Here is a 72,089-nt window from a genome sequence, read left to right as displayed (position 1 = left end):
GATGGTGCTGAGTCAGAGTCAGTGCTGAGGCCAGAGTCTGAAAAGCTCGCTGAAGTGCTGCCTGACCAGAATGAATGCCCTCCAGGAATGCATTGGTTTGTTGCAACTGCCTCTCTACACCATGGATGGCATTCAAAATGGTAGACTGCCCAACAGTGAGGGACCTGAGGAGGTCAATGGCCTCCTCACTGAGGGCAGCAGGGGTGACAGGGGCTGAGGTGCCTGGGGCGAAGGTGATGCCCACCCTCCTGGGTGAGGGGCACGGGGCAAAGGCTGAGGGGCTACTGGGAGGGCGGTGCTGGAGGGGGGGGTGGCGTCAGTACCTGTAGATGCAGTGGGCACAGTTGGGCCCGCCACCGCAAGGGAGCTCCCATCAGAGGAGGAGTCCGTATCGCTGGTGTCAGCTCCTGTCCCTGCCGTGGAGCTCCCCTCGCCCTCCGTCCCACTGGTGAATTCGGAGTCCGTAGTCTCACCCTCCAGGGCCATGTGGGATGCAGCTCCCTCCTGCTCCGGTGCCACTGCTCCTCCGCCTGATGATGTTAATGCACCCAAGTACAGGGAGACCACCAAAAGAGGGGGGGGAGACAGAAGAAAGACATCATGAGTGTATGCAATACCGCTACAGTTGGCGGACACGATAGACACAGAAGCCCCCTGCACTACGCCGCGCACTTGGGGTCCACTATTCAATCCCTGGGACATGGCTTACAAGTCTATGGCCGATTTCTGCACACATGGATATCACAGGAGCCTGACTAGGTGTAGTTGGCACTGTACAGAGGTGGGGTGGGGTGCCACAGGGTCTGCCTGAAAAAGGGGACATACCTAGCAAACTTGCCCTGGCCTGGGGGAACCCACAGCCCACCTCCCCCACCCAGACACCTACAATGCGCTCTGAATCAGCTGAATGAGAGTGTACTCACCCCCTTGTTGCTGCTGTGATGCCCACAAGTGCCCATCCAACTCCGGGTATGCCACCGCCAGGATCCTGAACATCAGGGGGGTCATGGTGCGACGGGCACCCCTCCCACATTGGGAGGCCATCCCCAGCTGGGCCTCCACTGTCTTCTTGCTCCATCGGTGAATGTCCTCCCATCTTTTCCGGCAGTGGGTGCTCTGTCTGTGGTAGACCCCCAGGGTCCGGACTTCCTTGGCTATGGAACGCAAAATATCCTTCTTCTGGTGGGCGCTGACCTACAGGAATTGTACAGGGGAAAAAGAGAAGTTATTACCAATTGCACCGTCACAGTCATTGGCCTGCATCCCTACCCTTGCCATGTGCCACATGCACTCACCGTCGTTTCATGCATGCCTCATTCTCCCTCCACCCCTATCTTTCATCCACACCACTCCACACAGGCATTGCCCATACAGCATGCTCCCAGTGTACTTACCTGTTTGTCTGGAGGACCGTAGAGTAGTGTGTACTGGGGGAGGACCCCATCCACGAGTGTCTCCAACTCCTCCGTGCTGAAGGCAGGGGCCCTTTCCCCAGACGTACGAGCCATTGTCTCTTCCAGACTGAGGTCACAGCAGCACTTGCAGTGTAGGTCCTCTCCTATCGAAGATCAGGTATCGAGTGATTGAACAGTGAGAAAATGGCGGTCACGTCCGCGGCGGTGCGTACCGTCACCGGCGGCGTACATCGTCATTGGCTCCTGGGACCCATAGGGTCCAATGTTAACCAATTCAGAATTGTGCCGCGGTCTTCGACGGCCTACTGTGACGGTGTACAGCGCCAGCGCAGTTACCTCATATCCCCTTGTCCCATTTTACAGGTCAGGCAGCCGCCATTTCATGGGCCCACATGGCATTATTTTGGACTGCGTTCCACATATCTAGGCCTTGCCTTAACACTCATACAGGCATATGTCGATTTGCTAATATTTTCAGAGTAAGCTGTGTTTACGTACCTCAGAGTTGGTTGACTCTGCTCGCTGTTCTCCTCCATAGGCACCGTCCGCTGGGGCATGTGAGGAGATGGCGGCATCCTCCGGTGTACAGACGGCTGGTGGATCTGTCGACAATGGAGGAAAGACATGTGATCATCACCTACAGGCTCGATCGTGCCACAATCCTGGAACTGTGTGCCCAGTTGGAGCCAGACCTGATGTCAGCTATCCGCCATCCCACAGGAATCTCCCCTCAAGTGCAGTTGCTGTCAGTACTCCTTTCCTTGCAAGTGGGTCATTTCAAACAACAGTGGCCATAGCATCAGGGATGTCCCAGCCCATGTTTTCCAACGGGTTGTCCAGAGTGTTGTCTGCCCTGCTGAAACACATGCGAAGCTATATCGTTTTCCCTCAGGTGGAGGATTTGCCTACAGTGAAAGGTGACTTCTCTGCCCTGGGACATATCCCCAACATCATAGATGCCATTGATGGGACACATGTGGCCTTGGTCCCCCCAGCAGGAGTGAACAGGTGTACAGAAACCGGAAGAGTTACCATTCGATGAATGTGCAGATGGTGTGTTTGGCAGACCAGTACATCTCCCATGTTAATTCAAAATTCCCTGGCTCAGTGCATGATGCTTACATCCTGCGGAATAGCAGCATCCCTTATGTGATGGGGCAACTCCAGAGGCACCGTGTGTGGCTATTAGGTGAGCACCTGGGATTAAATCAGTGGGAATAGTTGTCTGGGTCTGGGGATATCCCTAAGAGTTAGTGTGTGTCTAACAGTTGTCCCTCCCCATTTGCAGGTGACTCTGGTTACCCCAACCTGTCGTGGCTACTGACCCCAGTGAGGAATCCCAGGACAAGGGAAGAGGAACGATACATTGAGGCCCATGGGTGAACTAGGAGGATTATAGAATGGACCTTCGGCCTCCTGAAGGCCAGGTTCCGGTGCCTCCATATGACAGGTAGTTACCTATTCTACTCACCAAAGAAGGTGTGCCAGATCATCGTGGCCTGCTGTATGCTTCACAACTTGGCTTTGCGATGACAGGTGCCTTTTCTGCAGGAGGATGGTCCAGATGAAGGTGTTGTGGCAGCTGTGGAGCCTGTGGACAGTGAAGACGAGGAAGCAGAAGAAGAGGTCATAGACAACAGGAACACAGTGATACTGCAATACTTCCAGTGAGACACAGGTAAGAAGACAACGCAGCCTGCTACATGTACTTTAACACTACTACCTCTCTACTGTCTGTCCTTTTCACCCAGGGTGTGGTCACTGAGTTTTCACTTTCCCTTGCGATTTCACAGATGTGGGTCCCACTGTGTGACATCTGCTTTGTTTCCTCATGGACTAAAGCTGTGTGACATAGGTATGTTGACATTACATTTGAAAGAGCATTTTGTCACTGTAATTGCTAATACACTAATTCGAAATCACAGACAGACTCCAGATTGTTTTGTGCTTTAACGATGTTTATTTAAGTGCTCAATATTGGAGGGGGTTGTAAAATGGTGAGGGGTGATGGTGGGGGAATGTCCATGGCAGAGTCCAAGCTATTAGTCTCACAGGGGCATTGTCCAAAGGGGCATAGGAAGTGGAGCTGGGGCAGTTTGAGGATGGACAGGGTGACAAGGTGGGACAAAAGGATGACAATCAGGGTGGTCTCATTTCTTGGCGGGGGTCTTGGCATCGTTCTCTGTCTTTGTCCTGGATCTCAGGGACCGTTTGTGGGGTGCTTCTCCATCTGCAGGGGGTGGGGTGCTGGTATGGTGGTCCTGTGGCGGTGCCTCCTGTCCATTAGTGCCGGCGGAGGTAGTGGCCAGTTCATCATCCAGGCTAGTGTCAGGGGCCCCTTGTTGTGCCACAGTGTCCCTCCTGGTGTTGAGGACTTCCTTCAGCACCCCTATGATGGTGCCCAGGGTGGAATTGATGGATTTGAGTTCCTCCTTGAAGCCCAAATACTGTTCCTCCTGCTGCTGCTGGGTCTCCTGAAACTTGGCAAGTACCGTTGCCATTGTCTTGTCGTAGTTTGGACTCTTGCTCTGAGCAAGACTGCTGGTTTAAGGATGACAGTACTTTTGTTTGTAGGCGACTGCATCTTTCCTACAACAAGTCGCAACTGTTATCCCAACCTTACCGGCTCACTAGCAGCACCTCATCAGAAACGCAATAGTAAAAGGTGATTTATGACAGCCGTTTACGCATGGACTCAAAAATGAGATATCTCAGGGAGTGTCGTGGTTAAACGGAGATTACCCTTTTCTCACAGATATATTATGTCTCATACAAACACAGGCAATGACACAGATGCAATGAAGTTATAATAGTTTTTTATTTAACATAACTGCAATTTGCGATAAGTTGCATGGACTGCAATGATTAGGATAATGAATAAAGCAAGTAACAGTATTGTGAAGACGAGAGTCATTGTTACGAAGACCCTCACCATTTTGCAATCCATAGAAAAGATACATGAGTTGTAAGATGCCCTAATACCCTAATGTAAAAAGCCTAACCTCCTACCTAAAGGAGAGCTGGGTTTGTTAAACCTAATCTGCCAATGCCATGTCCAAGAGAGGAGCCCCCAACCCTCGTTACCTTGGAATGAGGTCTCTATCTCAGACTCCGCAGGGACACGAAGACTGGGTCAGCGTCAAGACGACTGCAGCATCGGTATCAGCGATGGTGGCGATGCCCTCTGGTCGGAATCCCTCTGATCATCTGTCTAAAGTGTGATGTATTTATACAGATCTACAAGGTCCCCTGACGTAGGTGTATTCCTAAACAATAGATAACAGGCATGCTTGGGACGGCAATTAATATCAACAATCCCTCGAAAGTATAGAGAGGGAAAATCCCTCAGTGTGAACACCTACTGTTTGTTTGCCTTTGGTGCTTGATCTTGACGCCTTGGAACGGTGACACTGATAATGTAACTCATAACAAGTGGCCTAACTATAAACAAGGCAGCCATCTTAGAAGAAATAAATAATTAAATGGGCTAAGACAGAGCAAGCTAAGTAGGTTAAAAGTCACTAGGTGACGGGGGCACGAGTCTACAAGCCAGAGGCTAAGCTAACTCCTGTTATCCCAGTAAAACGAACTAGGATTCAATACACCCTCCCCATTGCCGTAACAGGTATGATGAAGGTACAGGAACCCCAATGCTAAAAAGTTGCTTCTGAACTAAAAGCTAAAAGCAAAAACAAGCTAAAAAAGCATTTGCATGTGTTAAAAATATGTTAAAACAAATCTGTTAAAATACATACAGAGATGTTAATGTCAACTATGACAAGCACAGCGTGCAACAGCACACTTCATTTTAATTGCATATTTTGGAATCGGGAATGGCAAGTCAATTCATCAAATTATTTTTTATACGCATGATCTTGAAGAATGTCATCGAAGTCACCAGTCAACGATCTAAAAAATGAGTCAACATCGTCCGAAGTTAAGTTGAGTTCTGGGCGGACAAACGGATCAACAGAGCAGAAGTGAGCCGTATTTCCTGGTGTGTCGTTATTCGTTGCAGTGTCCTCATCCATGGTAGATCTAACAACGGAAGGCTCAGAGGTGGCCTCGCGGAGCAACCTCAGTCTCAAGGGGCATGACCATGTATGAACTCTCATCGGGGACATCAGCAGTTCGTGGTCCACAGGAGATGTCGGTGCAACAGCAAGACAGACCATAGGCAGATGTACAAAGAGACACCATGTGCAGCGAAGACTGGTTTTACACACCAGAGAAGTGGCCGAAATGACAACGACCAGTCAAGCTCCAGTTCCACCAGCAAAGGTGCACCGAAGATCCGAACCATGCGCTCACGGCACAGTGGAGTTGGGAGTGGCTCCATTGCTCTGCGTTGCTGGAAAGAAACAACCACTGCGAATCAGAAAAAATGGCAGCAGTAGTCCGCCAATCAAAGGCAAAATAATTGGAAAGCCACCAAACACATTTGAAAAGAGAGAATGGATGGCTGATGGGATGACTCTGAAGACTGTCTGGAAGATGGACACGAAACCAGACCCGACAGCCTTAAAGAAATGAACAATCCCGGTGGTGCTCAAAGCATTGAATATTCTGGATACCAGCTCTCCAAAGTGTTTGGGGAAATTGGTATTTAAAAGGGATTGTATCTCGGCTGATGATCTCGCAATCTGGAGAGCATACGTCTCTTTTGCGGATGTCAAGGCGACCTGTTTCTAAAACAATAGCGCCTTTAGCCTACTCAGCTTGTCATAGTTCACATTAATAGTATCTATGTGGGGCCACAAGTCAGATACTTTTATCTCTCGTGTGGGGGAAACAAAACATGTCCACAACACGTAACGACCTTCGTGACCAAGATTGCGTAGGCAATTCCAGGTCGCATGCCTCAACAGCTTTGATCGTTCAGTACCACATAACTTCCATTGGAAAGTACATGAAACACTGGACGAATCAAGGGGACGGGAGTACCCTTCAGAAAACAGGCCAAATTTGCGACCCCCGCATTGCAAAGACCGTGAAGAGACACCTGTTTGCACATCATAGAATGACGAACAGCAGTCTCACATTCGCTTCCGTTAAGAAAGACCTCCCTTTCACCGTTCAGACATCTATAGTCAAAGGGCAACTCCCACTCTTCCTTAATAAAGCTATCTCCTAGTTGCTCATATCGTCCCACTGCAAGATGTTTCAGGCAGCTCGAGAAACGAAAGGTCGAAATCGGTAAATTAATAATGCTGTGTAAGAGCCAGATAATTGAAGGACTCTCTGATACCGTGAAGGGCAACCTATCTAATTTCTCTACTTGAAGCAGGGTGAAACTAGCCTCCCTTTTAGCCATTGTCTCTTGTTCCCTGGAAAAATTAAAAGCAGTGAAGAATTCACTCCCATTAATATATTTCCATGGAATGTGGCCATTTTACAGTGTCTGCAACGTTCAACCTAGCTGCACGATGGAACGTAGCTATGTTTGCCCATGATATAACTGGGACAAGTCTCTCTGAGTGATATCAATAGCAGACAACACTACATTTGATAGTGAATAAACCCTGTTGGACTGTGTATTCATGCCATTGTCAACAACAGCTAATGTTTTTTCAAAATTTTCCTTATCCAGTTGCCTTAAACGCGCAGCAGCCTCAATCTGGGAAAGTTTCCAAATTTCATTGTACATAGCATATAAAAACCTTTTTGAGTGCTGTTTTCTAGGACCCAGCAGAAAATCCTGCAAGTCTATACTGTCAGAAAGAGTGTTCAGGTGTTTCTTAACTGCTGTTAACATGTTCGTTTGCACCTATTGCTGGCACAGCTTACCCACACTGTATGTTGTAACTATACCTGTATGTTGACCCGATATAAAGCGAGGGTCTGGCTTGTTAATTGAAAAACCCCCTGAAGAATTCAAGAAACGCCTTTGACACTCATTAGTGTTGGTGGGCCATACCCACCACCCGCCGGGACTGGAAAGTGAAGAATTATAGGTACCAGCCTTAACCATTGCATCTAGCCTGTCCTCTGTGACATTAAGAAAGTGTTGCCAATCTTTACATTTTTCTGGAGTAGGGATACTGGGCGTGTTCAGATCTTTAATTTTGCTAACCCCAGACAGGATGTCTGCTCAATAGTGTAATTTAAGAAAATCATTTGCACAGGAATCAGGCATGCTCGAAACAAAGCCTCTCTACCCTGTATCTGCCAATCTTGTGTTCCCCATACACTTTTCAAGTCAATAGTGCTCTTCCAATATTCATAACCCTCAATCGAGAGCCGGGAAACAAAGGGATCTGAATAAATCAGTTTTGTATCTGTTAGCAAAAGTTTCCTAATTTGTGCCGGAGGTATTTTAAAATAATACGACTCTGCTTTTTTTGTATCATGCCCAGAAAAGTATGTCAATTTATAGCTATAATACTTTGGACTCCCCACCTGTGGTGTAGAACAGTGTTCCCACTGTGTGTAGTTCAAGAGAGGCCTATATCTAGTGGCACGGTGTAGGTAGTGATGTCCCCAATTGTTATAGCAGAACATTTCCCCATAATTCATTGTATAATCATATACATCATCACTTTCAAAAGCGGAATAGTCCTTCATTTCAGTTAGCATGGAATCAACTGTTTGGACATCCCAATCATCAGAGACAACATCAGGTATAATAACATCAGACATTGAAATTTTGAACATGTATGGTATTGGAATAATCTCTGTAGGCCCGTATATATCGAATGGAACTTTGTCCCACACAATCCCATCAGTAATTGGTATTTACAGGGGACAAATCTCTTCGGACCTTATGTGAAGAATGATGTGGTGTTAAAATTTCATCAACAGGCTCCACTGAGGAGCGATCAGGAATATAGTGACCATTTATGAGCAAAAAGAAAACAGTCACAAAACCAGTCCATAAAAATAATGCAATAAATGTCAAACAGAACCACAGGTAGTTCCATGGGTAGATCAAATAGTTCTTTTTAAGCCATTGATACAGCTTACTACATTTAGAAATATTGTCAATCACTATAGAGGATGAATCCGAAAGAAAATCATCAATGTCAATGAAATAGCCAGAGGTAGTCTCTGCAAACACAGGAGCCGGTGTATTCTGATCCATCGCACGTGGAGGCTCTTGATAGACAACGTCATTAGTCGTGGAAGTGTTCGTGTAAAATACAGCCAAATGTTGAAGCGGGTGGTCACTGAAGATGTGACTGGAACCGATAAAAGTTAATTTTCCGCCCTCCCCATGGTCGAGGAAGTGTCTGGAACAGCAGTTGACATAGTTGCATAGTCAGCAGTAGTGATGTTCATCCTACTATGTAGATGGATGTCCTGTTGGGTAGTGAGAGGGGATCGGGAACCACCCAAGGGACCTCCTGGTCTACTGAGAAGGAACGGCCACATGGTGTAATTTGATGTCATCAATGGAGATTAATCTGTTCGTCTTAGAACCAGACAGTGGTGGTAAGATAACAGTCCTGGTGCCTATTATTCCCAAGACTGGCACTGGTGCTCTGTATGATGGACCAAACTCCTTCTTCACAGCGATCTTCTCACAAACCAGATCCCCAACTTTAGGAATCCAGCCAGTCGAAGTTTTCGCCAATTCCCTTATTCCTAAGGTGGCAGCACTTGTAGATGATTTATCATCACGAAATTGTTGAAGCTCCTGTAAAACAGTGAGACGTTCTTTTATGTCAAATGGTGTTTCTGCTGCCACCATACCAGGGGCATCAAAATCTGGGACATACAGAGTATCCCAAAGAGAACCTCATATGGAGAGCGTCCCCCCAAGTACCGTCTTGGCAGATTTTTCAGTGCTCTCTGGACCCCATATAGGTGGTGTAACCATCTGCGGCCTGAACCTAATACTCGAGCTGTTAAGGACTGCTTTAGATCACGATTCCGCCTCTCCACGACCGAATTTCCCTCAGGATGGTATGGTGAGGAGTAATGGAGTTCAACACCCATCGTCCCCATGGTGTCCCTGAATGCCTTAGAGGCAAATGCAGGGCCCTGGTCCGAATGGAATGCTGCAACCGCATATGTACCGATTAAGATCAGCAAATCTTTTATAACAGTCCGGGCGTCAGCCGACCGCTGTGGCCATACCCACAGGAATCTAGAACAGGAATCCACAGCCACTAAAATGTATTTGTATGCACCATCAGGCTGTAAGGGACCACAATGGTCTAGGTACACACACTGAAGCGGCTTGTCAGACACTAAGAGGGATGTCTGCGGAAGGCGTTTGATATTAGAGCCCTTAATCTGCTGGCATATGTCACAGCAAAGGACATACTGTTTAGTTCATCTGCATAGACCAGGCCACCAGTATCGTTGCTGTAGAATTGTTATTGTGGCCTGTATACCAGCATTTGCAGAAGCGACACCCTCATGTGCTGCTATAATCAGCTCTAATCTCTGGTCTTCATTGGGGATCACTCAATCTCCAACCCCAAGAATCGTTGTATAAGCAACATTCTGTGCATTGATATGGTAAGTATAGTTTGTAGGGTATCCTTTCGGAAGGGGCTTGCCGGCAGCCGAAGCTTTAACAGCAATCAGTATTTCATTATCCAATCTCCTCCGAGAACGAGTCACTGCAGCCACAGAAGCCGTAGCTACTGATGCTTTGGCCGCTTCATCAGCCAATGTATTACCGGCACCGTGTACTCCTACACGTTGGTGTCCTAATGTATGAACTACATGGACACACGGTAGCTTATCCTTAAGATCAGCCACCCTCCCCAACAACGTTTTGTGTTTAATGGTGTTCCCCTTTGAATCTCTAAACCCGTTCAGTATCCAATGATTGAGATATTCATTGTATGACTGGACGCAGTAATATGAGTCACAGACTATCAAAGTCTGGCTTCCTGTCTCAGTATGTTTGAGCGCTAGAATAAGAGCTTTAAGCTCAGCCAACTGTGCCGTGCACTCCCCTAAGGTCTGCGTGTAGGTATTGTGAGGGTGGAAAACTCCATCTTCCATCACTCCGCACATGGCTGCACAAGCTGCCGATTATTGATGTTTAGTACCTACAGCCGGTTGTGCTGATCCATCATTATATATGATAGTATTGTAACTGTCTAGCGGCAAAATATTTAGAGGAGCGGGGTACTCTTGTTCATACTGGAGACATTCATGTGTTTGATGTCTTGGATCGAATATATAATCGACATCAGTGGCGGTCAGAGACGGTGCCCATTGAATCCAACGTGAATGTAATGCCTTAGCGTTCAGAAAGCTCGCTTTAGTGACAGCCTCTAAGGCCGGCACCGGGGAGACAACAATAATGCGTTTCCCCTGGGCAAGTGGCCTCTCTTTTATGACGGCCATCTGAACCGCTGTCAGAATCTTTTCTGTAGGTGCAAAACGTTGTTCAGCATTTGAATATAAATGTGATTTATATGCTATTGGTACCATGTCATCCTCATTAAAGGTGACATAAGTAAATCCAAGGGCACCAGCAATTATTCTGATGACCAAGTTTGTTTTATTGTCATGTGTGTAAGTGTTTAGCTTCTAGCATGTCCTGTTGCATGTCCCTAAGGATGTGTGTGTGTTCAATCGTCCAGCATCTGCTAGAAAAATTGGGCTGAACTAAGTCATAAAGTGGCTTGATGCGTTCTGCATAATCTGGTATGTATGTTCTGCCAAAATTGAAGAAACCCAGTAATGACTGCAATTTCTTAAGAGTATTTGGAGGCTGCAGTTGAGCACACTTCTCTAGAAAGTGCTGGGCCAGGCTCTTCCCCTCGTTTCATAGCTCATATCCCAGGAATAATACACTAAGAAAGGCTACCTTGCTTTTCTTAAAATTGAATTTATAACCGAGGCCTGCAAACCCCAAAATGATCCTATCGATCCTCGCAAGATGAATGTCGAGGACGTCGTCTGTAAGATATATGTCATCCACATAGGACAATGCCTCGGAATCAATATCATGTAATATTGATGTCAAACGGCTGAAAACAGGCCTGGGCTATTTTTATAGCCTTGAGGTAAACGACAAAAGCGTTTCTGAGAGCCAAATGAAAATGCACTTAGGTCCCTACTTTAATGTGCTAAATTCTGACAGAAAAATCCATTAGATATATCTAATGTAGTTTTATCATTTTTACGCACTATATTGTTTATCAGTGCTGTGCTGTGTGAATTTTGTATAGCATATGTGCGTGTATGACTATTTAACCGCTTCTATGCCTTGGACGAGATCATCTCGTCCAAGGCTACAGTTCCCCTGTGCCTTGGACGAGATCATCTCGTCCTAGGCACAGGGGAACTTGGGGGAGCGCTAGCCCCCCCGTGCACCACCCTCCCCCCCCAGGTGGGGATGGAAGGGGAAGACCTTCCCCTTCCACCCCCGAACCCCCCCCCCACGGCAATCCGATGACGTCAGCCATTTGCTTCCAGCGCGTCTTCGGAGAAGGACACAAAAGGTGAGTCCTTTCCGTTTTTGGGGGGCGGGGTGGTGAAAACAGACACAGGGGGAAAGGAAAGGGTTTTTCCTTTCCCCCTGTGCCTGTTTTCACAAGATTCCTGCTCCACGATCGCGTCCACTAGGACACCAGGGATTTTCTTTTTTGTTTATTTTGGGGGCGACCCCTTGGGCAAGGGTCGCCCCCCCCGGGGCAATTCTTTTTAGTATTTCGCCCCCCCCTGGGGGCAGATCCGCCGATTATTCGGCGGATCAGCCCCAAGGGGGGGGGCGAAAACCCCTAGACACCAGGGATGTTGTTTTTTATGTGTAATTTGGGGGCGACCCCTTGGGTAAGGGTCGCCCCCCTGGGGGCAATTTTTTTTTGTATTTCGACCCCCCCTGGGGGCAGATCCGCTGATTTTTCGGCGGATCTGCCCCCAGGGGGGGCGAAAACCACTAGACACCAGGGATGTTATTTTTTGTGTGTATTTTGGGGGCGACCCCTTGGGCAAGGGGCGCCCCACTGGGGGGCTATTTTTTTTGTATTTGGCCCCCCCCCCCCGGGGGCAGATTGCCAATTTTTGGGCTGATCTGCCGCCGGGGGGGGGGGGGGGGTGCGAAATCCACTAGACACCAGGGATTTTGTTTTTATTGTTTATTTTGGGGGCAACCCCTTGGGCAAGGGTCGCTCCCCTGGGGAGCTATTGTTTTTTTGTTTCGGCCCCCCCAATGGCAGCACAGCCATTTTTTGGACGATCTGGCCCCCGGGGGGGGTGGAAGCACACTAGGCGCCAGGGATTGTGTGGTGTGTGTGTGTGGTGTGTGTTTGGGGGCACCCCTTTGGCAACCGTCGCCCCCCTAAGGTGGGGAAAATTCATATTGGCCATCTCTGCCCCTAATTTTGTAGGCCCATCTGTCCCCAAGGAGGGCAGAACCACCAATACGGCAGGGATTTTTTTGTTTTGTTTTGTGTTGCGCTGGGGGTACCCCCTTTGGGAAGGGTCACCCCCTAAAAGGGGGCACAGATGTGTTGCCCATTTCTGCCCCCCTTGGGGGCAGATTGGTCAATTTTTTTACGCCCATCTACCCCCGAGGGGGGCAGGATCCACTTAGGTACCAGGGACAACTTCTAAGTTCTTGGTGGTGTCTTGGTGGTGGGGTGTTTGTCAACTGGCAAAGTATTTGTATTTGTGATTATAACAATTTATTTCTTCTTTTTCTTCTAGTTCAACGCTTTTGCTTCCTTTGCTATGGATCTTTGCGGTTTTGGCAGTAGTTGTCCTGCGGTTTGCATAGTTGCATGTTTTAGGTAAGTGGAAGCAATTTACTCCAAAGGAGTATTGTTGACATTCATGAATGACATGTTTGTAGGTGGTGTACTAAATGCAGTATTGTGTGTTTGACATTGTCCTTACATTTGAGCACAGTGATGTTTGTATTGTCATATGTCTAATTTGCTTTTTTCTTTTTTCTTTTTAGTGGGATATCATTGGTGATTGCTGTGTCTGTGCAGAGTAGTTGCTTGGTGAGTAGCTATTTCAGTCAACTGAGTGGTATAGTTTTTTGTAGTACATAACTCTTTGTGATAAAGCTACACTTTGTTTATTACTTATTTTAGTGCTAGTTGTTGTTGGCAATCCATTTGTTGTTAGGATCATGGCTAGCTGCATAGTGACCGCTCAGCAGGTTGTTCGCAAGCTCTTTGAGTCGTCTTCAGACCATGATTACGACACTGACTCTACATCTGAGGCAGAGGAGGAAGCAGGAGATTCTAGAAGTGAGTTTTCTGTCCGAGAGTATTCTTCTGATGAGGAAGCTACTCTCAGTGCAGATGACGGGCCTGTGTTAGAGGAGGACATTGATGTGTCAAGAGTGCAGCAGCCTGGGGCTGAAGGGTTTCCCATTGGAAGACCTGACACCTGGATTGCCCCAAACATGGCGCAGCCACAGTTACCTGCATTTACTGGTCTCCCAGGGTGTAGAGTTAATACGGAAAACTTTTTGCCTGTCCATTTCTTTCACTTGTTTATGGACGATGTATTTTTGGAAGAGATTGTGGAGCAGACAAATGTGTATGTAGAGCAATATTTGCGGGACAACACTGCCAGACTTAAGCCTCAGTCTAGAGCTACTCAGTGGGTTCCCACATATCTGGAAGAGATGAAAAGGTTTTTAGGTTTGTCTTTTTTGATGGGGTTGATCAGGAAGCCTTCACTGGTGTCTTATTGGTTTACTAGTCCCTTGATGGCAACTGCTATATTTCCTGCAACTATGACACGGAATCGGTATTTGCTTCTTCTTCGTATGCTGCATTTTGTAGACAATGCTTTAGCCTTGCCACAAGATCACCCTGATTGTGACCGTCTTTTTAAGATTAGGCCTGTCCTTGATCATTTTGTGGATCATTTTTCAGAGGTCTATGTTCCAGGCAAAGAGATAAGTGTGGACGAGTCTTTGGTCCTTTTCAAGGGGCGTTTAGTTTTTAAGCAGTACATTCGTAGTAAGAGGGCACGGTATGGGATTAAATTGTATCTGCTGTCTGAAAGCAGTACAGGATATGTGTATAATTTCTGGGTCTACACTGGTAGGGATTCCAGTATTGACCCTCCTGGTTGTCCGGACACTTTTGGAGTTAGCGAAAAAATTGTGTGGGAACTTGCTAGACGGCTGTTTAACAAAGGTCACCATTTGTACGGAGATAATTTCTGCACTGGAGTGCAGTTGTTCAAGGAGTTGTTTAGGGTGGACACTGTTGCTTGTGGCACAATCCGTTCTAACCGGAAAGGCTATCCAAGGGAGCTTGTCTGTAAAAAACTTGAGAGGGGACAGTGCAGTGCCTTGCGGAATAATGAGCTGCTAGCTCTGACATTTTCAGACAGGAGGGATGTGTACATGCTATCGACCATCCATGATGAGAGTACTTCCCCTGTGGCTGTTTGGGGTCAGGTTGCGGAAGTGCGCAAACCTGCGTGCATTTTGGACTACAATAGGCACATGGGTGGTGTTGATAGAGTAGATCAGAGGTTGGAACCTTACACTGCTCTTCGTAAGTCTTATGTGTGGTATAAAAAGTTGGCCCTACATTTATTTCATTTGGCAACTTTTAATGCCTTTATTGTATACAAGGATTGTTCACCTGAGTCAAGGATGACATTTGTTAAATTTCAGGAGCCGGTGATAGAAAGCCTTATTGTGGTGGAACCGGCAAGAGTTCCTAGAGTAGAAGTGGTGGAGGATGTGGCTAGATTGAAAGTTCGGCACTTTCCAGATCACATTCCTCCCACTCCCAAAAAAGACATGCCCACAAATAAATGTAGAGTATGTGCCCGCAGATTAATCCGGAGGGAGAGCCGGATGTACTGCCCCGAATGTGTGTGCCCGGCTGTTACAGAAGTTACCATACCAAAAAAAAAATCTGGGAAATACCTTGAGCATAAGATGTCTGTTTTATATTTTCATATGTTTCACGGTTGGCATCTCTGTCATGTATTTAGTTAGAGCTTTTGTGTTTGTAGTTTTGTGCTTATTTTATAATTAGTGGTTTCTTTGTTGTTTATAAACAAAAAAAGTGATGGTGGTGTGCTTGGGGTGGCGCTTGGCTGGCGGTGTGCGTGGGGTGGCGCTTGGCTGACAGTGTGCGTGGGTTGGCGCTTGGCTGGCGGTGTGCGTGGCGTGGCGCTTGGCTGGCGATGTGCGTGGGGTGGCGCTTGGCTGGCGGTGTGCTTGGGATGGTGCTTGGCATGCGGTGTGTGTGTGGGGTGGCGCTTGGCTGGTGGTGCCAGCCAAACGGCAGTCCACACTCCCCTCAGCTGGTGTGATTCTTGTATCAGGCATGTGGGCGTATGTAAGTGATGGGCCCTTGAGTGGCGCGGTCTGTCGATGTGAGTGTTGTAATGTGCTGGGCCCATGGCTGGCGGTGTGAATGGTCTTGTGCGTGTCATGTATGAAAGGTGTGTGAATGGACTGTAAAGCGGTTGGTGCCTTGTCGCGGCTTTACAGCTCAAGATGTGAGCCATTGGTTCAGTTTTTTGCCTTTCAGTTATTAGCAGTGCATTTCATTTTTGTGAAATCTCTTGTTAATAAAATTTGATCCACTGAACCATCACTCACCCTCGTGCCAAATCCACCCAGTATGTGTGGTAAAAATGACAAAACCTGCTCCGCTGTAATCAGGCGTTGCAGCACACCTGTGACACGCTAGGTGCCTTGTGTGGGACCCCGATGATGAAGCATGCTACCAACTTGGTTGGTGGGTGAGGGGTCTTCTTCACATAACCTAAGTGTGTTTCTTTTCACAATTTTAGTGTTTGGCACATCAGGGACGTATGTGCACACATCAATATGATATATTACAAAAATACCTGTTTTTAGGGGGGAGGGCCCACCTATGTTTTTGGTCCTGGGTGCGGCCTTCATCTAGGGAAACCTACAAAACCCAGACATTTTTTAAAACTAGACACCCCAAGGAGTCCAGGGAGGTGTGGCTTGCGTGGCTCCCCGAACATTTTCTTACACAGACTCCACTGTAAACCTCAAAATTTGCATAAAAAAGTATATTTTCCTGACTTTTCTTAGTAGGATCACCGCTCCAGCACAAAATTCCTACTCCCCAGTTTTCCCCTCAGTCTCCCAAGTAAAATGACACCTCACTTATGTGGGTCCCCAAAGCAGAGTCCGTCTAAAGATGTATAAAAGAATATGCCCTTATAAACTCGCTGTGCTATCCCTTCTATCTCTTCAAGTTTTGGGCCTTATTCTGTTGCAGGCACCTGGCCCACCCACACAAGTGAGGTATCATTTTTATCGGGAGACTTGGGGGAACGCAGGGTGGAAGGAGATTTGTGGCTCCTCTCAGATTCCAGAACTTTCTGTCACCGAAATGAGAGGAAAGGGTGTTTTTTTAGCCAAACTTTGAGGTTTGCAAAGGATTCTGGGTAACAGAACCTGGTCCGAGCCCCACAAGTCACCCCATCTTGGATTCCCCTAGGTCTCTAGTTTTCAAACATGCACAGGTTTGGTAGGTTTCCCTAGGTGCCGGCTGAGCTACAGGCCAAAATCCACAGGTAGGCACTGTTTTCTTTCAAAAAATGGGGTGTCCACGTTGCGCTTAGGGGCGTTTCCTGTCGCGGGCGCTAGGCCTACCCACACAAGTGAGGTATCATTTTTATCGGGAGACTTGGGGGAACGCTGGGTGGCAGGAAATTTGTGGCTCCTCTCAGATTCCAGAACTTTCTGCCACAGAAATGTGAGGAACATGTGTTTTTTTAGCCACATTTTGAGGTTTGCAAAGGATTCTGGGTAACAGAACCTGGTCCGAGCCCCGCAAGTCACCCCTCCTTGGATTCCCCTAGGTCTCTAGTTTTCAGAAATGCACAGGTTTGGTAGGTTTCCCTAGGTGCCGGTTGAGCTAGAGGCCAAAATCTACAGTTAGGCACTTCGCAAAAAACACCTCTGTTTTCTTCCAAAAATGTGGATGTGTCCACGTTGCGCTTTGGGGCGTTTCCTGTCACGGGCGCTAGGCCTACCCACAAAAGTGAGGTATCATTGTTATCGGGAGACTTGGGGGAACGCTGGGTGGAAGGAAATTTGTGGCTCCTCTCAGATTCCAGAACTTTCTGCCACAGAAATGTGAGGAACATTTTTAGCCAAATTTTGAGGTTTGCAAAGGATTCTGGGTAACAGAACCTGGTCCGAACCCCGCAAGTCACCCCTCCTTGGATTCCCCTACGTCTCTAGTTTTCAGAAATGCACAGGTTTGGTAGGTTTCCCTAGGTGCCGGCTGAGCTAGAGGCCAAAATCTACAGGTAGGCACTTCGTAAAAAACACCTCTGTTTTCTTCCAAAAATTTGAATGTGTCCACGTTGCGCTTTGGGGCGTTTCCTGTCGCGGGCGCTAGGCCTACCCACACAAGTGAGATATCATTTTTATCGGGATACTTGGGGGAACGCTGGGTGGCAGGAAATTTGTGGCTCCTCTCAGATTCCAGAACTTTCTGCCACAGAAATGTGAGGAACATGTGTTTTTTTAGCCACATTTTGAGGTTTGCAAAGGATTCTGGGTAACAGAACCTGGTCCGAGCCCCGCAAGTCACCCCTCCTTGGATTCCCCTAGGTCTCTAGTTTTCAGAAATGCACAGGTTTGGTAGGTTTCCCTAGGTGCCGGCTGAGCTACAGGCCAAAATCTACAGGTAGGCACTTCGCAAAAAACACCTCAGTTTTCTTCCAAAAATGTGGATGTGTCCACGTTGCGCTTTGGGGTGTTTCCTGTCGCGGGCGCTAGGCCTACCCACACAAGTGAGGTATCATTTTTATCGGGAGACTTGGGGGAACGCTGGGTGGCAGGAAATTTGTGGCTCCTCTCAGATTCCAGAACTTTCTGCCACAGAAATGTGAGGAACATGTGTTTTTTTAGCCACATTTTGAGGTTTGCAAAGGATTCTGGGTAACAGAACATGGTCCGAGCCCCGCAAGTCACCCCTCCTTGGATTCCCCTAGGTCTCTAGTTTTCAGAAATGCACAGGTTTGGTAGGTTTCCCTAGGTGCCGGCTGAGCTAGAGGCCAAAATCTACAGGTAGGCACTTTGCAAAAAACACCTCTGTTTTCTTTAAAAAAAATGGGATGTGTCCACATTGCGTTTTGGGGCGTTTCCTGTTGGAGGCGCTAGGCCTACCCACACAAGTGAGATATCATTTTTATCGGGAGACTTGGGGGAACATAGATTAGCAAAACAAGTGCTATTGCCCCTTGTCTTTCTCTACATTTTTTCCTTGCAAATATAGGAGAGTGTGTAAAAAAGACATCTATTTGAGAAATGCCCTGTAATTCACATGCTAGTATGGTCACCCCGGAATTCAGAGATGTGCAAATAACCACTGCTCCTCAACACCTTATCTTGTGCCCTTTTTGGAAATACAAAGGTTTTCTTGATAGCAATTTTTTACTCTTTATATTTCAGCAAATGAATTGCTGTATACCCGGTATAGAATGAAAACGCACTGCAGGGTGCAGCTCATTTATTGGCTCTGGGTTCCTCGGGTTCTTGATGAACCTACAAGCCCTATATATCCCCGCAACCAGAGGAGTCCAGCAGACATAACGGTATATTGCTTTCGATAATCTGAAATTGCAGTGAACAGTTACAGAGTAAAACGTAGAGAAAAATTGATGTTTTTTTCTCCTAAATTTCAATATTTTTCTTTTTCCACTGTTATTTTCTGTAGGAAACCCTTGAAGGATCTACACAAATGACCCCTTGCTGAATTCAGAATTCTGTCTACTTTTCAGAAATGTTTAGGTTTCTGGGATCCAGCATTGGTTTCATGCCCATTTCTGTCACTGACTGGAAGGAGGCTGAAAGCACAAAAAATTGCAAAAATGGGGTATGCCCCAGTAAAATGCCAAAATTGTGTTGAAAAATTGGGTTTTCTGATTCAAGTCTGCCTGTTCCTGAAAGCTGGGAAGCTGCTGAGTTTAGCACTGCAAACCCTTTGTTGATGCCATTTGCAGGTGAAAAACCACAATCCTTCTTCTGCAGCCACTTTTTCATTTTTTTAAAAAAAAATGAACTTTTCACTGTATTTTGGCCAATTTCTTGGCCTCCTTCAGGGGAACCCACAAAGTCTGGGTACCTCTAGAATCCCTAGGATGTTGGAAAAAAAGGATGCAAATTTGGCTTGTTTAGCTTATGTGGACAAAAAGTTATGAGGGCCTAAGCGCGAACTGCCCCAAATAGTCAAAAAAAGGCCTGGCACAGGAGGGGGAAAAGGCCTCGCAGCGAAGGGGTTAAGTGTCTGTAATCAACTACTATTCTATATGAATGATCTGGCTTTGCAACGGGGAATAATGGATTATTCATTGCAGACGTACAGGGCTCAATTACTCCCTGGTACTCAAGTTGTGATAGGATTTCCTTTACCGCAGCTTTCGCTTCATGTTTAACAGGGTATTGTGGCTGCGGTTGAGGTGTAGACCTAACGGGAATAATATGACAAGGAGACTCCTTGTCCCAACCTACATGATTGCGGTATAGTGCAGGTGCCTGTGCTAAAGCCCATTCAGCAGCATAGGCTCCTTTTGCTGCTTCCAGAACAAGATTGGAGAAAGAAGGCAAAATGACATCTTCCCCATGCGGGAGCGTGCGGACGTGTTCAGGTGGCCAGTCTCTCTCGACAAATGGGATATCACTAGTAAGTTCATCCCAAAATATTACACTAATAGTGCGCTTCACGTCTCCCTCTATCTGAATTTTTAAATCATAAACCCTATCGGGGGGAAGAACGCGGCCATCCGCTGTTTCAACCGCGAGGTAATCGCTAGTTGCTGTCGCATCCTGATGATCTTTCAGACTCTGGCGACATATCGTGACCTCTGCCGTGCTGTCTAACAGAGTCACTGCCCACTTCTTGTTCCTCAACAGCGTTCTCAATATTACTGGCATTTTTAACTGTCAGTGCTGCCACCTTCTTCTTTTTAAACTGTGGCTTTTGCTGAGGAATCTTTTCTTCTTTTTTAATGGTAGACTGTTGTGAGTCTTTCTTTTCTTTCACGTATTCCGGACATCGATCCTGACGGCCCCCTCTCTCGCTACGTCTATCCGGCGCGTCCTGAAAGGAACGAGAGGGACGTGAATCAGTATATCTGTCTGGAGTTTTAATGTTCTCCCTATTTCTGAGATTATATCTCCTTTCGGAGTTCTCCGGGTGTGGAGAATCAGCTCTCTTATTTATTCTTTCTATGAAATATTTTTGTTTGTCACAGCGCTTCTTAGAGCCCTCTTGTGCCTGCTTCGTACCCTCCTTATGGGCGGTACTTTGTAACTCCAATTTTTTAGGGTTGGCTCCCAAACTATCCCGTCCTATACTAGTATAGGTATCGGAAATTATTTTCGGTAGCTGTCTCTCTTGTTCCTGGTTTGGAGTTTCCCGAAGACGCTGGCGAATTGCCAGTGCTACTGCTTCCCCTTTAATATTATTCAGTATTATTGAGGATACGGCGTCAAAGTTACGCATTGATTTCATCCCCAGATCCAGGGCTCGTGCAGCCCCATGCTCATTTTGTATTTGTTTTAACACTTCCGGTAAATTGGCAAGTGTCGGGGTACCTTGTGTGGTAGTATATATGGCAGCGAAGACTGTACCCCATGTGGCACAGTCATCCACCGAGGGAACCATCCCAAACGGCAAGCACATAGTGAGCAATCTATGTTTTTCCTGTGGTCCCGTATGGGGAAACACAGCTTCCAGCTGATTCGTTTTCTGGGCAATCCAGAACGGTATTTTTTCCCCTTCCGTGGGCACTTTACCCATAATAGTATGCACTGGTTGTGGATTAATCCCACTAGCCAATTGATATCCACCAGCCACTGCCGTTGCTGGACGCGCTGGTGTTGTGTTCAATGTTCGCATTATGAACTGAACTAATCGTCTATATAATGCCACTAATTCATTATATAAAATTCGTAAATCTGCTATCGGCATATTCTGTATGCCTGGGTGAGGTGTGTATGTGGCGAACATAGGCCAGGTAGGTCCATCATTACTTAACGGACCTAACCTCACTCTTCGTAGTATATGTGGTAGGGTGCCTTCAAACCAGTTCTGATGCTCCTGGTATGTGAGCAATATTTCATGATACTGGTATGCTTGGTACCGTAAAGGTACATTCGCAACTTCATATATGTGAAATGTGTGCGTTCTTTGGTCAACCTCAGGAAAGGTGACCAAACAGTAAAATGTTTCTGTTTGGTATGCTTCAGTAGCTTCTATCATCAGAGTAACATCCCCGCCCTCATCTGTAAGGCCATGCGTTAATAAATGTTGTGTTAGTGCATGTCTAGCATTTTCAGGAATGTCTATGGTATCAGCCATAGTTGTTTAGAGAAATGGAACACCAGATAGGGGAAGCATTTTCCTTTTATGAGTTCGAGCTCGAACAACCTACAGCTTAATTGGGTGTTACCTTTTCAGCTGAGGAGGATTCTCCCAAAGACCACGGACATCTCCGTATAATGGTACTTAGGGCACCTGTTGTCTGTGACACAGTGACAGTCAGGGTATCCGTAAATTAGTGCCTAAACACCATCGTTGGTGGCGCAATGTTGTAGTTTGGACTCTTGCTCTGAGCAAGACTGCTGGTATAAGGATGACAGTACTTTTGTTTGTAGGCAACTGTGTCTTTCCTACAACAAGTCGCAACTGTTATCCCAACCTTACCGGCTCACTAGCAGCACCTCACCAGAAACACAATAGTAAAAGGTGATTTATGGCAGCCGTTTACGCTTGGACTCAAAAATGAGATATCTCAGGGAGTGTCGTGGTTAAACGGAGATTACCCTTTTCTCACAGATATATTGGGGCATATTTATACTCCGTTTGCGCCCAATTTGCATCGTTTTTTTCGACGCAAATTCGGCGCAAAACTAACGCCATATTTATACTTTGGCGTTAGACGCGTCTAGCGCCAAAGTATGAGGAAAGAGCGTCATTTTTTTGCGTGAACGCCTTCCTTGCGTTAATGAGATGCAAGGTAGGCGTTCCCGTCTAAAAAAATGACTGCGACGCAAATGCGTCGTATTTATACTCTCAGGCAAAAATCACGCCCTGGAGTGGGCGGGGCAAAAAAACCCGCATTTGCGCCGGATTTTAGCGCCTGGGTCAGGGCAGGCGTTAAGGGACCTGTGGGCTCAAAATGAGCCCACAGCTGCCCTCCCATGCCCCCAGGGACCCCCCCTGCCACCCTTGCCCACCCCAGGAGGACACCCAAGGATGGAGGGACCCATCCCAGGGACATTCAGGTAAGTTCAGGTAAGTATAATTTTTTATTTTTTTAATATTTTTTTTTGGCATAGGGGGGCCTGATTTGTGCCCCCCTACATGCCTCAATGCCCAATGACCATGCCCAGGGGACATAAGTCCCCTGGGCATGGCCATTGGGCAAGGGGGCATGACTCCTGTCTTTACTAAGACAGGAGTCATGTAAATGGCGTCTGGGCGTCGTTAAAAATGGCGCAAATCGGGTGGAGGCGATTTTTTGGCGTCAACCTGACTTGCACCATTTTAAGACGCCCTAACGCCATTTTCCCCAACGCCGGCGCTGCCTGGTGTATGTGGTTTTTTTCCACGCACACCAGGCAGCGCCGGTCTGCTAGCGCCGGCTAACGCCATTCAATAAATACGGCGCCCGCATGGCGCTTCAGAATGGCGTTAGCCGGCGCAAAACCTTTTGACGCTAAACTGCGTTAGCGCAGTTTAGGGTCAAAAAGTATAAATACGGGCCCTTATGTCTCATACAAACACAGGCAATGACACAGATGCAGTGAAGTTATAATAGCTTTTTATTTAACATAACTGCAATTTGCGATAAGTTGCATGGACTGCAATGATTAGGATAATGAATAAAGCATGTAACAGTATTGTGAAGACGAGAGTCATTGTTACGAAGACCCCCAGCATTTTGCAATACATAGAAAAGATATATGAGATGTAAGATGCCCTAATACCCTAATGTAAAAAAGCCTAACCTCCTACCTAAGGGAGAGCTGGGTTTGTTAAACCTAATCTTCCAATGCCATGTCCATGAGAGGAGCCCCCAACCCTCGTTACCTTGGAATTAGGTTTCTATCTCAGACTCCGCAGGGAAACGAAGACTGGGTCAGCGTCAAGACGACTGCAGCATGGGTATCAGCGATGGTGGCGATGCCCTCTGGTCGGAATCCCTCTGATTACCTGTCTAAAGTGTGATGCATTTATACAGCTCTACAAGGTCCCCTGACGTAGGTGTATTCCTAAACAATAGATAACAGGCATGCTTGGGACGGCAATTAATATCAACAATCCCTCGAAAGTATAGAGAGGGAAAATCCCTAAGTGTGAACACCTACAGTTTGTTTGTCTTTGGTGCTTGATCTTGACGCCTTGGAGCGGTGACACTGATAATGTAACTCATAACAAGTGGCCTAACTATAAACAAGAAAGCCATCTTAGAATAAATAAATAATTAAATGGGCTAAGACAGAGCAAGCTAAGTAGGTTAAAAGTCACTAGGTGACGGGGGCATGAGTCTACAAGCCAGAGGCTAAGCTAACTCCTGTTATCCCAGTAAAACGAACTAGGATTCACTACAGTCTCCTGGGAATGATGGTAGTCTCCCATGATGTTGGAGAGGGCCTCGTGGAGAGTGGGTTCCCTGGGCCTGTCCTCCCCCTGTCGCACAGCAGCCCTCCCAGTTCCTATGTTTCCCTGGGCCTCTGTCCCCTGAACCATGTGCCCACTGCCACTGCCCCCAGGTACCTGTTGTTTTTGGGGTGGTGGGTTAGCCTGGGTTCCCTGTAGTGGTGGACACACTACTGATTGACGTGTCCTGGGGACAGAGGTATGGGCCTGCTGGGTGGTGCTGTGCTGGTGTTTCGAGAGGGGGGAAGCTCTGTGGTGGCCTGTGGCTGTGTCAGGGGAACCGACTGTCCCGAGGTCGCAGATGGGCCGGGCTGGTCATCTAGATCCAGTTGGACAAAGCTGCTGTCATCACTGTGGGCCTCTTCTGTTGGTGGTCTGGACATGTGTGGACCCTCCTGTCCGGTGACGTTGGGTAGGGGTCCTGCAGGGGTGTAAAAGCATGATTATTGCATCTGTGTGTGCCATGGTGTGCAATGGGTGGGTGACCGCGTATCCCAAGGCTTGCATTCCTATGTGGGACCTACTGTGATGATGGTGTAGGGGGGTGTATGGGTATGTGCAGTGGCCATGCTTTGGTGATGGGTGTCCATGCTTTGTTTTTGCATGCAGGGCTTGCTGTTGGGATGGGTGGTTTGTGATATTGGACATTTGTGAGGAGCTGGAGTGATGGGGGTGAGGGCGAGGGTGGGGGTATGTGATGGCATGCAGGTAGAGTGGGGGATATAGTAGTAAAGATTTGACTTACCAAAGTCAGTTCCTCCAGCTACTCCTGCGAGGCCCTCAGGTTACAGAATAGCCAAGAGTTGCTCCTCCCATGTTGTTAGTTGTGGGGGAGGAGGTGGGGGTCCGCTGCCAGTCCTCTGAACCGCAAGGTAGTGTCTTGAGACCACGGAACGCACCTTCCCCGTAGGTCGTTCCACCTCTTCCTGATACCATCCCTATTTCTTGGGTGCTGTCCCACTGCGTTGACCCTGTCCACTATTCTTCGCCATAGCTCCATCTTCCTAGCTATGGAGGTGTGCTGTACCTGTGCTCCGAATATCTGTGGCTCTACCCGGATGATTTCCTCCACCATGACCCTGAGCTCCTCCTCAGAAAGCCTGGGGTGTCTTTGCCGTGCCATGGGGTGGTTTGGGTGATGTGTGGGTTGGTGCGTGTTGTGATGTGTGGGGTGATATTTAGTGGTGTGTTGTGTGAGGTGCGTGGATGTTATGTGGGTGATGGTGTTGAGTGCCTGTGGATGATTGTTTGTAGATTGTGGTGTCTCTCTCTGGCCTTCTTTTGGAATTTTTGGTAGAAGGGGATTGTGGGTGATGTGGGTGTGTGTTTTATATTGTATTGGGTGTGTGGGAGTGGTGTGTGTATGTGTATCAGGTGTGTGTATTTCGAATTGTCCAATGTGGTAGTGTTTTGTAAATGTGTGTGTATTTTGAGCGCGGCAGTGTGTACCGCCAATGGAATACCGCAGTTGAAAGGCCGCTGCGTGGATTCGTGGGTTGTGATAGTGTGGGCGTATTCCTGTTGGCGTGATGGTGGAGGTTTTGTTTTTGCCAGTTTATCACTGACCATTGGTGTGGCGGACTTGTGTAGGTGTCTAAATTTTGGCGGGTTCCGAGCTGTGGGTCATAATGACCTTGGCGGATTGCCACGGCGGTGTGTTGGCGGTCTTCTGCACGGCGGTAAGCGGCTTTTACCGCCAATGTTGTAATGACCCCCTATGTTTGTAATGTGGAGCTGCACTAATGACATAGGCACATGTGTGACTGCATCCTGGCCATACAATGGATGTGAGTGTTTGGATCACACAAAGCATTGTGTATGACTAGCTCCATCCATCTGCATTAGTGGCTCTGCGGTGTCAGTCCATTCCCATTTGTGTAGCCCGTCTGTAAATGCTATTATGTGACTCTCCTTTTATCACTGGGACTATATACATTATGCATTTTAGCTGGTATTGACAGATGGTGGGGCTGGCATTACAGTTCCACCACATGAATAGCATTCTTGGGACAGGAGTATTGGCCTGATAGCTGACTACGCATATTAAGGTGATCTGCTGGCAGTAGGGTATGTGTAAGTATTGAATTGTCCAATGTGGTTGTGTTTTGTAAATGTCTATTTTGAGCGCGGCGGTGTGTATCGCCAATGGTTTACCGTGGTTGAAAGACCGACACGTTGATTCGTGGGTCGTGATAGTGTGGGCGTATTCCTCTTGGCGTGACGGTGTCGGTTTCATTATCGCCAGTTTATCACTGACCTTTGGTGTGGCGGACTTGTGTGGGTGTCTGTATTGTGGCGGATTCCGAGCTGTGGGTCGTAATACCTGTAGCGGAATTCCACGGCCGCAGCGGTATGTTGGCGGTCTTCTGCACGGCGGTAAGCGGGATTGACCACCAGGGTTGTAATGAGTGCCATTGTATTTTTTCCAAGCTCTCCCCCTCAAAGTCAATAATTGTTAGTTTAAAATTATGAATAACATGATTATACGGTTTATTTGGGCATATTCAAGACCAGAAGGGTGCTTAAATACATAACCTTACCCAGGGATAGAAATGGCTCAGCCGTGCTGGATTTGAAACTTTATTACTGGGCTGCTGCTCTCCGGTATATGAATTCAATCATTAGAGACAGGGGGAGGGTTGAAGATATGGTGAGCAAAATTCTATCTATATATGAGGTTTTGCAGGGGAAAGAGGCTAGGGAAAGTTTTCTTTCATAAATTGAACCCAGCTACTTTTAGAAAGTCCTGTTTAAGACAATAAACGGTGCACACAGGAGTTGGCTTTCACTGCAGAAAACTGGGTTTGGGACCTTTCCATCATTATACGTCTTGCAAAGAAATCTGCTACGCCCTGATATCTTCAGAGGCTCCCCTGTCTTAGACTGGGATCTGCGTGGAATAAAGAGGTTGGCCAATTTTTGGGGCAGGAGGAGTTAATCTCATTGAAGAATTGCAGGGTAGATTTAAACTACCCTAGAAAGATTTTTTTTTTGTTTTTAGAAATCCGGGATTTTCTAACCCCCCTAAATGGGGGTGCTCAGGATTTCCAGAAGATATCGCTGCTTGATTGGCTGGTTTGGGGTGAGTTTTGCTCCAATAGTCAACTATATAATCGTTTAAACACACTTTCACTGGACGATCTGGAAAAACAATCGGAAAAATGGCAGAATAGGCTGGGGGTGTCAGATTATGCCAAGGGAGGCCTATCAATACCTTTCTGGACTTCCCCGCTGAAGGTGATAGAACCTGGACAATGGCCCACTACTGCAGGGGCTCTTGCCAGTTCTAATTCTCTCTGAATCCAGGTGGATCCCTATGTCCATCCTCTCAGGTCGCACTAAACTCACTGAGGGGAAGTCCATCTCTCCATTGGTGGACTCCATATGTTCAACACTTATCCTTACCTTGCTCACAGACACATCCAAGTAGGCAGTCAGTACCACCATGGCCAACAGTGTGATGTGGCCAATTCCCCTCCATGGGTCTGAATTCGGTCCCCAAACTAGGGAAAACTCTAACCACAAGGCCAACAGCCAATAGAGTCTACTGATAGCTGTAAGGATCCAGGCCCCAGGCAATCCCAGGTTACCCACCTTCTGCGGTTTCAACAAGTGGGGGGCAGTAGCTCCAAGTACCTTGCACCCTTTTTCCTCTTCACCTTTCAGCATTTTAGGTTTGGTATCAGGAGATGGGTCATTCAACTCATGGTCTGTTGCCTTCAGGCTGAGCAGAGGACAGCGATGGGCTCTTCCTCCTCCTGTCCCTCTTGCTGGGGCCCTATATCTACCCCTTTGGAGTGATACCCCCAGAAAACTGAGCTGTTAGATCACCTTTTGCAAGCACCTCTCCCATCTCCCCTGACACCAGGGGCAACTCATTACCCAGAATGCAGTCTCTGGGCATCTGGGGACAAATTATGACCCTCCTCTGGGTCACCCATCCACCCCACTCTTAGGACACCAGAGCCATAGGGCAGAAAAAGTCACTCTACACACCGGGCTGGTGTACCGTTCTGGGGAAACTAGCCTTTCCACAACCATGGTCTAGCTGGACCTGGTGTCTGTCAGAGCAGCGACTGGGACTGCCTTCACATTTACCTGATGGAAGTGATGATTCCCACGCTCTGGGATCACCAACTCACCCTATGAGTTCACCTCCCAACCAAGGGAGATTACTGCATGGTCTATGCCCTGCCCTTTGGGATTATCTCCCCCTAAGTCTCCATTGACCACTTCTGTACAGGTGCCACCGGAGGGAGTTTTCTTAGGCAGACACAGTCCCCTTTTCTGTGTCCTGCCTAAGAAACTTCAAAGCGACGGAGTTGAAAATGGGGTGCCCTCGGCCACTGCCCTCTAGAACCTCCCCTCTTCCTGTCAGAAGGGACATGGGGAGCTCTTTTACCCCCCTTATCCTGGGACCTGTCTTTGTCTCCCTTGACCTCCTCTTTCCTCTGTTGGGGACCCTGCCCACCCTTGGCTGAGTCTCCCACATACAGCTTCCTTGGCAAGCTTCCTGGGGTCAGTAAGCTTTCTGTCAATTAAGTACTTGCGCAGCAGTGGAAAACAATGACTAGACAAGTGCACCAATTTAATCAAATTGTACAAACCCTGATGATCTGTTACCTCACTGCCCTTCACCAAACCATCCAGTGCTCTGCAGAAAGAATCAACATATTCCATACAGGTTTGAGATCCAAGTTTAGTACTCTCCCTAAACCTCACCCTGTAACTCTCTGTGGTGAGACCATACATCCTGGTCAGGACATCCATCATGGCAGGATACCTCATCTTATCTTCTGGATCTGAGGCGAACAAGGAGTTCTTCCCTTCCACTGAGAAACACATACACAGGCCTGCCTGCCAATCTCACTCAGGGACCCTGTGCATCCTCAGTGCCACCTCATAACTCCTGAACCACTGCTATATTTCATGCCCCACAACAAAATCCTTCACCACATCCTTGGGTATATGTTATTTCCCCTCAGACCATACTACAGAACTGCTGCCACCATCTGTGCTGAACCTTCTCTTTAAATCCAGCTCCTTGAAGCTCAGCTCTTGAGCTAAAAGCATTTTTTTCTCATCTATGCCACTTTTCTCTTTCTCTGTCTCTCTTTTAAACGTGGCTAGCTCCAATTAAGGTTCCATCTCAAGCTTCTATTTGAGCTTCTCCAGCTCCTTTTGGACCCTCCTAGCTTCCTGCCTGTCCTCCAGCTCCTCTGAGGTCAGACCTCCAGAGGAAACTGCGCTGCTTGCCCTGGAAGATGCCATCCTCCCCGGCAGATCCTCATTCTCCATCAAATCATCATGCAGGTTTTGCTTCTTCCCCTCCACAATAGCATTATCTTCCCCTGTGTTCTCATAAGCCTCCTTTGCTGTTAACCAGACCCTCTCCGTCTTTTGCAGCTCCACCTTTTCTGTGATGCCTTTAATAGGACATTTGAGCTCCTTGTAAAACATTTTGAGCTGAAGCACTGAATAGGTCTCCAATCTCTCCTGCTCAAACACCAACTCTGCAGCTCCAGCTGATGGCTCACCAGATCGAGACATGATTGTGAATCAAACTCAAATGCTGCAAAAAGAGAAAAATCAAACCAGTATGTTGGGGTGGAACAGTCGACGAAATGGAAGTAGTGTACACCAATCACTGTATATCAAGTACAAATACAAGCCCTATCCTCACCGCTGATTACCTGTGTTAGAATTGGGGTCTCTAGCTGGAAGTGGTTTGTACCATGTCCAAGTGGAGACCCTCACTCTAGTCAGGGTAAAGGAGTCACACAGCTAAGATAACCCTTGCTCACCCTCTTGGTAGCTTGGAACAAGCAAAAAGGCTTATCACAGAGGTATTGTGTAAAGTATATGTACACGCACAGTAACACAGTAAAAACACAACACAAGTATTCAACACCATTTTAGGACAATAGACAAGATTTATCTGAAGAAAACAAGACCAAAACAGCCATAATCAAATAAACACAAGCAAAGATATGAATTTTCGAAGATGAAGGTCCTCATTACAACCCTGGCGGTCGGTGATAAACAGGCCGGCGGTAAAAAAAAAATGGAATTATGGAATTATGACCACGGCGGTAACCGCCAACACATATAGCCACTTTAACACTCTGACCGCTACGGCGGTAGCAACAAACACCGCGGCGGTAACTACCAACAGCCAGGAGGAAGACAATGTACCGCCCACACTATTATGACACACCAATCCGCCACCTTTTCTGGGGCGGTACCAACACCATCAAAGCACGGTGGAAACAGTACACAGAAGGGAAACAATTCACCTCTCAACACACAAGGAAGAACCACGACATCATGGAGCCTGAACTGCAAATATTTCCAATGTTGGTCTACCTCCTTCTAAACCAGGGGGGAGGGAAAAGCGAGTGACACTCACACGCAACACGCAACACCCCCACCCCCAACACCATACACGCAAACAGATGCAACATCACAGATACACCCCATAACCCTCACTAATAACGCAAGAATAAAAGGAATTGATTAAAGTGAGTGTAATATCTCAAATAAAGGTATATATGTCCCTAAAGCAATAAACAGTATGTACAATATATACAGATGGAGGGACAATGCCCACTCCAAAATGGCCGTGGCCCAGAGGGCCATAACAGATAGGCCAAGGCCACACTTGACTCCTGCCTCAATACAGAGAGAACACTGCTGGGGCATCAGGTCGAAAACACACAGGCACCTCAGGGGGATTGGAAACGGGGGGCACCTCAGCCGGAAGATGGTACAATGCCACTGCTCCTGGAGGGGGCTATATGCCCTCTGTGAGGTCCTGGGGAGCGCAAAGCCACAGTCTCTTAAGTGGGTGGTTTGCCCACTGCTTGGTCCTGGGGAGCGCAAAGCCATAGTCTCTCTACTGGGTGGTTTGCCCACTGCTTGGTCCTGGGGAGTGCAAAGCCACAGTCTCTCTAGTGGGTAGTTTGCCCACTGCTTGGTCCTGGGGAGTACAGAGCCACAGTCTCTCAAGTGGGTTGTTTGCCCCCTGCTTGGTCCTGGGAAGTGCAAAGCCACAGTCTCTTAAGTGGGTGGGTTGCCCACTGGTTCTGGAGGGGGCTTTGTGCCCAGTGTGCTTCATCCTGCCAAGGAGGGGGTGAATGGATGTCTTCTTCCAGGGTTCTGGAGGGGGCTTTGTGCCCAGTGTGCTTCATCTTCCCAAGGAGGGGGTAAGTGGACGCCTTCTTCCATTGGTTCTGGAGGGGGCTTTGTGCCCACTGTGCTTCATCTTGCCAAGGAGCGGGTGAGTGGATGCCTTCTTCCACTGGTTCTGGAGGGGGCTTTGTGCCCTGTGATGCTGATCCTGGATGGTGCAAGGTCACAGTCTCTCACCTGGGTGTCACACCTGCAGGTGTCGCAGGGGCCTGGACGCACTACAGCCCATGTAGGCACGACTACACACTGCTCTCCGGTGGTAAAGGCTGCTCATTGGATGTCAGTTGCGCTGCAGGTGGCGGTGTTGTCAGTGGTGGGGGGAGGCTCCTGCCCTTCCCCTGCAGCCTCGGACGGCTGCCCACTGGGGCTGCTGCTGCAGGAAGTGGTGATGCTGGCGGTGCAGGTGGCGGTGCTGCTGCCGGTGCAGGTGGCGGTGCTGCCGGAGGTGAGGGGAGGCTCCAGCCCTTCCCCTGCAGCCTCGGATGGCTGAAGTGCCATGGCTGGTGTTGTTTACCCAGGTGCTGCCGAAGGTGCAGGTGGCAGTGCTGCTGGCAGTGGTGCCGGTGGAGGGGGAGGCTCCAGCCCTTCCCCTGCAGCCTTGGACGGCTGCCCACTGGGGCTGCTGCTGCTGGCAGTAGTGCTGTTGGTGGTGCAGGTGGCAGTGCTGCTGCCGGTGCAGGTGGCGGTGCTGCCGGAGGTGAGGGGAGGCTCCAGCCCTTCCCCTGCAGCCTCGGATGGCTGAAGTGCCATGGCTGGTGTTGTTTGCCCAGATGCTGCTCCAGTCCCAGGCATCAGATCCATCCTGCCTGCGGCGTCAGTTCCCTTTACATTGGCCTTGTCAGCCGTTGTCCCCTTCCTGCCCTTGGCAGATGGTGGTGCCTCCTTGCTTTTGCCAGCTGGTGTTCCCTTCCTGCCCTAGATGGCTGGTGTTCCCTCCTTCCCCTTGCTGGCTGGTGGTGCTTCTTTTTTCTTGCTGGCTGGTGTCCCCTTCTTGCCCTTGGTAGGTGGTGCAGGCACACTGGCTATGGTGATGGGTGCCTTCTTGGAGCCTCTCACATCTGCAATAGCTGCACAAACTACAGTGGCCGTGGACTGAGTGGCTGAGGTGCTGGCCTGGGTTCTGCCCACCCTAGCCCGAAGGGAATGATGGGGGGGAGGGGCAGGGAAGAGGTCCAGGGTGGTGAGGAATAGCCTTTTACGGACACTGGTGCTGGAAGAGCGTGAAGGTTTGGGAGTGGAGGAAGAGGGAGTGGTGGTAGGAGGTGTCAGTCTAGTGTGTTTCGGTGCAGGTGCATGGGCTGGATGCTGTTGTGAGATGGATGGCTGTTGGGTGTCTGAGTGCTTGTGTTTGTGTACTTTGGGAGGAGGGGGGACAGGCACAGTGGGAAAGGACAAAGGGGACGTGTGCATGGATGTGGGGGTGGTGACTGCCTGTGAGGGGCGTGTTGTGATAGGTGTGCTGGTGATGGAGGTAGTGCATGCAGGTGTGAGTGGAGATGCTACTGTGAGGGAAGTGGATGACGAGAAGGAAGGGGACACAGTGGAGGCAGTGGATATTGGTGTGTCTGCATCAGGATGGTGCTTGTGTGAGTGACGGGGGATGAAGTGTGGTGCTTGTGTTTGCCTGAGCCACTTCTGTGTGTTGATTTGGGTGCATGCAAGTCTAAAGGTGTGCTTGGGATAGGCTGAGGTTGAGGGGAATGGGACTGTGTAGAGGAAGTTGGAGGGGGAGGCTAGAAACAGGGACAATGGCTGCCATCAGGGAGGAGGCCAGAGCCTCGAATGCTCTCTGTGGGGCCACCACGCCAGAGTGAATGCCCTCCAAGTATGCATTTGTTTGTTGCAAATGCCCTGCTGGTCCCTGAATGGCATCCCAGTATGGTTGACTGCCCAACAGAGAGGGATCTCAGGAGGTCAATAGCCTCCTCACTGAGGGCAGCAGAGCTGACTGGGGCAGGGCCTGAGGTACCTGGGGCGAAGGAGAAGCCCACCCTCCTGGGTGAGCAAGCACGGGAAACTCGCTGAGGGGCTGCTGGGAGGGCGGTGCTGGTAGGAGGTGGCAGCTGTACCTGTAGTTGGGGAGGGCACAGAGGTGTCCGCCACCGCCAGGGAGCTTACATCGGAGGAGGTGTCGCTGTAAGAACTGTCCCCTCCTGTCTTCGTCATGGTGCTCCCCTCACCCTCCGTCCACTGGTGCCCTCACCGTCAGTGGCTTCGGCCTCTATGCCCATGTGGGATGCAGCTTCCTCCGTCACTGGTGCATCTGCTCCTCCGCCAGATGATGCTAATGCACAGGACAGGGTGTAAAACAAAAAGATCAATAACAGCAACAACACTACCATTGGCGAACAAAACTCACAGGGAACAGCCCTATGTACTAGGCCACGGACTACCAGTTACAATGCTAGTCACCAGGCCATGGGGTACAATGCCTTACGCCATTAGCTGCACACCTGGAACCGACAGGACCCTGCCCAGTGGTAGATGCCAACTAGCATTATTGGGGTTGGAGTGCACCTGAGCTTGCCCATCATGGAACTTACCCTGCCATGTTCGCCCTGGCCTAGGGGCACCCACAGACCCACATCCCGCCCAAGGTAACACCTTAACGCGCTCAAAGTCATGTTTCTGAATCTGTACTCACCCCCTTGTGGCTGCTGCGATGCCTTCAAGTGCCCATCCAACTCAGGATAGGCCACCGCCAGGATACGGAACATCAGGGGGGCCAGGGTACAACGGGCACCCCTATCTCGTTGGGAGGCCAGCCCCAGCTGGGCCTCCACCATCTTCCTTGCCCACTGGCACAGGTCCTCCCACCTTTTTCGACAGTGGGTGCTCCGTCTGTAAAAACCCCCAGGTTCCGAACCTCCTTGGTGATGGCACACCACATACCCTTTTTCTAATGGGAGCTGACCTGCAGAAAAAGATACAGCAGACAAGGTATTATTCATACCGTCCGGACTGTTATACTCATGGTCCACCATATCCCTCCTATCCCCTTACGCACAGACATTGCCCACTGAAAATGCAGCACTCAGCCCAGGACCCCTCAGCCCCCCATACGAGGCTTATTCACACAGCACTCCATACATTCATGGTCCATGCATCGTGCTCATAGTGTACTCACCTGTTTGTCTGGAGGACCATAAAGTAATGGGTACTGGGGGAGGATCCCATCCACTAGTCTCTCGAACTCCTCGGAACTGAAGGCAGGGGCCCTTTCCCCAGACACTCAAGACATGGTCGCTTCCAGACACAGTTCACAGCAGCACTTGCAGTGCAGGTCCTCTCCTATTAAAGGTCAGGTAGCAAGTGAGTGAACAGATAAAAAATGGCAGTCACATCCGTGGCGGTGCGTACCGTCACCACCAGCGTACATCACCATTGGCTCCTGGAACCCATAGGCCCCAATGATAACCAATGATGTGATGCACGGCGGCCATCGACTGCCTCCCACAACGGTGCACAACACCAGTCCCTCCTCACAGGTCAGTCGGCCGCCATTTCAGGGGGGCTCAGGTCATGGCACCTAACTGCGTCACAGCAGACATAGGCCCATCAACGGACCTACACATTCACATACTGTTTCTGTAAAAAAAAAAAAGCATATTAATCAGAGTATATGTTTGAATGTGACCATCTGATCACCGTTTTTCACCCTAGAGTTCAACCGCTGAGGATGAATCGGAGATGGAGACATACCCCTGTGTACAGACCCCTGGTGGATCTGGTGACAATGGAGGACAGGCACATTATCCTAACCTACAGACTTGATAGGGCCACAATCCAAGAGCTGTGTGCCCAATTGGAGCCAGACCTGATTTCAGCTATCCGCCACCCCAAAGGTATCCCCCCTCTAGTGCAGGTCCTGCCAGTGCTCCATTTCTTGAAAAGTGGTTCCTTCCAAGCGACAGTGGCCATGGCATTTGGGATGATGCAGCCTATGTTCTCAAATGTGCTGACCAGAGTGTTGTCTGCCCTGATGAAACACATGCTCAGCTACATTGTGTTCCCACAGGTGGAGGATTTGGCCACAGTGAAGGCTGACTTCTATGCAATGGTACGTATCACCAACATCATTGGTGCTATTGATGGTACACATATTGCCTTTGTCCCACCCTGGAGAATTGAACAGGTGTTCAGAAATCAAAAGAGCTTTCACTGTCTGAATGTGCAGATGGTGTGTTTGGCGGACCAGTACATCTCCCATGTCAATGCAAAGTATCCTGGCTCTGTGCATGATGCCTTTATCTTGAGGAATAGCAGCATCCCATATGTGATGTCTCAACGCCAGAGGCACAGGGTGTGGCTAATAGGTGAGCCCATGGTCCCCACCCAGTTTATGTAGGTATATGGGTGTGGGGTTGTCCCTAAGGGTGAGTGTCTGGCTAACAGGTATCCCTCAATATTTTCAGGTGACTCTGGTTACCCCAACCTCTCATGGCTACTGACCCCAGTGAGGAATCCCAGGACAAGGGCAAAGGAACGTTACAATGAGGCACATGGGCGTACAAGAAGGATCATTGAGCGAACCTTTGGCCTCCTGAATGCAAGATTCCAGTGCCTCCATTTGACAGGTGGATCCCTGTAATACTCACCCAAGAAGGTGTGCCAGATCATCATTGCATGTTGCATGTTGCACAACCTGGCCTTGAGACGCCAGGTGCCTTTTCTGCAGGAGGATGAGGCTGGAGATGGTTGTGTGGCAGCGGTAGAGCCTGTGGATAGTGACGAAGAGGAGGCAGAGGAAGAGGATGTGGACAACAGAACTGCTATAATTCAAGAGTACTTCCAGTGACACACAGGTAAGACAATGTTACTTCACCTTCCTTTGCAGTTTGTTGGAGATTGTACATGGCAGCCTGATTTTCCTATTTCTATGGCCACTTACTGTACCCTTTGCCATCTCTATTTTCAGATATCTGTGCCCCACTCTGGCTCCTGGTGTGTTTACTTCTGCCCACTACAGGCCATACCTATGTATATATAACTGTACATTTGAATTGCAATGTTTACAACTTGTTAAACTAATACATATTTAAATCAATTGACAGACTCCATACTTGTATTTGTTCCAAGGGTGTTTATTTCTGTGATAATAAGTGTAGGGGGTATTGCAATGGGCTGGGTTGATGGTGGAGGAATGTCAAGGATAGAGGCCAGTCTATTGGTATCACAGATGTATTGTCCACGGGGTCATAATGAGTGGGGCAATGGCAGTTCAAGGTGGACAGGGTGACAGAGCGGGACACAAGGGTGACATTCAGGGGAGTCCTATTTCCTGGCGGGGGTCTTGGCAATGTTTTCTGGCTTGCACCTGGATTGCATGGACCTTTTGCATAGTGGTTCTCCTTCTGCAGGGGGAGGGGTGCTGGTGGCCTGTTGTTCCTGTGGCCGGCCTCCTGTCCACTAGCGTCAACGGAGGTAGAGGGCTGTTCATTGGTGAGGCTAGTGTCAAGGACCCGTTGGTGTGCCACTGCCTCCCTCATGGTGTTGGCCATGTCTGCCAGCACCCTGAAATGGTGACCACAGTGGTATGGGTGTCTCACAGGTCCCCCCTGTCCCCCAGGTACTGTCCCTCCTGCAGCCGCTCGGTCTCCTGCAGCTTGGCCAGTATCTGGCCCATGGTCTCCTGGGAATGGTGGTATGCTCTCAGGATGTTGGTGAGTGCCTCGTGGAGAGTCGGTTCCCTTGGCCTGTCCTCTCCCTGTCACACAGCAGTCCTCCCAGCTTCCCTGTTGTCCTGTGCCTCTGTCCCCTGAAGCGTGTGCCCACTGGCCCCAGGTCTCTGATCGTCCTGTTTGTGGGGTTGCCTGGGGTCCCTGTAGTGGTAGACACACTGCTGATTGACGTGTCCAGGTGACAGAGGGATCGGCCCGCTGGGTAGGTGCTGTGTGGGGGTTTCCTGAGGGGGGAGGCTTTGTGGTGATTTGGGACTGTGGCTGGGTCACCGACTGTTCAGAGGTCACTGATGGGCCAGGTTGGTCATTCTGATCCAGGCATGCAGAGCTGCTGTCATCACTGTGGGCCTCTTCTGGGGGGGACTGGATGTTTCTGGCACCCCCTTTCCGGTGACGTTGTGTGGGGGTCCTGTGGGGATGTAAATGCAGTGTTATTGTTACTGCGTGTGACATCTTGTGCATGGGTATGTTCCCCTCTATGGTTGTTATTACCAAGGGAGCTTTGACTTGTGTGAGTTGTGATTTGGTTGGCTAAGTGATTGTCACTAGTGTGCATGCTGTGGTGATGGGAGTCCATGCATTGGTGTTGCATGCAGGGATTGGGATGGTGGGGTATATGTGAGGTGGTGGAGTGATGGGGGTGAGGGTAGGGGTAAGAGTTTGTGATGGCATGCAGGTATGGGGGGGTGAAAGTAGTAAAGATTTGACTTACCAGAGTCCAGTCCTCCTGCTACTCCTGCCAAGTCCTCAGGATGCATGATCCCTAAGACTTGCTCCTCCCATCTTGTAAGTTGTGAGGGAGGAGGTGGGGGTCCACTGCCAGTCCTCTGTACAGCTATCTGGTGTCTTGCTACCATGGAACACACCTTCCCCCGTAGGTCGTTCTACCTCTTCCTGATGTCATCCCTTGTTCTGGGGTGCTGTCCCACGGCGTTAACCCTGTCCACGACTCTCCACCATAGCTCCATCTTCCTAGCAATGGACGTCTGCTGCACCTGTGATCCAAATAGCTGTGGCTTTTCCCGCATGATTTCCTCCACCATGACCCTTAACTCCTCCTCTGAGAACCTGGGGTGTCTTTGTGGTGCCGTGGGGGTGTAGTGTGTGTGGTATGTGAGGGTGCATGGGGTGATGTGTTTGGGTGTGTGCTGTGAGGTGCGTTGATGGTGTATGGGTGATGGTGTTCTGTGGCTCTGATTCAGTGGGTGCTCCTGGGGTGTCTCTCTCTCTTTGTTGTCAATTTTTTTTTTCCTAAAGGGTTGTGGGTAGTGTGTGTGTGTGGTTTATAGTGGTGTGGTGTGTGCATGGGTGTTGGGAGTGTGTAGTTTGAATTGTCCAATGTGGTGTTGTTTTGTATGTGTGTGTGTATTTTGAGTGTGACTGTCTGTACCACCAATGGTTTACCATGGTTGAATGACCGCCGCGGTGATTCGTGGATCATAATGCTGTGGACGTATTTCTGTTGGCGTAATGGTGTGGAGCTGCCAGTTGATCACTGACCTTTGGGATGCCGGACTTGTGTGTGTGTCTGTATAGTGGCAGATTTCTAGTTGCAGGTCATAATACGGGTAGCAGTCTACCGACGCGGTCGCGGTATGTTGGTGGCAGTCAGCATGGCAGTGAGCAGCACTTACTGCCAATGTCATAATGAAACACAATAGCTCCAACTGGGGCTATCACAACATCTTTGATGGAATCATTCCCCACAGTCCAACGCCACTTGGCCTGTAACAAAGTTGCACATACCCCAGGTACAGTACCTTGGAAAACAAGGAAACAAAGATGTTGCACAGAATCGGGGAGTTGAGGCATTGCTGGGGCCAGTGCGGCATCTGTTCCTCACTGCTATTGGGGAGGTGGGGTGCTGGTTCCTTACAGTTGAAGTTGAGGTGATGCGGTATCAGAGGCAAGGCATCAGTTCCTTATAACAAGGCAGTGTTGGTGAATCCAGCAGGTCAAGATGCAAGGTGTCAACTTCGCAGTGCTGCGATTGCACTCAGTGGGGACCACGGCTCAAGTGCAGGCAGCAACATGGAGTTGGACAATGGCACCTGTTCCGAAGTACCTCTGGAGTAGATCTGCTTGTTTCTTCTTAATTACACCAGAACTCACAAGAGAACCCAGGTGCTGGTAGATGAAGCCTTTGATGTCTCAGAGATTTCTTAACAGGAGGCAAGCTCAGTGGCAGCCCTTGGAGAACCTTGGAAAGAAGGATGTAGAAAGCAAAGTCCAGTCCTTTTAATCCCAGGACAGAAGCAGTCAGCAGCAGGCCAACACAGCACAGCAAAGCAACATGCTTAGTGGAAGTCCTTTCCACAGCATCCAGCTGTTCTTCTTGCAAGGATGTCCTCAGTCCAGAAGGATTTTAACTTGGTGGGGTCAGAGCTCAAGTACTTATACCCATTCCTGCCTTTGTAGTGCACAAGTCCCCGCCTTTCCCTGCCCTGGTCTCAGATACACACTCAAGGGGATTGGAAACTGCCTTCTTGAAGGACAGGCACAAACCTATTCAGGTGCAAGAATCAGCTCCTCCCACCACGCTACCTCATGAAGACCCATCAGGAAATGCAGGGCACACCTCAGCTCCCTTTGTGTGATTATCAAGAGTGAATTCACAAACAACCCGACTGTCATCATGACCCAGACATGGATTCACAGACAGGCAGAGGCACAGAATGGTTAAACAAGAAAATGCCCACTTTCTGAAAGTGGCATTTTCAAACTCACAGTTCAAAAACCAACATCACCAAAAGTTGTATTTTTTGAATGTGAATTCAAGACAACAAACTCCAGATCTTTATCTGCTCCCAATGGGAAATTACATTTAACAGATATTTAAAGGCAATCCCCATGTTACTCTATGAGTGAGATAGTCCTTGAAATAGTGAAAAATGAATTTAGCTGTATTTTACTATCAGGGCATGTAAAATACACCAGTACATGTCTTATATTTTCAATACACTGCACCCTGCCCATGGGCCTGCCTTGGGCCTACTTTATGGGTGACTTACATGCAGTCAAAGGGGAGGTTTGGGCCTGGCAAGTGGCTGCACTTGCCAGGTCGAACTGCCAGTTCAAAACACACACACACTGGCAGTGCAATAGCAGGCCTGAGACAACATGTTTGCAGGGCTACTCATGTGGGTGGCACAATCAGTGCTGCAGGTCCACTAGTGGCATTTGATTTACTGGTGCTGAACACACATGGTGCACTATATTAGGGACTTACCAGTAAATCAAATATGCCAATCATGGATAAACCAGTCACCAATACCACTCAGACAGAGACCACTTGCACTATAGCACTGGTCAGCAGTGTTCAGAGTCCTAAAGCCAGAAAAAACAAAATGCAGCACACAGTCAAAATTAGGAGGTCAGAGGTAAAACGTTTGGGAAGAACCCTGCAAAAAAGGCCATTTCCAACAGTCACACTATGTAGTTGGCTAACACTGACACTCACCCGAGTTGATACTTGCCATAATTGAGTATCTGTAGAGGGTGACACATCCTGTGACTCAGGTCAACTCAGTTGTACATGTACATGCCTCCTCCGCAACTCCTCATTTAGGCCCGAGGATAAAACCTACTGGCACATTGTAATGTAAAACAGATCATAAATTGACTCTGATGTGCCTACAACACCAATTTTATCTGTGACCATGTCCAATGTTCTGACATGTCTGGCTGTTATCATGGGCTATGGCTCAAGCTGTATCTCTCATGGTAGTAGTGCTGGAAATGGTGGCATGTACCTACCTAGTTTTCCAACATGACTGATACCATCCACATCAGCCTCCAACCATCACTGATTCCTGCCCTTTGTATTGGCAGACTATTTTTACATGTGACTTGATAGATCCATAGTTCACATTCTCCTACTGAGATGTTGCAAGGTGATACAGTTTCCCTTCACAGTCCCTCCTGCCAGATGTGACAACTTTACCCAGGACCACATCAGATAAAGGATGTTTTACCCCACCTCTTCTCTGTCATCCCTTCCCAGCTTCAACTCTAATGTAACACTGTCAGACACAGCAGTGCATGTGTATTGTTTAGGTTGCCTTTCAGAACACCTATCCATTCTGATATTCTTGCTATGAAATGTCTCCCCATTCAGACACAAAGGCAATTGCACCTACTAAGTCATCACTTAGAATGCACTGCACAACCATGGTCTCGCAAGGGCCACAGATCATCTTAGGTTTCATACACATGGTCCTCTGATGTGCATTACTTGTGTTTACCCTGACCCAGTCAGGTGGAGTACATGGCATGAGTTCAGGTGGTCTGTACCATGGCAGCTGACACCTGTGTGGTCTCACCATGCACATCAGGGCAGCTGTGTGCTTTGTATAGTCATGCCCATCAATGTACACAAGGCTCTTAGCATGTTCCTATATGCTGATACTTCACATACCCCACAACTGACCACCTTCTCAGATAAGCTGATTCTCCTTTGACAAGTTCATGCCTTTGATTTCCATAACAGTGTATGGGCCCATGCAAGAGACAGTGCCTCATGGTGCAAGGTGGGGATCAGGTATCAATGCATGAGATGAAGTCCCAGTCCATGGGGCATATGCTGATGCAGCTTCCACCGCCGACACATCATTTTGTGTTACACACCAGCAGTGCAAACTTCAGACCCATTTCTACTAGGCCACAAGAGGCGACTCTGCATGGCTTCTCCTGGGCTTGGAGATATGGAGTGATGCAAGGCAGCACAAGTCGCTGCGTTCCCTCACTCTGCATCAGGGGGGCATAGCATGGACATTGTGGTGTGTTTTCAAATACAACACACATGGGTCTAGTAGCATTCCCAGATTTCCAAGGTTTTGTGATCTGGGAAATGCCAAAGAGTGCTGCTCTTCCCCAAGGGAGCCATAACAATGAGTAGTATCTTTTATTATCCTAGTTTTATTCTTTTTTCTATGTGTGCTGCATTCTGACACACACACAAAGCCTGACATGGTTGTTTTTGTGCAGGAAGTTGTCCTTTCCTACACAGGGACAAACCTGTCACTGATGAAGGCATCCTTGCAACATGGATGCCAAAGTGCTTGCACCTGGTTCTCAGCAGTCCAGTGTGCATTAGCTCAGGGGGAGGGAAAGGGATATGTCATGTTGTTGGTACAGGGTATTCCTCCCCTTTCCATGTGGTACATGACAGGGAAGCACGATGACTTGCATTGCTGCCCTGCACCACTTAGCTTGTAATTGAGCCCCCATATGTTTTACTTTGTATTGTGTGACTTATAGTTCTGTTGTCTCATGTTGTGCATTGCACTACACGTGCCAGTAAATATAGGTTGGGCTGGACTGGTGCTGCACTTCACAAATGTGATAGTTACATGTTGGGTAGTGTTAGTGACCTTTCAGTGATATTTGACAGGACATGATCCAGATTCCTGTCCTATGCCCTGCAGACAGTGCAGTGGAACACTGGGACATGGCTAGCTGAACTGCACAACATGATTTTTTGCCCCCATTGCCCCTTATTAATACTTACCCTGGGCCTGTGGTTGTTCCTCATGTGCTGCACTGTCTTGTTCGGGGACTCCTGCCACCAACTTGTCTGGGATGACAGCTGCCACCCATTCCTCCAAGGCATCCAGCTCCTCCTGGGGTGCAGGGCTCCCTCCTCCGGCCTGCATTGCTGCCTTCAAGTTCTTACCCGGTTACTCCGTTGTCCAGCACTTATAATCATGCCAGCGCTTCTTGTAATCAGTAATGCTCCTTTTCACTTGACCCACACTGCTGAATTTCTCCACAATGGGCTGCCAAATTGCCTCTTTCCTCCCTAGGGGCAATTGTGAGGTGAGAAAGAGTAGATGTTGGTGCTTTTTCACCTCAGTGGTCAAGATGTCATTCTCCTCCTAACTGAAGTTACACTTCCTCTGCCTCTTCCCCTGTTGTTCTTTCCGGACATCCTGCCTGATGCTGGGGTTGTTGTCTCTGCTGCTCCTACTGCTGCCTGGTCCATGGCTGCCTTCTGTGAATTGTGCCATTTTTTTCTACAAAGCATAATTTTTTGTAGTTATTTTTACACATTCCACACACAAAAGTGATGCAAGGCCGATTTGCATCACTTTACATGCCCCACATGAGCCGTGCATCACTTTTGCAGCTGTAGCGTCCGATTTCGCTACGACATGGCACACACGGATGTGTCATTTTTTTTACACAAACACAATCCTTACACTATGGTGCATTGTATTGTAAATACAACACTTTCATGGCATAGGATTTGATGTACTGAAGCAAAAAAAATGTTGATGCATTGCTAATGCAATGCAGCAATGAATCTTTTCTTGAAACTATGGTCCTTAATCCCCTGCCGGCCCCTTCTGCCCAAGCGAGAAACCTGGGAGTTGTGTTTGACTCAATTCTTTCTTTTTCTTCTCAAATCAAGCAGGTGTCATCAGTCTGCTTTGCTGAGCTAAGATCTCTGAGAATAATGTTGCACTTGATACTGAAGGAGACTTACAAGAAGGTTGTTAATACTTTGGCAACCTCCCGTCTGGACAATGCCAATAGTCTTTATTTGGGCCTTCCTACTTTTTTAATTTGCAGACTCTATCTGGTTAAAAAAGAAGCATTGATCCGAAGAGTCTCATACAGGCAGTATATATCACCTCACTTGAAGCAATTATATTGGCTGCCAGTTATTCATCGGATCAAGTTTAAGGATCTTACATTAGCTTTCAGGGCTTTTTCTGGTCAGTTACCTGCTATCTGTAAATAGGACTTCAGCAGTATAGGCAATGTAGATCACTTGGATGAAATAATGCCCTGCTGCTGCCGGTCCCTAAATTCACCAGGGCAAGACAAGGAGGAAACTCTTTCACAGTTCTGACAACTAAACCATGGAATACGCTTAGAGTGAACTTGCAGAGAGCTGTTTGTGTCTCAATTTTTAAGAAAGAAATGAAAACCTTTCAGTTCACCAAAAACTGATTCCCGATTCTGCCTTGTACTCTTTTGTTTTTATGCTTTTTGATGAGTGCCAAAATGCATCTTCCAAAGCAGCTGTGCACTATACACATTTCCTTTGATGATTTGATGTCCTCCAGAATACCTTATGTGAATAAACAGCAGCTGTAATTTAAGTGAATGAGGTACTTGTTACATCTGTCAGCCTTTGAGTGGCCTTCCCCTAAAGCTTTTGGCGACTCACTTTCTTCTTTTTGCTGGAAATTTTTTTTGTTGCCATTAGGGCTCTGTGCATTTTACCACAGCCAATCTGTGCTAAAGGCCTTGTCCTTACTCCTTTAACAATGGTACAATTGGCCTACACCTGATTGCACATTTCATTTACTTACATGTTTTTAGTAAAGCGTTACTTCATGTACTTAGGGACTGTAAATTGAAGTGCTACCATTGCAGCTCTGTGTCCTGGGTCACATGACTGTGACTAGAATAATAGCTGGCCTTTGTGGATTCTTCACAGACAACGACACAAAGGAGGACAGGTATTGGCAGGATAGGCTTTCCTGCCTGGATGGGAGTGGCAGAGGTTTTTCCTTCTGCATTTCAAAGGAGTTGCCTTAGCGCACTCACAAATAACTTCACACTAGTCTTTTGTTACCCCAGACCTTTTAAAACTGGGCAGGGAGGAAGGAAATTCCAGAACCATCTGTGAGGGAAAAACTCCAACATTCCTTTCACTTCAAAGCTAGCTTCAGATATAATATTAGGACCCTCATCCCTACTCTTCAGTTTACTTCTGGACCTGCAGAGGACACTCAGAATGTCTGTTTGTACTTCAGAGGATTGCCCAGCTACTTGAGGCCTGCTTTGTACTTCAGAGAACTGCTACACTGCTCCCAGATGCCTGCCCTTCTGCTTAAAGCCTGGCTTGAACCCTCAAAAGACTACATTGCTGCTTGAGGGCTGCCTTGCTGCTTGACCTCATGACTACCAGAGTGACTTCAAGGGTTAGTTAGCCAGCCTCCTGTTCTGAGCTCCAACAACTTGACCTGTTGCCCTGGAAATTCCCTGAAGTGAGTCTTGCCATCCAAGTGGCACCCACCCAGTCCTGGAGCCTTGGAAGTGGGATGCCCAAACTGCCTAAAACCAAAAATTGGGGCTTAATAATTTTTCAGCCAAAAAGTGCTCTGAGAACAGACAGGAGACGGTCAGGCTCATTTCTCGGTAGTGTCTGCTTCCTTGTTCTCCACAGCAGCAAATTCTGTTTGGCGGCTCCTCACTGAAGAGGTATCTGACCTCGTGGAGCTCACATCAAATATAGCCTGCAGCTTCGACTTCCAAAAAACTGACAAGCTCTGAATATAGAAATCTTCTTCATTACTTTGTTTAACTGCTTCTCGATGATGATGCCTACTTCTCGGATAGTGGCAGCTGCCTTGCCCCGCTGAAGTTTACCATCCCAGGCAGTTTCTCCAAAATTTATTTTAAGTCCGAAAGTAAGCCTTGAATCACAAAACCCCATTTTTTAACACAATTTTGGCATTTCACTGGGACATACCCCATTTAAAAAAAAAATTGTGCTTTCAGCCTCCTTCCAGTTAGTGACAGAAATGGGTCTGAAACCAATGCTGGATCCCAGACACCTAAACATTTCTGAAAAGTAGACAAAATTCTGAATTCAGCAAGGGGTCATTTGTGTAGATCCTACAAGGGTTTCCTACAGAAAATAACAGCTGAAATAAAAAAAAAAATGAAATTGAGGTGAAAAAAACAGCCATTTTTCTCCACGTTTTACTCTGTAACTTTTTCCGGCAATGTCAAATTTTCAAAAGCAATATACTGTCACGTCTTCTGGACTCTTCTGGTTGCGGGGATAGATAGGGCTTGTAGGTTCATCAAGAACTCTAGGTACCCAGAGCCAATAAAGGAGTTGCACCTTGCAACACGTTTTCATTGTATACCGGGCACACAGCAATTAATTTGGTGAAATATAAAACGTGAGAAATAGGTATCAAGAAAACCTTTGTATTTCCAGAATGGGCACAAGATAAGGTGTTGAGAAGTGGTGGTTATTTGCACATCTCTGAATTCTGGGGTGCCCATACTAGCATGTGAATTACAGGGCATTTCTCAAATAGAGGTCTTTTTTACACACTGTCTCACATTTGGAAGGGAAAAATTTAGAGAAAGACAAGGGGCAATAACACTTGTTTTGCTATTCTGTGTTTCCCCAAGTCTCCCGATAAAAATGGTACCTCACTTGCGTGGGTAGGCCTAATGCTGGCGACAGGAAACGCAACATGGACACATCACATTTTTACACTGAAATCTGATGTGTTTCTTGCAAAGTGCCTAGCTGTGGATTTTGGCCTCTGTCTCAGCCGGCACCTAGGAAAACCTACCAAACCTGTGTATTTTTGAAAACTAGACACTAGGGGAATCCAAGATGGGGTGGCTTGTGGGGCTCTGACCAGGTTCTGTTACCCATAGCCTTTGCAAACCTCAAACCTCAAACTTTGGCCAAAAAAACACTTTTTCCTCACATTTCGGTGACAGAAAGTTCTGGAATCTGAGAGGAGCCACAAATTTCCTTCCACCCAGCGTTCCCCCAAATCTCCCGATAAAAATGGTACCCCACTTGTGTGGGAAGGCCTAGCGCCCGTGACAGGATATACCCCAAAACACAACGTGGACACATCACATTTTCCCAAAGAAAACAGACCTGATTTTTGCAAAGTGCCTAGCCGTGGATTTTGGCCTCTATCCCAGCCGGCACCTAAGAAATCCTACCAAACCTGTGTATTTTTGAAAGCTAGACACCTAGAGGAATCCAAGATGGTGTGACTTGTGGAGCTCTCACCAGGTTCTGTTACCCAGAATCCTTTGCAAACCTCAACATTTGGCAAAAAAAACACTTTTTCCTCACATTTTGGTGACAGAAAGTTCTGTATTCTGAGAGGAGCCACAAATTTCCTTCCACCCAGCGTTCCCCCAAGTCTCCCGATAAAAATGGTACCTCACTTGTGTAGGTGGGCCAAGTGCTTGTGACAGGGAAGAGCCAAAAACATGTCGAAATTGAGAGGGAAGCAAAGTGGGTCCAAATGGGCAGTTTGATATTTTTTTTTTTATCTTTGATATTCTGTCCTCGTATTCTGTTCCATCAATATTGTTGATTTGATATTCAGGGAGCACACCCCATTATGAACTTTTATCAGCATAGATGAGACAATGCTGGGTGGTAGGAATTTTGTGGATTCCTGCAGATTCCGGAAGGTTCCATCACAAAAATGTGGGAAAAATGTGTGATTTCCATCAAAGTTGGAGGTTTGCAGGGCATTGTGGGTAAGAAAATGGTGTGGGGTGCCTGTGAAGCACACCACCCTGGAATCACCCAGATGTTTAGATTTCAGATGTGTCTAGGTCTCATGGATTTTTCTACATGGCAGAGTCCCAAAGTCCATAAAGTGCAGCCCTCACCATTCCAAGGGGACGATTTTGAGAGTTAGCCAAGCTCTCATGGCCCAAATGTAAAACAAAAACCCAGAATAATCAAATGTCCTCTTGCTTGCCGTGGGATAAGATGTGTTAGTGTGTGGGGGAGAGCTGAAAGACTGTTACCCCCTTCAGTTGGGGTGGGGGCATAACCAGGCCCATACTGGTTGGTAGCCATCGCCCCACTATTTTTTTTTTTATTCCCTGGCATCTACTGCCCCCCCCCCGGGTGTGGATCGGGGTAATTGTCTCATCTGCCTACTGGTGGCAGAACAACGTTGTTCCCATTTATTTGGGGTGGGGGTATGGCCATACCCCCACCCTTTTATTTTGAAAAAAAATCTTCCCTGGTCTCTGGTGGGCTTTTTGCCCCCCTTGGGGGCAGATGGGCCTTCAAAAATAAGCCAATCTGCCCCCAAGGGGCCAGATATGGCCAACAGTAATGTGCCCCCATGGGGAGCGACCCTTGCCCAAGGGGCTGCCCCCCAAACAAAACACACATATACACACACACACCAATCCCTGGTGCCTAAGTGGTTTCTGCCCCCCCCAGGGGCAGATCGGCCTAATAGAAATAGGCCGATCTGCCCCCAAGGGGGGGAGAAATGGCCTAAAATAAACTCCCACCCCCAGAGGAGCGACCCTTGCCTAAGGGGTCGCTCCCCTCTTGTGAAATTGGCGGGGAAAAAAATCCCAGGTGCCTAGTGGTTTCTGCCCCCCTTGGGGGCAGATCGGCCTAATAAAAATAGGCTGATCTACTCCCAGAGGGGCAGAAATGGCCTAAAATAAATGTGCGCCCCCAGGGGAACGACCCTTGCCTAATGGGTCACCCCCTTACGTGAAATTGATGCAAAAAAAGAAAGGTCCCTGGTGTCTAGTGGTTTCTGCCCCCCTTGGGGGCAGATTGGCGTAGCAAAAATCGGCGAATCTGCCCCCAAAGGGGGCAGTAATGCCCTAAACACAATTTGCCCCCCCCCAGGGGAACGACCCTTGCCTAAGGGGTTGTCCCCTTGCGTGAAGTTGATGCAAAAAAAGAAAGATCCCTGGTGTCTAGTTGTTTCTGCCCCCCTTGGGGCCAGATTGGTGTAGCAAAAATCAGCCGATCTGCCCCCAAAGGGGGCAGAAATGGCCTAAATACAATTTGCCCCCCCCCCAGGGGAGCGACCCTTGCCTAAGGGCTTGCTCCCCATCTGTAAAACAACAACAAAAAAATCTGTGGTGCCTAGTGGTTTCTGCCCCCTTGGGTGCAGATTGGCCTCATAAAAATAGGCCAATCTGCTCCCAAAGGGGGCAGAAATGGGCTAAATATAATTTGCCCCCCAGGGGACCGACCCTTGCCTAAGGGGTCACTCCCCTTTCGTGAAATTTGCGTTAAAAAAAAAACCTCCCTGGTGTCTAGTGGTTTTTGGCCTCATAAGGGCAGAAGTTGCCTAAATATAATTTGCCCCCTAGGGGAGCGACCCTTGCCTAAGGGGTCGCTCCCCACCTCTAAAAAAAAAAAAAAAATGATCCCTTGGGCCTAGAGGTTTCTGGGGGCAGAAAAGGCCTTGAAAAAAAATGCACCCCTGTGGAGCGACCCTTGCCCAAGGAGTCGCCCCCACTTATGCCAATTTCTGTTGATAAATAAATCCCTGGTGTCTAGTGGGCATTTTACCAGCCGGATCGCTTCAGGATCCCGCTGCTAAAATGCTCTGAGAGATTTCAAAGGGAAGGAAATTAATTTACTTCCCTTTGAAGCCTCTCAGGGCCCCCATCACATGAACGGAAGAGAAATGCAAAAGCATTTCTCTTCCGATCACGATGGGAGGGGGCCTCTGTGAGGTCAGCGCGCGATCGCACGCTGACGTCACAGGGGGTTAGGGGGCTGGGAGGTGGAAGGGAAAGGGCTTCCCCTTCCATCCCTGCCTTTGGGGGGTGGGAGGGAAGACCACAGAGGGAGCGCTGAGCTCTGTGCCCAGGACATAATGGTTACGTCCTGGGCACACAAGCACTGTGCTGCAGGACGTAACTGTTATATCTGCAGCACAGAACCAGTTAATTGACACCTCAATGGATGGGAGAAAGGCTACTGGATGTGTCACAGATGGGTGGGTTTAGGCAAAGGAGCATGATAGGTTTTGTTCTCTGTGTGTGACATAATGGGGTGTGCTCCCTGAATATCAAATCAACAATATTGATGGAACAGAATACGAGGACAGAATATCAAAGATAAAATAGTTAAAGTAAGAATGTCTAAAGTATCAATGCCTAATTTCACATATATGTGCCTGTGCAGTACATACATTTTCCAGGTACGTAAAGGAGTTAGGAATAGTATGAACTTACATTTCAATATTTTGTCCCTCGATATTCTGTCCTCAATATTAGTATGCCACACTATTATTGGTGTTGATATTCAGTAGTGCAATCATAATAGCCAATGGTACAAGGAAAATAGTTTGTGAACTTCAAACAGGATTTAATCACCTACCTAATGAGGTTTACAGATATGCTTGCTTATGGCATGCTAAGAAAATATTTCCAATTTCTCCTCCATGGAGTCCAGAGTCAATTTCAAAAATTTACAAAATGTTAGTGAATAATACATCTGATACTGTAATAAATGAGGGGAAGATTTTGGTACCATGGAACACTTTAATGGGAATCATTGATGCATTCTCAAAAAGTCGTCAAGGCTTTGTCTTATCCAATCAAATCTTGCACATATCATGGTATAATTGAACTACGGTCTATGAGAGTGACAATGGACAGAATATGTGAGCAGTGCAAGGCATAGAAGGGTGTGATCCTGCATTCACTCTGGGGCTTCACCAACTCTAGCTATTGTATGGAGAGGTGCGGATTGAGTTGTCTGCTTTGGTGGGTTATGATGTCTTTTTATGGTATAGGTGGTTACCCTGGAAATACTGAATAATTATGGTTTGCCTAGACCACGGGTCTCCATCCTTTTCTGTAGTGAGAGCCATTTTTCTCCAATGAAAATCTTTCTGAGCTGCTATTAGTTTTGTAACAGTAACCACATCAGACAGGATTACCTTAGTGGCCAAGATTACCAGAAGTGATCACCTCCATGCATCTGGAGGGTTACCAGCAGTAGTGTAAAAAAAGACTTTCAATTTGGAATGCCTTTCCATGGCTAATACATAACAGCCATAGCTGCAATGCCAGAGCATCAAGGTAAAACTGGCTGTTTTAAGTCTTCAGAAATCCACGTGCTCTCACTCAAATATCAGCTTTAAGTTATTTCGGAAAACCAATTGTTTTTCTCCAAATATCACCTTCTGAGTTCTGAATTACATTTTTGCCTCAAATACACACTTTTTAATTTTGGTTTCCATATATTCAACTAAGTAAAAGCTTCAAATTTTGTAAGTTCGGCTGCACACAGCAGAGCTACTGCCAGGTAGCTGGAGAGCAACTAGTAGCTCACAAGCTACTTGTCGGAGAAGCTTGGCTTAGACATTTCTAATGCTTTCCTACATGCATTTGGAAGAGACCAATCACCCAAAATAACACATATAGCTAAGCCTTTCGTGTTGTGGAACTATACATGGTGCTCATCTTTACATTCCTATTCACTAAGTATCATTTTTATTATTATTGTTGACCTCAGTGGAAGTCTGCGGCTCTTGAAGTCTTTCCTAAAGAGCTTTTTTTCTTGAATAGTTTTTAGAAAAATCCTTAAGAATTATGCCAAAAATATCTAACATGCTAATCAAGTTTTTATGCATCCTAATTTCTTTGTGAATGTGTGACATTGTGCATGTTGTTCAAAATTCATGCTACCTTGGCATTGAATACTCATTTATGTGACTTTGCGATTCATTGCTGGCAATAAATTTTACTCCTTTTTGGTTATGCTTGCTGGTTCACACTTGCAGAAAATGACTTTGCTTTGTTGCTACTGTGTGCAAGTGTGGCAGTGCTGGAAGAGCAGATTGTTGATGTTATTATTTTGGACACACTATGGGGTATATATATACTGAGTTTGCTCTGAATTAGCGTCATTTTTTAATGCTAATTCAGCGCAAACCTAACTCCATGTTTATACTTTGGCGCTAGACACGTCTAGCGCCAAAGTTATGGAGTTTACATCGTTTTCTGTGCGTCAATGAGATACAAGGTAGGCTTTCCCCTCTAGAAAGGACAATACGACCTTTGCGCCATATGTATCCCCCATGCTAAAATCCAGCACGGGGGATGGGGGGCTTAAATAATGGTGCTAAGCTTGTTTAGCGGCATTATTTAACGCCTGAGTCTGGGCAGGCGTAAGGGGACCTGTGGGCAGATTTCCATGGTCAGAGACCATGGAAATTGCCCTCAGGTGCCCTTCCCTGGCCCCAGGGGCACCCCCACCCACCCACACCCACACCAAGAGGTCACCTAAGGATGGGGGACCTATCCCAGGTAAGTCCAGGTCAGTATGTTTTTTTCCCAACACCGCTCGGGGCCCTGACTTGGGGTCCCCTGCACGGGGCTGGCCCCAATGGCCATGCTCAGGGGACATTTGTCCCCTGGACATTGCCATTGGGGTGGTGAGCAGGGCTCCTGTCTTTGCTAAGACAGGAGCCATTCCCATGGGGCTTGTGCGCCCAAAAATGGCACTACACTGCTTAGAGGCAATTTTCTTGCCTCTAAACAGTGTAGCGCCATAATTTAGCGGACAAGCCCCAGTTCCCCCTATGCCTCCCCAGCCCTGTTAGTGTCCTTTCCAAGGACGCTAACAGGGCCTTAGCACCTGCTAACCCCATTCTATAAATATTGCGCCCGGCTGGCGTCGTGGAATGGTGCTAGCCGCCACTGTACTTTTGACGTAAACCTGCGCTAACACAGGTTTGCGTCAAAAAGTATAAATATGGGCCTATGTTTGTGTGTGTTAACCTACAGATTTCATCTGGTAATTCCTCTGTGAACAGAATTGGTCGTTTTTCTGCAGCAAGCCCATATGTCATAGGTCTGCCATATCTTGTAATTGCACAGGATGAGTGATCCATCACTTTGATCTGTTGCTGCATGTCGGCTTTTGTGCCCAAGTTCTGTATGTCACTGATAATATGTATGGTTTATCAGGGTGTTTAAAAGTACATTTTTAGCTTGCGTGGTCAGATTCGCTATATTATGTTATTTTGGGCCTCAGTTAGAGTAGGCGATTAAACGGAATTCCTTCAAAAAATGGAAGAAGTTTCACGTGCTGCCCTCTGTACTCAACCACCCTATCACGTCTGTTGAAGAAGTTGCAACCACTGGCAATGAAGTAACCAGAGGCCTCACAGCATTGCCTTGTATCTCCAACAGTAACTGATTGTTATTAGGTCATTTTTCAAATATTTCAAAATTTTATATTGATCCACCTGGGATGGCGTACATGTATAATTGCCATGGTATTTTTTTTTTTTTTTAATGTATAGAACCGAAAAGGAATTTGTAGCTTATACTTTTAAAGAAAATTACCGTCGTCCATCTCGCGAGATTTTTAGCAATAAATAATGTTTTATTGCTTTTTATACATTTTTTTTACCACAGCTATACCCATTCATTTATTACAGTGGATTCACTAAGGTCCAATGTTTATCTCAAATCATTCATTAAAACATATTTTTGCATTCTTTTTAGGAGTTGCGCCTTACAGTCACTCCAAAGTGACCCAAGTCTCATAAAATACTGCTTGATATTATTTTTTATTGCATGCTGACAAGCTTCAAGTGTTTGTCACTTTCTCGACTCTAGGGGAGTTCTGGTCAGAAACACTGGGTTGCACTAATTGTAAAAAACAATGTGCAACTCCACATTTAGAAAGAGTCATGCGCTGAAGAATTAATTGGTGGTGAGTGAGTAAAATGTGACATCGTTGCACACTGCTAAGTAATGTACCACAGAGCAAAGGAAGATCAGTGTCATGCATATGATTTGTACTCAAAGCACACTCTCAGTGTACATGTGTGTGTGCAAAGGTCCAAGAGTAAACTTTGTGATATGTTCAACTTCACAGAAATGTTACATATTACTTGCAGCAGCGTCTGGCATGTAGGCAGGGAGGGGGGCTGGGCACATGTGGTGTTGGTGCATGCATGCGTGCATGCATGCGAGGTGAGTGGTGTAAAGAAAAAGAAAAAAAATACTTACCTTCCTTGCTGTATGACGTCCAACGTCCTCCTCGCTTCGGTCTCCTCTCTGGCTCTAGTAAATTCCCTAAAGCAATCCCAGTGAAGCTTTCATGCTGGTAACCAGTATGAAAGAAGCATCAGGACTGGAGGGAGTGGCCATTCTGAGTACTCAAAAGAGCACTGGAAGCCTGTGCTTTCTCTAACACAGCTGTCTTAAGACAGCTAGGTTAGAGAAGTTTAAAGTGTGCATGTCTGACTGGCCATCGAAAGACAGCCGGACAAAAAAGACATGCACCCTTTATACTGTGCAGAGCTCACTGCTGCCACTCAGCAGCAGTGGTCCACCCCATCCTAAAACTCAGTTCAGGACTGGAGGATGGAAAATAAAATGGTAATAAATTAACTTTATTATCATTTCATTTATCATCCCTGGGGGGCATTTTAGGCAGTGGGGCAAAGCTCCTCTGCCCTAAAGGAGAAACCCCGCTGATTACTTTCAGGAAAACTATTTTCCTTTTACCCATTGTTTGCACTTGCTTGCATTTCACACAACACTAAGGGGCTCATTTACAAGCCCCTTGCGCCGCAGTAGCGTCAGTTTTTTTAATGCTATAGTGGCACAGAACAGTCCTCCACTATGCGTTGTGGTTACAAACTGGTGAATGGGACCATTGCACCACTTTGGAAACCCTTGTGCCACATTATGCCTGTGCCTGGTATAAAGTATGCACAGGAAGCATTCCCCCGCAGGGAGGCCCTTAGGAATGGCGCTGTGAAATCTACAAGGTTTCACTGCGTCATTCTAGCATCATTTTTAACACCGGCTCAGGGCAGGTGTTAAAGTGACGCTGTGCTTTGTTCTATAGGCCTCCCCGCGCTTTGCTGGACTAGCGTCAACATTTTTTACGCTAGTCCAGCAAAGAGCCACAACTGTGTCAGAAATTCTGACGCAGCTGCGCTAACGATTACCATGGTGCGCTGTATTGTAAATACAGCGATACTGTGGTGTCTCTGGGGGGGGGGGCCAGGGTTGTGCAAGCAAACTGGCGCATTGTTAGAGATGCACCAGTTTCTTGTAAATGAGGCCCCAAGTTGTTCTTCATTAGTAGATATGGCTTTGCATGGAATCGTACAAGTTTTCCACTGTTCCCACCGCAATAGGTCCTCTGTGCATAAATTAGCAGGGTTTTTGGCTGTATGTAGTTTGATCTCATCATACTTGCTATATAACTTACAAACCTTATATTAAATAGTCTTCTGTTTGACAAATAACCTAAAACTATTGGTTACGACTTCGAATAAAAGACATGTGACCTAAAAAATAACAATACTTTTTTGTTGTCTCAGTTCTTATAAAACCTTGACCAAACGTGCATTTTTGCTTCTTACAGTGGGGAAGGCTAGTCTGAATAAATTAGCGTTTAAAGAGAAAACCTTTTGGTTCCATCTGATTTGCAAAAACATTCAGTGCATGTTCAAGTTAATCTGGCATTTTCCCGAGCGGCATTTATTATGTGCATTTTATTAGCTTTTTTCATCAGTTCCGAAATCTTTTCCAAAGAATGGCGGAGAGAGTGTCCTGAAGCAAAAAGGAAAAAAAATGAATTGATAATAAGCCACTTTCAACCATATTGCTTTGTGTTTATAGACATTATTTCTATAGCAGGTAGAATAACATGTTCTGTATATTTTAGAAATGAAAGTAGCTCATTCTTTTGAAGTAGAACTTTCTGTCGAGAAAGATTAAGGTGTTTTATGGTTACTGTAATTCTGTGTGATTATTATCAAACTTTTGCACTGCCTATACTTTGAAAAGTTAGAATGTTGCATTTTTATAAATTATGCTCCGAAATATGTTTTACTTCTATTTGTATAAAATTTAAAATGCACATTATTGATGAAAAAGTACAAACGGCAGGGTTAGCATTTTCTTCAAGCACCATACTCCACAAACGCTTGTAGTAGGGAATTTAAAAGGAAGAATATCGGAGGGTCCCAAGATTGAATTTCGAGGAACAAAATATTGGTGGAACTAGAATATCGAGGAACAAAATATCGAAGAAGTAAGTGCGCAGAGAGAGGTATGGGTTTACTACTCAACTGTAAATACCTCAGAGCCTTGATCAGGGCTACGGCTGAAACGCGTTGGAGGGGAAGCTCTTTTTTCAGTAAAATATTTGCAATTTACTGAAGGTGATTCTTCCTTATAGGAAAACAATTGCATTTTTTGGATTGCCGGATAGTCGCTCGGACCGCCACGTCAGAGATTCCATATTCCTGAGAACAGTGTGGGCTACTTAACACCAAGACACGTATATGTGGATTTAGGTTTAGAAAATCTATAGAAACTTACCTTTCAATATTTTCCTTACGCATTCTCGTCGGGATATTGTTACCCTTCAATATTCTGCCTTCCATTGTCCCAGGCAGGCCGCACCTCCATGGGCAGTATCCTCATTGACAGACAACACCTACACCAATGGCAGGAGAAAAAAGCTACTGGCTGCATAAACCTGCATAAACCAAGCATTAATAAATATCCAACAGTCTTCTCCTATTATTCTTTTTTAGTCAATCCATTTAAACTTTTGGCTACTTGCTCCAAGCTGCCTGGGAAACGAACCATAGCTGAACCAAAATTTCAGCAATCCACTATTATTTGCCTATGGACGTTCACAAACAAAAATCATGAAAGTTTTCGAACAAAGCTGCAAAGCCAGTTAACCACACATTATGGCACCAGACCTTGTGGTAATTGTGGTAATTGCAACAGCATCATAAAAGGTACCAAGATCTCACACCCACTGACTGGCAGACAGATAAACCTATGTACTTTGGCCAAGAATGTTGGTGTTGGCTAGCTTACATAGGAGAAACAGAAAGGAACATGAAAACCTGGTTAGTTATACACAAGACTAATATTAAAACTAAGAATCAATCCTTCATCTACTGTAACTGTACATTTTAATACAGCACATCACAAAATCATCTATTTGAAATATACAGTACTGGAAGAAGTGTCATTAAAATGTGGTACTGACAATAGAAAACTGCTGCTATGAAGAGAACTTGATTGGATACGGAAACTGCAAACTGAGATACTGAAAGGTCTTAATGACCACACTGGATACAGCTGTTTTCCATGATTGATTATTCTGTGTTCATTCTTAATCCTGAGATTATTTATTTTCTGTTTGGCACTACACAACGGCTTTATAGGTGCACATGTTTCCTTGCAGAACAGATGCTTTCATATCAGTGTGTCTGAAACCCATTTACCTAGGGATTTCAACACAGTCAAATAGGTAGTTATTGTATTTTTTAGCAAGTACAGAGGACATTTTAATGCTGAGAAACATTCCCCACCACAGGCACTCCATTCCAATATGGCCGACTGTTTGATACATCATTCAAATGGGGCAAGTGTATGAAGCTGGCCTGTTGTGTAGTGAGTACCAATGGTTTTATCACCGTGTACCAGGTCCAGGTGTCCACTATGAGTGAGGTGTAGACAGTGTCTAGGAAGCCAGGGCTCTCTAGAGGTAGCTGTGGATGAGCAACCAAGACTTATCTAGGAGAGACGCAAGCTTATGCAATACCACTGTAGTCACACAGCACTTATATACATGAAGGAACCACACAGTGTTACAAAACTAAAGGTACTTTATTATGATAACACAAATACTAAAATACCGTATAGGCATACCCCACTAGAAGGTGAGTAAACACACAATTATATGCATTTTAGGAGTCAGGAATTGGCATAGAAAACAACAGTAAACAGTAAAATAGCAGAATAAAATTGTGACCATAGGGGGAGACCAAACCATACACTAAGTACGTGGAATGTGAAAGTCAGTCCTTCACCCAAGGAAGTTGAATCTGTAGAGGGGAGCTGGAGGAACTAGGAACCCCAAAAGGTAAGTACCAGAGTGCCCCCAAGAGACCAGGAGAGAAGAGGTAAGCCCCTGTTTCTTCCCCAAACCCACAGGTAAATTTCAGAAAAGGACTGTGCAAGACCTAAGAAAGACTGGAAGAAACCAAAGATGGATCCTTACAGAGGAGGACCTGCAAATGAAGGGGACCAAGTCCAGTTTGAGTTGGAGTGTCCGGTTGGGGCAGGAGCCAGTACCCACCCTTCTGGAGATGTAGGAGCAGGTCGACGGTGAAGACAAGGAGTCAGCTATGCAGCACAGGAGCGGGAGAAGAGTTCCAAAAGTGATGCAGATAATGTCCCACGTCAGAAGAAGAGTGGCATTCGGTCAGTGGTGTGGAAAAATCACCAACAAACCTTGGCAAGGGCAAGAGTCACAGATGAAGAGTTGCAGAGCTGCTGGAGACCAGGAAGATCCAGGGGAACTCACCCATAGAGGGGAGCCCCAGGTGACCCTCAGCAGTGAGGAGAGTCAGAAAACGAGGATGCAGCCCCCAGAGGCAACTCACAGGCAGCAGGAACAAAAGGTGCAGTGAGGTCCACTCAGCACACTTGGAGAGGAGTCCCACTTTGCTGGAGCAGCAGACAGGAGACTGTGCTTTTCAGGGAAGAATGCTGGATGCCAAGGCTGCACTAAGCCTGAAGATTCCTTAGAAGCAGAGCCAACAGGCCTTGGTAGCTGCAAGAGTCATGCTTCACAGGGGTACTGGCCTGAAATGAGAGGCAAGGAAGTACCATCTCCCAAGTTGGATAGTTGGTAGAGAGGACCACTGGGACCACGCCAGACCATCATCTGTGATAAAGGATCCATGCAGTTCCGGAGAAGAGAGAATCCACACAGGCGGTCGTTGTTGCAGTTGGTGCCTGAGAATGCAGGGGAGTGACTCCTTCACTTCATGCTTCTTGTTCAGGCAGAATACTCATTGCCCACAGAGGATACACAGCCAGGGAAATGTTGCAGTTGCTGGAAGGAGCCAGAGAAACAATGTTGCAAAGTGGAGTCATCAGTGGAGTCACAGATTATCGGTTCCTGGATGGCCCATTTGCAGTCCTGGTGGCCAGACGATAAGGTAAACAATGTAGAGGAGTCCTGCTGGAAACATTCATGTTTAAACTGAGAACGCACCATGGAGGGAGACCCTAAATAGGGGGGATTGGTCACCTAGCAGGGTGACCATCTATCAGGAGGGGGCTGTGACTTCACCTGCCTGGCCTGGCCACTCAAATGTGACCAGGGGCCTCTGCCCACCTTGGATTCAAGATGTCAAAATCAAGCGGCCACCTGGAGGAGCTCTGGGCACCACCCATGGGGTGGTGATGAACAGGGGAGTGGTCACTCCCCTTTTCATTGTCTAGTTTCATGCCAGAGCGGGGACCGAGGGTCCCTGGACTGGTGCACACCGGTTTATGCAAGGACAGCACCAAATGTGCTCTTCAAAGCATACCATGGCTTGGGGAGGCTACCCCTCCCTGCCATGTAACACCGATTTCCAAAGGGAGAGGGTGTTGCCTCTCACTCGCAAAGGAAATCCTTTGTTCTTCCTTCCTGGGCTTGAACTGGTCAAGCAGCAGGAGGGCAGAAACCTGTCTGTAAGATGGCAGCAGCGCGGGCTCCCAGAGAAAAACCTGCAAACTGATAGGAGCAAAGTTGGGGTCCTCTAAGGAGCCCTCAACGTGCATGCAATCATGCAACCAATACTGGCAACAGTATTGGGGTATGATTCAGACATGTTTGATACCAAACATGCCCAGGTTCAGAGTTACCATTATGTAGCTGGACACAGGTAGTAAGTGACCTGTGTCCAGTACACGGGTAAAATGGCTTCCCCCACTTACGAAATCCAGGAAAGTGGAGCCTGAGTTCATAGGGGCACCTCTGCTCATGCAATGGTGCCCTCACACACAGGTACTTGAACTCTGCCCTCTGGACTAGGAGCTCCTGCCATAAGGGTGGCGTACAGTGACCTGGTGCAGTGACTTGTAGTGAAAGGGTGCATGCACCTTTTCATGCAGGCTGCAATGGCAGGCCTGCAGACACATTTTGCATGGGCTCCCATGGGTGGCATAATACATGCTGCAGTCCATGGGGAACCTCTGGTGCCCTAATGCCCTGGGTACCTAGGGCATTGTACTAGGGACTTAAATGGAGCCACCAGTATGCCAATTGTGGAGTGTACTAAGTCAGGGAGAACTGAATTTAGAGGGAGAGAGCAGAGTCACCGGCGTCCTGGTTAGCAGAATCCCAGTGAACACAGTCAAAACACTCTGACAGCAGGCAAAAAGTGGGATGAACCATGGAAAAAGAGGGTACTTTCCAATAGCAAGTCCTGTTTTTATCTCCAAACAGGTAGCTGATAAGCAATGGGATGTCCTAGCTAGAACTTTGCATTTTAACACAGGAGTTTGAGGAGATAACTTGAAGCCTACTTGTTGGGGAAGTACAGAAGACACTCTAATGCTGAGAAACATATTTCTCCACCAGACACTCCATTCCAATATGGAAAACACTTTTTGATACACCACACACATGAAGCAAGTCCTGTTTATAGCTTCAAACAGGGAGCTGATAAATAGTAAGGTCTCCTAGCAGTGAATTGCATTTGGACAGGGGAGTTTGAGGAATAACATGAAGCGTTCTTGCGGGGGGAAGTGAAATTAGAGGAACCACTGTGTTTAGTTTGACTGTCCTAGTAAAGAGAGATTGCACCACTCACCTGCATGTATGTGCAGATTTAACATTGAGGTTGACATTGTTCTAGCCATTAGTTAGTATGCTGTTCTCACATCACCAGGTGTTTCTATTTGGGTGTAAATCTCTGAGTTAGTCTGATATTTGTAAAGGACAGGCTGGGTTGCTAACTCAGTGCCCAGACACTGAGAAGTCACCCCGCTGGGGTGGGACTTCATCCTCCAACAGTCACCTTGTCACAGAGGAAGATGGGCACCTGGGTTAGAATGCTAACTCAAGCATTTAAAAACAATTGTTTTTTTCATGGTACAGGGCCTGGACACTGTGAAATCCTTCTACTGGGATGGGACTTTTCCCCGCAGCAGTCACCTTGTCACACAGGAGGAGGGGCACACTGCCTGCAGCACACTGATTCAAGTGCTTAAAGTCACTTTATTTTTCCTGCGGTGTGGGACACGTGTGGGACACAGTTGGGCGAGTGTCCCCGTGAAGACTGGGCCAAAACTGGGCCTGTCTGTGCCCAAGAGAGCCCAGGTTGGATAACCCCCTTGGTTCTTTCATTTCCGCGAGGTACAAACTCTGTTGAATTTCATGTAATGACTAATCCCTGGGAGGATCCTGCATGAGAGTCTCTGGCCCTGAAGACTATTTGTGCTTTTGATTGCAAGGCGCCTTTTCACCTTTGATAGGACACATACACACCTGTTTGTCCATTTTACCTCGCTCTCACAACGTTTATTGATATAATACAAACCAGCCAATCACACACATAGGTTTTCCTGGCTGGACATTCAAGAGCTCTCAATTTTGTGGCTCATTGTCGTCTTTTATATGACCGCTTTTGATTTGACGTGGGTAAATGAGGTTTTATTGTTTTGTGTTGTTTGCCTATAACAAAAGGTCTTGTTGCTTATTTCTAGATGTGATTGTTCCTGACTTTAATAATTTGGCCTGTCTAACAACAAGAAATGAGAAAAGATAAAACATTGAAAAACATCTAGGGGAGCCTGTAAACAAGAAAGTCTATGGTTTAGCCCCAAATAACTGCACCATAAGAGATATTGACAACCTCATTGAGGACCTGCAGAAAATTCTACACCCAGACAATTCTGACCTAACAGATCTAACAAAAAAGAAACATAAGTAGCTTTACTAACTGAAAAAAGGGACCAAAAAAGAAAGCCCCACAACTAATGAACTTCACAAATTTCCTGGAAAAAATGGTACCCATCTTTGTAGGCAGTGATACAACAGTTCCCCAAACTCAAAGGGAACCTCATGTTCTGTCAAAACCCACAATACTCTGTACCAATCACTTTGCTCAACTAGCCACCTGTGATTCATCTAATATGTGGTATAATTTGAAACCAGCTAGTAATTTACAGATAACAAACTCTGATGAGTCAAAGAGCTCACTAAAGGAGTTTTGCGACATTATTAATGTCATGAGGCCTGAGATATCAGACCTAAGAGCCAAGGTGCGCTCGTTGTCTGAGCTCCTTCCACAACATTCCCAGATTATTTTGACATCATGACATCCTTCTAGAGGGGACGAGACCAAGGGCTGTGGGGTAGATCCTAACTCCTTTCACCATGGAGTGGGAGTTATTACCCAGCTTAGTCCCCCACCAAAAATGTACCATCATGACATACATATGGAATTTTAAACCAGTACTCTGAATCCTGCTAGGGAAGTTATTTGCCAGTATCCCCAGTATTCAAAGGCACATTGTGGACCTAATCATTTAGTACAAAACAATGGGCCACCACCATGGATACTCCAGTTTTTCCAAGAAGCACTGCTAAGCAACATAAATCAATTCCATCTTCTAGAAGCTCCTTCCTTTCGCTTAAGATGCCACGTAGATAATAACCTAATATTCCCATGTCCCACATGCCTGTACCATCATTCAAATTCCCATTTCAGTATGAACTAGCAGCTACTCACCCTAGAAGTTGCTTAGAGGAGGCCACATGTAGTCAAAGGCCATGTTCCAATAGGACAGTACACATGACAGGTGTGCCAAAGCTTCGATCACATCTTAGTGAGAATGATGCTTCTGAACAAGGTCGCCCATTGGTTCAGAGGCTTATGAAAGTGATATAGCATAATCCATTTGGATATTCTTGGGGCTTCTCGCTTTACCTTCTGAAGAGCATAACATAGACCGTGTCAAGTTGATATTCTTCTGTAAGTGCTCTTCTATCACTCAAAGCTCGCACAGTCCTGCCTTCAAATTCTAAAATCCAATTTAAATCTATTGCCCCATACCAAAAAAAACAGAGATATCACAACCCTTTTCTCACACCTCTCTTATTGATTGACTGGAGTCTGCTTTGGATAACATTTTTAGTGGGTAAGCTAGTGCTATGCCAAATCCAAGATGAGGGTATATATTAACCACAAACTGTTTGACTGCCTCCCTTGAATTGGCCTCTGAAGATCCCTCCCATGAGGGAGAACTATATAGCTGAACATTGCCACACTTGGCCCCACAGAGTAACACCAACATCACCACTGGGAGACCAGATTGTTGACACTACAGAAACTAATATTCCAGCAGTCTCTTTATGAAGTTTATAGTAAAGGTACAACAAAGTCTACCATATCAAAGTCATATTATTACTGAGAGATTGTATAGCAAGGGAATGTAAGTCCTTGCTGTTATGGTTGGGAGAGACTTCAATGTAAGCTTTGAGCCCTCAGTTCATATAAGGGGTTTAGGGGTATATTTAGAATGCCTTAGCACCACCTTGTGCCACATTAACATAATTATTTATGACATTAATGTGGCCCAATGAGGCCGAAATCCTTGCACCGTGTTTACAGATTGGCACCATGCATGCATTACGCCACTCTGTAACCCTTTGCGCTACATTATGCCTGCGCCATGCATAATGTATGCAAAGGTGTTGTTCCCCCGTTAGGGGTGCTGGAAAAATGGTGCAAGGAAATCTATGAGATTTCCTTGTGCCAATTTTTACAGCACTTTTAATGCCTCAAGTGCAGGCATTAAAGGGGGGCTTCCATTCTTTAGAATAAGCCCCTATGTACTCTGCAGTAGGAGCACCAACATTTTGGTGCTACTCCTGCAGAGTACATCAATAGTGTCATTATAAAATTATGCTATTACCCCCTACCCTGCGCCATGGTGTGCCATATTTCAAATACGGCTCACACTTGGTGGCGGTAGGGGGTGCTAAGGGGCTCACGCAAAGTGACGCTGCACTTGGTGCAGCGCCACTTTCCATAAATCTGCCCCTTAGCGCTCATGGACAAATCTTATTGATATGGAAGTCTGACAACAATATGAGAGTGATCATTTCTCCCTCCTCCTTTCCTCTAGGGGAGCTCCATTCCCACTGGTTCCAGATCTTGGCAGCCCTGTGGTGATTTATCCCTCGCCAATGGGAACACAATAGACCAATTAACGGTTGACAAAAAGTTAGACAACGTTGTGTCCTTGCTCCCACCCTATTTTTTCATTATCAATGTTTATGTTGACTTTCTAATGGGTTGCGAAAATGATTCCCCAGTTTTGGGTGGCAGAAAGATCCCCCCTCTACTGTTTGCGGACAACGCCCTACTGTTATCAAAAACCCCTAAGGGAATTGCAACACTCCTTGCCAAGTTCAACCTCTTCTGTACCAATCACGGGCCTAGCCATCAATGCCAAAAAATCAACATGTGTGGTAATTTATCCTCATAGACATTTTAGAGTGGTTTTGTATCTTCAGGGAGTACATCTGGAGAGGGTATTGGACTTTGACTGCCTAGGTATCTGTTTATCTCATGATAATTTCTGGACCTGCCACATTGCACTCTCCTCCTTAACCATAGGGTGGCAGCCTCATTGAGCTTTGCAAAAAAATACTTCTTTCCACTCGGTGTAATCTCTTATGGAAATTTGGAGACCTTAAGCAGTGGCTGCTGCAGTATATGTTTTCCAACTCTGGGGTCATAGTAAAGTAGAATAATTGGGGGTTGCTGAGAACAAATTTCTGAGAAAAGTATCAAAACCTCAACAAAGCACTCCATTGACCTTTTTAAAAGGGATTTGAATATGCAAGTAATTATTGACAATGTCAGCCTCAAACCCGTTTTTGCTGGATGAGGGTTTGGATGTCCAATGAGTTGGAACCCCCCCCAGGATAGAGCTCAAGCACATTCTGTGTATCCAAGGAGGAATAGTAACATTATCCTAGCTTAAATATGTAAAACAGATCCTATACTAGGAGGGTGTACCTGATCTTTGGAAACATCCAACATCTAACACTTCTTCTTTCATTAAGTTGGTGAAGCTGGTCTTCTGAGATAATGAAAGGAGGAAAAGAATCCAGTAATTGCACCATAGTAGACTGACTTGACCAGTTCTTAGAACTAAAGCTCTCACCTAAATTTGAGATGTTTCTCAATGAGATCACCTATTTACCAGATCTCTCTACATAAAATGTAGGCTGGGAAGTATACCTCTTGCAACCTTTACCAACAAATGGCGGAGTTCATTAGAGAGTTGTGTACTTTGCCCTGCATGCAGGGAAAGTGGTGAGACCGATTGATATCTCCAGTTCTTTTGTCCAGTGTACGCTAGACAATGCAGGCAGGGATGTGCCTCTGCTGTTTTTTGAGAATTTGGCAATAAAAATGACAATGAGAATTTGTAGGTCTGATGCCACACCCTGTATAGTTTTTTCAATCTCCAAATATCTTGAAGCCATATGGCCAATTCATACTAATATTTTGTCCCAAGTGGCCCCCAATTGTAACCACAATTGAAGTACAACTGGGCTATTGGATAATAGTGACTAAGATAACTAATCAATCAAACAAATAGAAAATTGTGGGCTATAGTGAAATATATATTGCTTCAAACACTGGTCTGTGCCTCAGTTTTCATAAGTTACGAATATTGAATTTTATTGTTTTGGATTTGTGAGGATCACCATTACTGATAGCTTCTTATTAATGTTGTTGCTTTACCTCATTTAAAAAAACATATTTTTTAATTTTTAACTTTCTAAAGTATTTACATATGAACATTTTATGTAAGAGTATTATGTAAAATGTTTATGATAGTATTTTTAGATATGCCTTTATGGTCCTGAATATTGATTGTTGGATACACCATTTTACATAAATTAATGCATATGGTAATATGTTTATGTTGTGGTTAAGGTCCTTGACAGAAATAAAGTGTTTTTGAATTTTAAACTTTGAGTACTGTGCTTTTAGAATGCTCCATAAATGTTGAATACATAGTTGGCAATGTAATAATGAATTTCTATTCATACGCCTGCTTGGAGCATAGGCAACCTTAATGGACACACACTTTAGGTTGTAGGATAGCATTTGATTTAAGTATATATTGATTTCTGCCAGATTGATTCAAACTGATGATTAGAAATACTGCTGATATTCAAGAAATAAGCATATGCTTTTGATACAAAGCACAGATTTTGATTACTTAATTTGTTAAGTATCAATCTAAACTTACATTTGGAAATTATTGCTTAGATGTACATACATACAAGATTTTAATTATGCTATTGTTTTTTCTATTTTTAGTACACCTTTCCACAGTTGAAAGGCCTCCTAGGCATGACATGCATTGGGGTTCGGGGGAGTATGGGACTGTAAAGTCGTCTGTTAACAATGGAAATTAAGGAATGAAGTGGTACACACCTGGAAGTTGGTCATACTGTGGAAACAAAACACTAAAAAATGAATGATTCATGAAAACTGGAACTTTTTGGTTATTAAGATGGATGGAATGAAACTATGATAATATTAATTAATAATATTGATTAAGAGTGGACAGTCCTCGTAGTACCTGAAGTAGTGCTTAAAGGGACACATTTTGTTTTCTATATGTGCATATGGTGTTTGTGTTTGCATCACCAATGAATGGAGGGTGATACACATGATTACACTAACCAGTGGAATTTAACTATTTATAAATTGGAGTACATTGATGTGAGCGCTGGTTTTTTCCAATTGAAAGTGCATAGAGTCCTAAAGCCAACAAAAACGAATTCAGCAAAATGTAGAAGGTAAGGGGCAAATGTGTGGGGGTAACCCTGCAGAGAAGGCCAGGTCCAACAACACATAAGATTAGTATCTGTAGGAGAAGTAAATAACAGCCTTAAAACAGTATGCATGGACAGCTTTCTTTATAAATTGTAAGGAAGACTTCAAAAAAACATTGAGAACACATCTACCCTGCCCATCCCCTTTCCTTCTGCCTAATATATCAGAGTAATATGCTATTTGCCCTCAAACTAGCAGCACATTATTTCAAGGTAAACAGTCCTTACAATGCTAAGCAGAAGCTCAGTGAAGGTCTATGGAAAGAGTGTGTTATGGGGATATCTTCTGCTTCCGCTATTGGGATCTCCATCCAGTGCCCTTGGACACCACCTCACAAAGGTATATTTGCCATATTACAGAGAACAAGGTAGTGGGCACCTAGGCAGGGAATTGTAGCAGCCATCCTTGTACTCTCATGTTAAATGAGGGTAAACTACAGTGCCATCTCATAATAAGGATAGCCTGGATAATTATTGTACTTTGGAAAATATTAAATATACGTACCATAATGGCCCAAAGAACAACAAAACATGGGCTGACAGGTACAATTCATAATAATTAATAACAAAAAAGATAACAATCAGCCAGTAAACCACAAGATAACTTTGAATTAAAAATAGAACTCACACAACTATATCTGGCCTTGTGCTTCACTCAAAATATAGAAGAATCTGAGAATTCAGATCAGCAACAGACAAATAACTGTAATTTTTCAGATACCTTAAATACTCCATAACAACACAAACTCTGTTTATTAGGAAGTTACACTCTGAGAACAATCACAGTAATAGTCATAATAAAGACATCATATAGATGCAAAAATACTTTAACATCTGATAGCCAAATATGGGCTATAAAGTAAGAGCAGCAGAATTTTGGATCCATCCACTAAAAGGTAGAAGCAGAATCCACAGATTTTACTTGATGAGATGAAAAACTGTCTGTATTAACTACCTTCTTTGGTGAAATAATCTCCTGACATAGTGGTCCTCAGACACAACTATATCCTTGTTATGAGTAGCTGCTATCAGCATACAAATTTTTATTCCATTATCAATAAGGAAGAGTATGAGCCAGAGCCTCTTCAATCTAAGATACAGAGGGCAGAAGAGGTAAAAGTGTCTGGGTGACTCTACCACCACCAAACCACTTCAATCACTACCATGTACTTGTCCATGCCTCTCACAGATCTCTTACAAGGCAGCATCCCAAAGCCAAATGTTTTAACATTGCAACATTTTTCTTTGACAAGGGCTCTGGTAACCTCCACCTGCTTCATAACCTGTGTTCTATCAACCCATCCTTAATTTGCTCTGACCAACCAAATGTACCCATTTTTATTACAACTTCCGTAAGCAGTTCTCTTTACAGAGAGGTTGTAGGGCCTACCCAAAATCATCTTCTTCAATGCCCTTGCTCCTTCATAAGGTTTAAAACCTAGGTGCATATTTATACTCTGTTTGCTCCATTTTAGCATAAAAAATATTGATGCTAAAACACTGCTGAACTAACTCCATATTTATATTTGACGCTGGACTCATCCTGCATCAAACTATTGGAGTTAGCGCCAGGTTGTGGATGCGGCAAACTACCTTGCGCTAATTAGATGCAAGGTAGACATTCCCGTCCATAATATAACGCTAACCCCCAACTGCCATATCTATACTCTGGCACACAAGCGTCACGCACAGAGTAGGCGGACCCAAATAATGGTGCTACGCCTGCTTAGCACCATTATTTAACGCCTGGGTCACACCAGGCATTAGGGTACCTGTGGACCCAATTCCATGAGGAAACGCCCTGGAATGGGCCCACAGATGCCCACCCCAAACCCCAGGAACACCCCTACCCAAACCAGAGGGACACACCGGGATGGGGGTCTCCATCCTGGGTAAATATTGGTAAGTATATTTTCTTTTTAGATGGTCTGCCATTAGGGGCCTCTGACATAGGGCCCCCCGCCTGTCACTGGGTCTTATGGCCTTGCCCATGGGACACCGGTCCCCTGTGCTGGCCATTGGGGTGGTGGGTATGATTCCTGTCTTTACTAAGATAGGAGTCATATTTGGGTGCTAGTGCATCAGAAAATGACGCAAGGCTAGTTAGTGGCATATTTTTTGTTGCTAACCAGCCTAGTGTAATTTCTGTCCCACTAGCGGCTTTTCCCCTACCGCCATCCCCCTGGCTAGTGTCTTTGTCTTAGACGCTAGCCATTCCTTTGAGCCTGTGTGCGCCATTCCATAGATATGGCGCCCTGCTGCTGCTATGGAATGGAGCTAGTAGGCGCTAAGGATATTGGCGCAAAACTGTGTTAGCGCAGTTTTGCATCCAAAACTATATTAATGCACCCAAGTTTCTGTTCCTTCACAGGTGTTATAGATAATTCCACAAACTCTAAGTTAAATAGGTTCTGAAATTATTATACATTCAATGGCTAGCTAGGTCTGCTTTCCATTACCAAGGTCTAATTCCACTTTGGCATGTTTGAATTATTGCTCCGATGTTACCATAATTTGTTTCTTTACTTAAGAATTGTTCTTCGTGCTTCACAGGAATTTTTTTCTGTTGATATTTGTCCCTTCTATTTCTTTATAGGACTCTCCTTCAAAAAACAGTTTGCAGTTCTTGAATCTGGAATATCATTCACTCAAGACCATGTGGCTGGGATTGTGTGAAATTTGAGTGATTTGTTTTTGCCTATTTACAGAAAATTATGGTTAAATTACGTGCATTTTTTCATAATTATGTGACATGGAAACCACATTTTATGCTATATTTTACTTTGAAATGCATCTTTGTGTTAATTTCTGGCTCAAGAATGCATTTGATTAAAAGCACCCTAAACAGCCACTCTCGCCCACACTTGAAATGTGCATTGGCAGGAAATGTAATAGCATGTAATAATGCAAAGTAGCAAAATGGCATAATTTTGGGACTTTTGTGTAATAAGTGTATCATTAAATTCCCAAAATTCTGTGAATTTCTCTGACATATTATACACTTCATTGAGAACTACTTAAGGCTACCAAAAAGCTTCAAAGTTAAAGTCTAAAACGAGAGATATAGAACAGCTGGTCATGGAATGCTTCATATACTATCAACATCTGAGACTAAGTGCCTCATTACTTATCTGGCACTCCAAGCACCGCCATACTCACGGTGGCAGTCAGACCACTGCACTCCAGGTGGTCCGACCTCCACATTACAACTCTGGTGGTTGGACTAGCAGGGGACCAGCATGTCCACCAGGAACATGGTTCCTGATGGGCTGATGGCCGTCGGAGTCATGGTCAGCCACGGCGGCACTGAGTTCAGTGCCGCCAGACTAATGACGAGTCCAGTTTCTGCCACCCTTTTCATGGCAGGGACCCCGCCATGAAAAGGCTGGTAGAAATACAGTGCAGTGGACCACAGGGTCCTTGCAGACAGTGCACATTTTGAGGGTGCTAGTGTGCTACGATATTGGACTCGGCTCCCTTAAGGAAGCTGATACCAATACCATAGCACTGTTCCCAGTAAGCCCAGTGGGTACATCGTGATACGGTGTGGGTGAGACAGCTGGGTTGACGGGCGCCTCATCCCCGCGAGTTTGGTGGTTGCGTCATCCGACCCCCAAACTCATAATGAGCCCTAAAGTGTGCAAGAAAATAACAAAAAACAAATGATGCAAAGTCAGAAACATAAGTGTATCTACTCACTACTCTTTAGAAAGCAATGAATAAAGAAGACAGCCTTAACCTGAGATGGATACTTAGATGATTAGATATATCATTCAGAGGACCCCAGGCTTACACTTCACTACTGAGGAAATATAGAGATCAACTGCATCCTATGAGAGCAACTGACTACGTTCTTCTGACAAACAGAGGAAAAAACAAGAAGAAGCAAGTCATCTGCCAAAAAAGCATTTTCAATGGGCTAGGAGAGCACATCATATGCAGCTCAATGTGCAAGGCAGGATTAACATCAAGATCACTGTTGGACTTTTGGCCATACGCATGGTCATCCCTAGTCTTTTTGCCTCCTTCCTCCTGGTTTTTCTGACCTTTCGCTGTTGGCTCTAGGACTCTGAGCACTTTATCACTGCTGACCAGTGTTAAAGTGCAGGTGCTCTCCCATCTAAAGTTGGTATGATTGGCTTATACCTGATTGGCATATTTAATTTACCTATAAGTCCCTTGTACAGTGGTATCTCTATACCCAGGGCCTGTAAATTAAATACTACTAGTGGGCCTGCAGCGCTGCTTGCGCCACCCACTAAAGTAGACTTTCAAACCTGTCTCAGGCCTGCTAGCGCAGGGCCTGTGTGCGCAGTTTTCTGCCACAGGGACCTGGCATCTAAATTTACTTGCCAGGCCCAGGACTCCCCTTTTACTACATGTAAGTCACCCCTAAAGTACGCCCTGTGGGCAGGGTGCCATGTATGTAGAAAGGCAGGACATGTGCCATATTGCATGGCCTGTCCTGGTAGTGACAAACAGCCTAACTTGGTGTCTCACTGCTGTGAGTGCTGCCTTCTCATAGGATTGCATTAGAAATGCCCTGCCTTATGTGTAGGGGTATTGTCTGATTTATGAGGGCTAGCGTAGGCGTGTTTGGTATGGTTGTGATGGTGATAATAAATACTGCTTACTGGTGTGGGTGTATTTTTTATTACTATCACAGAAATGCCACTTCTAGAAAGTGCGCATTTATCTGTGCTTATGATTCTGGTGTTTTGCAGCTTGACTCCAATCCACGTCTGGGCAGAGTGACAGTTGGGGCTTTGTGCATACTTTTCAGACAGCCTGTACACAGGGAGGGTGGAGGTGTCACTGAGGTGCATCTACATACTGAATAGTCTTCCTGGGCTGAGAGAAGGGAGAGGCGGGGCACACCTACATTTGTAAAGGCTGTGTCCTGGCCTCACACAATAGGGTCGTTAACCCCCCACTGATGTTTGGAGCCTGTGCTGAAAGGAGAGAGGGGGCACTCCCAGAACCAGTTGTAACTGGCTGGAACCTCCTCTCCCTACCACTGTAAAACACTGTAAGAACTGACTATAAGTACAGGGGAATTTTCCCCACAATTTGAACATTCTTGGAACTTGAAACTGGACACAAGACGCTGATGAATGGACTCACCAGGAAACCGCCATGGACTGCTGCTGCTGTGCTGACCTGTGACCTGCCTGGTCACTAGGAGGAACTGCCACCAACTGCACCCCTTGTGCTGGCCTGTAGCTGGATCCACCAGCCCTGTACCATCTCCTTGATATTGTTCCCAGGGGCAGGGTGCTGTGGCCCCTGACCCCTGCAACTAGCTTTTCTTTTGCCCAAAGAAATCACCGCCGCAGCCCAGGCTGCATTTGTCTTAGCGCTGTGAAAAGCGCTTGAAAGAAATCACCGCCGCAGCCCAGGCTGCATTTGTCTTAGCGCTGTGAAAAGCGCTTGATGGAAATCACCGCCGCAGCCCGGGCAGGGCTTTTTGTTTCAAGCGCGAGGATCGCGCTGACTTTAGTGCCCCCGGGGCACTTGAGAAAGTGAAGGAAGGAGCAGCACGCTCCTACCGTGCCCCTGGGGGACGCGCACCCTTCGGAGCGCCCCCGGGGCACACCGGGTCCTTACCTTTCGGCGCTGCCTCCCCAGAGGACGAGGGAAGGCAGCACCGCGGCCGCGCACCGGACCGGGTGCGGCCGCTTTCAGGAAGCGGGAGCAGTGCCTCAACGGAGGCCCCTGCTCCCCCACTACATTGGCAGCCGCACCGAGGACAAGGGCGGCTGCCTCCCGGCAAGCAGGACGCGGGGAGGAAGGGGGTTCCCCTTCCCCCGGTCACTGCGCTAGGGGCGTGAACGCCCCTCCAGCTCTCATCTTTACCGCTTTGGGCTCCCCCCTCGTGGAGAGGGCCGGTTGAGGCCCGAGGGGGGGCCCTAAAGGCTCCGAGTTCCCAGAAGGGGCCCGATAAGGAGTCAGAGAGGGTGCGTGCCGCCCCTCTCTATCTGCAATGTTTTGGAAGCCCCCGTTT

Source organism: Pleurodeles waltl, chromosome 8, assembly GCF_031143425.1.
Source record: "Pleurodeles waltl isolate 20211129_DDA chromosome 8, aPleWal1.hap1.20221129, whole genome shotgun sequence".
NCBI lineage: Eukaryota > Metazoa > Chordata > Amphibia > Caudata > Salamandridae > Pleurodeles > Pleurodeles waltl.
Note: the sequence above shows the minus strand (reverse complement) of the source record.